The 71,281-nt window shown below is 33.2% G+C and overlaps 7 protein-coding genes, 1 long non-coding RNA gene and 1 pseudogene across 11 annotated transcripts in view; 2 read left to right on the top strand and 7 right to left on the bottom strand.

The window, feature by feature from the left end:
• LOC131596327 (small ribosomal subunit protein mS47) overlaps positions 1-2,592 on the top strand; it is a 9,164-nt gene extending 6,572 nt beyond the window's left edge. The window contains exons 8-14 of the mRNA XM_058868948.1: positions 386-471; positions 568-689; positions 980-1,040; positions 1,706-1,804; positions 1,892-1,993; positions 2,079-2,120; positions 2,219-2,592. Of these exons, the coding sequence (XP_058724931.1) occupies positions 386-471; positions 568-689; positions 980-1,040; positions 1,706-1,804; positions 1,892-1,993; positions 2,079-2,120; positions 2,219-2,338 (632 nt within the window). The 3' untranslated portion in view covers positions 2,339-2,592. The remainder of the gene's footprint in view (positions 1-385; positions 472-567; positions 690-979; positions 1,041-1,705; positions 1,805-1,891; positions 1,994-2,078; positions 2,121-2,218) is intronic.
• A 2,275-nt stretch (positions 2,593-4,867) lies between these two features.
• Positions 4,868-7,159, bottom strand: LOC131600509 (chorismate mutase 2-like). Of its 3 annotated transcripts, none has more exons than XM_058872662.1 (6): positions 7,003-7,159; positions 6,462-6,679; positions 6,164-6,250; positions 5,925-6,068; positions 5,525-5,617; positions 4,868-5,330 (listed from the first exon to the last, which is right to left on the bottom strand). In XM_058872662.1, exons 2-6 carry the CDS (start codon positions 6,666-6,668, stop codon positions 5,109-5,111), a joined length of 753 nt encoding a protein of 250 aa, XP_058728645.1. In that variant the 5' UTR covers positions 6,669-6,679; positions 7,003-7,159; the 3' UTR covers positions 4,868-5,108. The 3 variants fall into 3 exon arrangements, with proteins under 3 accessions (XP_058728645.1, XP_058728646.1, XP_058728644.1); XM_058872663.1 differs by having other exon boundaries at positions 6,873-7,005; XM_058872661.1 differs by lacking the exon at positions 7,003-7,159 and having other exon boundaries at positions 6,462-6,804.
• A 20,017-nt stretch (positions 7,160-27,176) lies between these two features.
• Positions 27,177-35,091, top strand: LOC131596325 (formin-like protein 18). Its single transcript, XM_058868947.1, has 17 exons — positions 27,177-27,681; positions 27,931-28,631; positions 28,830-29,051; positions 29,156-32,241; positions 32,329-32,452; positions 32,555-32,626; positions 32,772-32,870; positions 32,961-33,002; positions 33,093-33,173; positions 33,272-33,322; positions 33,439-33,520; positions 33,630-33,724; positions 33,834-33,905; positions 34,013-34,129; positions 34,233-34,301; positions 34,403-34,469; positions 34,608-35,091. The coding sequence occupies exons 1-17, from the start codon at positions 27,609-27,611 to the stop codon at positions 34,793-34,795; spliced, it is 5,241 nt and encodes a 1,746-aa protein (XP_058724930.1). The 5' UTR covers positions 27,177-27,608; the 3' UTR covers positions 34,796-35,091.
• Positions 35,092-35,157: 66 nt separating this feature from the next.
• Positions 35,158-36,599, bottom strand: LOC131596326 (probable WRKY transcription factor 40; annotated as a pseudogene).
• Positions 36,600-41,622: 5,023 nt separating this feature from the next.
• LOC131600508 (uncharacterized) lies at positions 41,623-43,848 on the bottom strand. 2 transcript variants are annotated; one of them, XR_009283162.1, is made up of 4 exons: positions 43,225-43,848; positions 42,933-43,084; positions 42,199-42,754; positions 41,693-42,083 (listed from the first exon to the last, which is right to left on the bottom strand). It is a non-coding gene; the product is annotated as an uncharacterized LOC131600508 (long non-coding RNA). The 2 variants fall into 2 exon arrangements; XR_009283161.1 differs by having other exon boundaries at positions 41,623-42,083; positions 42,933-43,848.
• A 432-nt stretch (positions 43,849-44,280) lies between these two features.
• On the bottom strand, positions 44,281-45,764 carry LOC131600507 (probable WRKY transcription factor 40). The gene is made up of 4 exons (XM_058872660.1): positions 45,417-45,764; positions 45,040-45,309; positions 44,837-44,953; positions 44,281-44,761 (listed from the first exon to the last, which is right to left on the bottom strand). The coding sequence occupies exons 1-4, from the start codon at positions 45,426-45,428 to the stop codon at positions 44,444-44,446; spliced, it is 717 nt and encodes a 238-aa protein (XP_058728643.1). The 5' UTR covers positions 45,429-45,764; the 3' UTR covers positions 44,281-44,443.
• A 6,508-nt stretch (positions 45,765-52,272) lies between these two features.
• On the bottom strand, positions 52,273-53,791 carry LOC131598498 (uncharacterized). The gene is made up of 2 exons (XM_058871093.1): positions 53,627-53,791; positions 52,273-53,121 (listed from the first exon to the last, which is right to left on the bottom strand). The coding sequence occupies exons 1-2, from the start codon at positions 53,789-53,791 to the stop codon at positions 52,273-52,275; spliced, it is 1,014 nt and encodes a 337-aa protein (XP_058727076.1).
• Positions 53,792-55,082: 1,291 nt separating this feature from the next.
• LOC131598497 (uncharacterized) lies at positions 55,083-56,038 on the bottom strand. Its single transcript, XM_058871092.1, has 3 exons — positions 55,847-56,038; positions 55,648-55,752; positions 55,083-55,547 (listed from the first exon to the last, which is right to left on the bottom strand). The coding sequence occupies exons 1-3, from the start codon at positions 56,036-56,038 to the stop codon at positions 55,083-55,085; spliced, it is 762 nt and encodes a 253-aa protein (XP_058727075.1).
• Positions 56,039-56,523: 485 nt separating this feature from the next.
• LOC131600506 (probable WRKY transcription factor 40) lies at positions 56,524-58,749 on the bottom strand. The gene is made up of 4 exons (XM_058872659.1): positions 58,595-58,749; positions 58,139-58,462; positions 57,911-58,027; positions 56,524-57,114 (listed from the first exon to the last, which is right to left on the bottom strand). Exons 1-4 carry the CDS (start codon positions 58,658-58,660, stop codon positions 56,776-56,778), a joined length of 846 nt encoding a protein of 281 aa, XP_058728642.1. The 5' UTR covers positions 58,661-58,749; the 3' UTR covers positions 56,524-56,775.
• Positions 58,750-71,281: the final 12,532 nt, after the last annotated feature.

Here is a 71,281-nt window from a genome sequence, read left to right as displayed (position 1 = left end):
TCTTGATGTGAAATGCCAAACTAAATATTAACAGTCCTAAAGTTAAATGATCCAATCTCCATACTAGATTTCCAGTATTCTTTGATGCACCTCTAAGTTTGCCTTACAGGTGAAATGCCGAACTAAATATTAACAGTCCTAAGGTTAAATGATCCAATCTCCATACTAGATTTCCAGTATTCTTTGATGCACCTCTAAGTTTGCCTTACCTTCAGCAACCCATTCCTTTGCATAGAATAATAGCCTATGTTCCTCAACAAAGAAAGTTTCAACTGAGTACTTATAGAGTTATATAACCCACTCGTGTACTCAATAGTGTCCATTGTAAACAGTAAACCAGAAAATGATGCATATAAGGATAATTATTTTATATTTTGCTATGCAGGGGAATACTTGGCCCTTACAGGAGATAAGCTTAATGGTGTAGAAATGATTGCCTGCCGCCTAGCTACGCATTATTCACTGAATGCAGTATGTTCTTCGCTTCTTCTCTTTGTTCTTGTAACTTTTTGTACCGTCTTTGTTGGTCAGTTATCTGTTTCTTACATAATTTGGCTTCTCCTGAAGAGGCTTGCTTGGCTTGAAGAACGCCTTGGTAAACTGGTCACAGACGATCCATCTATTGTAGAGGCATCCCTTTCACAATATGCTGATCTCGTTTATCCTGAGAGAGACGGCATCCTTCACAAGTAATGTTGCATCAACACACCCTTATTTTCTTTCTATGACTTTTATCTGACAGTTTCATCATATCCCTGTTATATCCTATGGATCACAAGCTTATGTTTTAACCCATTGAGAAATTCTACTATCTTAGATGTTATTTCTGATTTGCTGTTCTAGTAGAACTGAAACAACAATTTTTTTTTTAAAATGTCATTAGTCATTGCACATTTTACTATCTGAAGATAGATCCACAATATGTTGGCACGATTGCCATCTTTTTCTGCTTCTGAGTGTTATTCTTATTTTTCCTCAGGATTGATATTATAGATAGATGTTTCAGTCACGATACAGTCGAGGAAATCGTTGAAGCTTTGGTAAGCATATGAAAAAAATTCATATCTAGATCTGCAATGAAATGCAATATGGAGGGAGACCATCTTTAATTTATTGTATAGCTACTGCTGGTCTGATATATCTTTGCCATCTTGATCTTCTAAAATTGTTTTTTTAAAACATAATTTCTGGAAGCAGTTATTTTGTGTAAATTTATTCAAAATTATTCGTAAGTTGTCAAAATTGAAGTTGTAAATCTGTAGAAGCTGTGACTGTTTTCTTAGTTTCTATCGAGTGTCATGACTTGTCTGTAGCAGCTTACCTGAAACCACATTAATATTATCAAAAATGGAAGAGCTGATCTTTAGCTATGTATCCGTCTCCAGTTGAGAGAGGGAATATTTCTAACACCACTCCAACATAAAAAATAATGACAAGAATAGGCAGTGGACGAATCCTTTTGGGGTTTTAGCAGAAGAAAAGCACTTAGTATTGATAATATCTTTATTGACAGCTAATACAACACTGAGAGTATTTGATGAAAAGCTACCCTAAAACTGTGTCTTCATATCCTTCCCCAATCAGGTCATATTTTGTTAGAATAAACAGGTTTGGGGCATTATTGGTATTTTCTATCATTTGAGGCTTACGTTATCCACTCTTTGATAGTATTGCTTTCCTTCAAAATGAAATATTATTGTATCAGGAGAAAGAGGCAGCTGATTCTTTAGATCAATGGTGTTTGACAACGCTCAGGAAACTAAGAGAAGCCTCCCCATTGAGCTTGAAAGTTATTTTACAATCTGTGAGTTGAATCTCCCTTGCATGTTTGTTTATTTCCCATTTTCAAGATGTCTTTTTCTGTTTCCTTGACCTCTTCTACTGAATTTAGATTCGGGAAGGTAGATTTGAAACTCTTGATCAATGTCTTGTTCGTGAGTATCGCGTATCTGTTCGGGCAATTTCCAAGCAGGTTTCCTCTGATTTCACTGAGGTAATGATTTTTCCTTCCATCTTTTCCATAAAGAACAACTGAAATGTGTTTTTTTATGATTTCTCTTGACTTGTCCTTCATGCAGGGTGTTCGAGCACGAATGGTTGATAAGGATTTTGCACCCAAGGTATCTATCGTCCAAGAATCTATAAACATCCATAAACTCAGTAATACACACTTTTTCTCTTAGAAATTATCTGAAGCGTTTTATTCATAAATTTGCAGTGGGATCCACCTAGTTTAAAAGATGTATCAGAGGACATGGTTGACCATTATTTCTCTCCGTTTGACGAATTTGAGCCTGAACTGGTGCTGCCTACAGCATTGAGAGAACCTTACATGTGAAACAGGCACACCTCCCATCAATGTTTGTCACTAGCAAGAGTTAGCAAGGGCGCCAAATAAGTCTAATTTGTTTTCCAATTTAATTGAACATAATTTTTCGCATATCCTTGTTGTAATAGCTGAAAAAATGCAGAAGTTGCACTTTTAATTTAGGCGGGGAGGGGTTTTTACATTATTCCCTGGCTTTTATGTAGATTTATCCAATTTGCCAAGTTTTTGGTTCTATGTTTTTCTAACAAATTTCTTCTGCTTAAGATTGATCAAGAATTCTTAAACTTCTCATGATTTACGCATTCAATTTTTTCTCCTTCAGTTTGAACTCAACTCTGGAGTATATGGCTCAAATGAGATTATCTTAAGTTAAAAGATACCCAAAAACCTAACAAAACAGTGTCACAGCTATCACAATCGCTGAGTTTGACATGGCAGTGTTCCAACACCCACGGTTCCTGGCTATCACAGCTTGTCACGTATCGTGCAGTCCTCTAGTGCTGATCCCTCAAATAAGTGATGATGGTTAAAAGCGTACTCTTTTAATTAAAATAATACACAATTTTTAAGAATAAGTTTCTACATTTAACTCAACACGTACCTTTAGGACACATTTTAGCATTATCCAATTAAAAAAATTACTTATTTGAGAGAGAAAAGACAAAAAAGGTTATGCTAGTGAAGAACATGAAATGTAACAGACAAACAATCTATGAAGCACGGACACCTCAAACATGACCCCGACACTGACACGGCGACCACCGGTAATAATTTGAAAAAAGAATAAATTGAGCATAAACACAAATGTCGGTAGTGACTGATATCGACACAGACACGTCTTTCTTTAGAGGTGTCGGTGCTACATAGCAAACAATGCTGTCTAGATTTTGTCTAACCTAATGCACATATATAAGAAAAATAATTTGCAACTACTTAAAAGTGGCAAACCACGCCAAAACTGTTGAGAGATCAAATGAGGAATAATGTCCTCAAAATATCGGTTAATAGAATAATAATTAACAGTAAATGTCTAATTTAGCTCTTTTGGCTAAATAAGGATGAAATTGATTACACGTGTCTCTAGTATTTGATATGAGATTTTTGTATGTAAATATCATTTTGAAGAGGTTTTTTTTTTACATGGTAGATAAATGTACCTTTTTTGAAGTTCAAAGATGATGATTTTTTAATTGATTTGTCGAGGGTATTATGAAAACAGTGGGATTAGGTCTCCAAACTTCTTTTTAGAAGGATCCTTGAATATGATTTATCCCCCTTAAAAATATGTTTGTTAGTTTGTTTACAATTTCTAATCAACTAGATAGAATTTTATCTGAGATCTTAGGTGGAGGAGACTCTTCTTTCTCTAGTAAAGACCATTTGTTGATAATTTTTTTTATGTTCTTCAAGGCATTATTCTTTCTTAGAATAGAAATAAGTGAAATTGAAACCATACAAGAGATGATATATTCTCCCTTGCTTATGCTTATTCGGTTCGGTTGAGCCTTAATGTCTCCTCTCTTTATCCTATCACCTAATTGATAATTTGACCATCCTCTTTATCTGGATTAGCTAAGCTCCTTTTAAGGTGGTGGTCTTTTCTGGACAACTTTTATAAGATATGATCCCTTCTAAAGATAATCTAATTAAACAGAATGATGATTAATTTTGATGGGATCTCTTGTCCTTTGTGTGGAGGTTCGGTTGAGTCGTTTTTCCATCTTCTTATCACTTGTGAGCTTGCTTTGACAATGTAGTATATGATTTTTTTTAGTGGTTCGGCTGACAAGTGGTTTTTCCTAATGATCATAGGTCTCTCTTTGAGTTTTTCCTCTCTTTAGATGGTAGGACTAAATCTAGTGGTTGTTTTACTATGATTTGACTTGCTGTTGTATGGTCTATTTAGAGTTTTTCTTCGCTTTACTTTTTTCTCTCGAATTTTTTTTGCCTATAAATAGTTTCTAGTAAATCACAAGTGAAAATTCATGTACTTTCTCTTAGTGGCTTTAGAACCTTGTCCTCTAGCTTAAATATTAGTAGATCAAATGTTTTACCTTTATTCTGAGGTTAATTTTGATTTGTGATTTTCGGTTCTTCTCTTAGTGAATTCTAATATGTTTTGTTGATGGTACTTCTAGCGGATTGAGATCTAGTATGAATTCTTCAAGAATAAGGTTTATAGTCGCTTGGATTCTTTCCCTGTGATTTTTTCCTCTACTTTCTACTTTTTGGCGCTTCGTTAGATTTAATTTTTAATTTTAGTATAGTTTTTTTCTATCTCTTCTTTAGTGGTTAGTTTGACACATCTTAGTGCGATCTATTGGCATATCTTGTATATACTCCAGTGGTTTTCCACCTATTGAACTATTAAATGTCCAATCCTAGTTGTACATGACTCATTACACAGCAAGTTATAATTCAAGTACCTTCTAATATTTGCTAAAGCATCTCCATATTGATTTAACTCACAATAAAAATGTGTAACTTTCACTTTCCACTCTAAATTTATCAACAGGAGGATTTCCTTTGATGACACACTTTATTCACATCCACAGGGTTCTAGGGTGTATGATTAACACAAATGTAGAATGCCTTTAACATGCGTTTTATGATGCTGATTACAGAACCAAATACAACAAAAGTTTGCTGCATAAAACTCATTTTCTGAATCATATGTCACATTAAATTGCCAATGAAGGATCACATAAACAAAACATATGCTTTTGAAGAATGATATCATATATTCTTTTCTTCAACTAACATCGAAATAACAACAGATTCAATCCAACCGGCGCAATAGATAATCCACCTGAACCTCCTTAGTAAGAGGTATTACCCATTTCTCATACAATCTAGAAGCCACTGATGGATCAAACTTTTGTTTCTCTTTGCTGTCAAGGCTCATTTCTTGACCAAACAATGTTGCCTTTTTTTCAACCCTCTTCTTCACCATCTCTTCAACGCTCTTAAAAGTCAACAATTTCATCAACCCTTCTCTATCCTGCAAAAACAGTTACATTAATATTTTGTCCAAGTAACGTTGGCTAGTAAGAGTTTGACTTTGTAACTTCAGAAGAATGATCAAATTCTCTCAAATAAGTGGAATCTAATCAAACTTGTTGATATTATTTTCGAAGATATAAGAACAACAGAACTAGATCTGCCAACACTTTGTAATCTGCAACCAATTTATACCTTAGCACGAATTAAAGGCTCGTAGTCTTGAGGAGTTTCCCGAAATTTCACTTCAGCTACAAACTTTCCATAATGAACCCTTTTAGAAATGGCCTGCAAATATCTTACACAATGAAAAGTCAGAATCAATGCAGACTTGTTTGGATAAACAAGTTAATCAAACACGTAGCATTAACACTTATCGTACAAGTACTTGTCGTACGAACTAAAGTCAAACCGATTTCATATAAATTATAAGCTGTTTTTATAATCTATCCTAAAGATCTTTTAAAAATAAGATGAAAACAGCTTACAGGCACTTAGCTTAATAAATAAGCTCAAATAAGGCAATCCAAAAAAGTCCTAGTTTATTTTGAAATTCTCTTATAAGGTGGACCAAAATACATGGCCAAAATTTCACCTGCAACAATGAGAGATCACTAGCTGCAGTTTGTGCGTAGTTGCCATCATCGCCCGAAGCAACAAACATCGGAAGCAAGTCATCAAAGTACATTTTCCATAACGACTTGTTTATGTTAATCGAAGCGGCTCCAGAATGCAAAAACTGCATATGGAATATATCACAAAACAAATCATTTTGATTCTAAAATTTATATGAGCTGTGAAAATCAGAAAATCATATCTGTTATAATGAATTACCTTTGTGAAAGGGTAAGATGGCACAAGTGATGGCCATAAATTTTCCGGAAAGAAGGGATTCTCTTCCGGGTTTTCGTATCTTCCAGCCTGTCATATAATCATACTATTTTACATAATCGTTTATCATATAAGTTATAAGCCTTTTCCATAAATTATGCTGCATAGCAGAGCTTATGAAAAGTTACAAACACCTAACGGACATGTTTTCATAAGCTCTCTCAAACAACCGTCGCATAAGTACTTATTATCACAAAAAAATAAAATAGATTAAACAAAAGAGACTATAATAATTATTAACCTTAGCTTGAGCAGTTTCGGTATGCTGGACAACAAACTCAATCAATGAGCCACAAAAACCAGGGCTTTGAAGGTAATTGTTATCATAGGTAAGAAAATTGAGAGGGAACTTGGATCTTTCAATGAGACCAAAAACAATTGTATCTTCTTGTCTAATCAAAGCCTGCCTCACTGAATCAAGAGTGTATCCATTCTCTGCTCTGGCCATTTTGTTTCTCACTGTTGTAGAAATTGTTAACACAAGAATCAGCAACTTAAAGGGTATCATCATCATCATAAATACACAATATTAAGATTATAATTATGATAATAATGAAACAATCATAAGCATTATATAGAAGATGAAGATATGAATGAATGAATATTAAATGATAATAATAAATGGATATTATGAAGTCAAATAAGAACCAACCATAAAATCATGAAATAATGTTATCTAATATGTTTGACATTAGAAACAGGAATAAATGGAATGACAAAGTCAAATGTTGGAAGAGAGAAAAAAAAACATTAGTATTAGTAGTTAATTAAGGTACACGAACCTTAATGTTTTTGTTCTTTGAATGAGGTTTGATATGAGAGGTTTTTTGAGGAATTGGCAAATGGTGAAGGGAAAGGGTTATGTAATGTAAAGTATAATTGGAAATAGGAGAAGTGGGACAAACGTGAAAAGGTGATTAGTGGGAAAAAAAGCAGAAAACGTTGTTGCTTGGGTCGGCTAAGAATTGTTTGATTTGTTTTTTAGTTGTTGGCGAGTTGGTTCCTTCCAAATGGGAACTTGTGATTGCCCAAAGATAAAGCGTGTGGGTCTCACGTTAACACCCTTCTTAATGCTTAAGATTTTCCAACCGTTATTATGTGGGACCTGTTCCTCCCTAGAAGCATTATCAATCCTAATATATTTTTTTAATTATTACAAAGAGACCCGACAGCGGAAATATAGAAAGAAGAGATACGTAATGAAAATGACAAACAAATAAATAGATAAGAGATAGAGAGAATGCACTAGAGATTTGTACAGGTTCATTCTAACCACTTGACTTATTATTGTTTTCAAGAGTTTTCTCTTGAGAGTTCCATTAAATACACGTCTAAGCTCTTTACATGATTTGTCCACAAACCTTCAACAACAAATAAATATAGTTTTTTTCACTAACTAAGCTTAAGAACCAACAAACAAAGCTCTTACACAGGCTAAACTCAAGAACTTTCAAACAAAGTTTTTACACAAGTCAAACTCAAGAACCTAAAATCAAACTTTTATTATTAGTTTTAGTTTTCTAGCTTTCAAGTCCTTTACAAATATAATTCGCAAGAGAATCATACTCTTGAGTACAACAACTTAATCACAACATCTTATACAACACAAATCTTACAAGAGCTTTTCGGTATTTTTGCACTACGACATTTTTCGTGAAAAGAAAATACAAAAAAAAAAAGAGTAGAAGAAAGATAAAGATTTTTATTCAGAATTTGGGTTAAAAAATCAAATGAGAAGAAACCTACTTTATATAGGAGAAATTTTGGCTAAAAAAAGAAACGGTTTATGGGTCAATCAATTGACTTAATAGATTAACCCTATCTAATAATATATAAAGTGCTTTCAAAATACGAGACCCCTAATTCAAAAAAGAAATCCTAAAACGACTACATGGTTTAATCGATACAAAGCTTTTCTAATCGATTATGAAGTCATTTTCCTTACCATAATCAATTGGACCAGATTCTTAATCGATTAGGTAGTGTAAAATTTTTCCTTATTGATTAGAAACACTTAATCAATTCCACACAAGCCTTGATAGATTTTTAAGAAGTTTTGTGAAATCAGATAAGGTTTTGAAATATTTTGTGTGTGTGTGTACGCATGTGATTGTCTCGTTACTTCAAGATTTACTCTTAATCTTTTACATTTTAATTGATCACTCTAAGACGCTAAGTGTGATACCAGACACGATTTCAAACTTTCTCTCTTTTAGACTTCAAGATCTTCTGCTTAATTAGCACTTCAAGATAAATGACTGATGAGCCTAGAGATATCTTCTTGATCACCTACTTCATAAGTTATCACCATCAAAACCAATTGATTATTATACCTGCAAGCACATGGATACATATTCTCCCCCTTCTTGATGATGATGACACGTCTCCCAAGTAAGTGGTGAACAAAGAAATCGAGAGGTAAAGATTTGGAGTTATTAAAATTCCTATAAGAGATAAATAAAATATATTCTACTCTTCTAATAGTATACTTCTCCCCTTTTGACATGACCAAAAAGCAGGAAAAAAAATGGCGTAAGCATGTAAATAACAATAAAAAAGTAGGTATCATTTAAAAGTAATCAAATCATATTTGAAATCTATAAATAAAAAATATGAAGCATTTAATTTAAATATTAATCATTCATAAGAAAATTTACAAAAGGAAAATCAACAAAAAGCAGGAAAGCATTGAAAACAATAGACAAACAAGAAAATAAGTAATGGTGAGTTGTTGTCATCATCCTCATCCTCATCATCATCATTATCACCATCATCATCATCATAGATATCGAGAGGCAGAGGCATTCATGTTTCAATAAGCTTGCGAGTTAAATAATGGTGTTGAGGAGAGCTTAAGTCAATGGATCCTGAGGAATCTCATAGTTGAAATCCTCTAGGATTTACGAACCTTCTTATTGTGAGCTCACTAATATTTGGTAATGGTGTTGATGCGAGCTTCAGCCACTCGATCATGAGGAATCTCATAGTCAAAATCCTCCAAGTTTGATGGATATTCTTTCTTAGGCTTGTTGGCGTTGAGAACCTCCCCTTGCTTTTCTTCCTTTTTGTACTAAGACCTCGTTGTGGTATTCATATTGTATTTGGCCTAGGAAATAACTTCATATTTTGATTGAGTTTTCCATCAAATATTTATCTTCTAAATCAAAACCAAAATGTTCCATAATTTTCGTAATCAAGTGACCATATGTCACCCACACATTCCCATTTCTTTGACACTCTATCATGTGGTAGATTACCCCCACTAGCCCAATTAGTTTAAACCTTATTGGCTAGTAACCAAGTAAAAAAAATCATTTTTAGATACTAGCCCAAGATTGAATTTTCTTGGGATGAGCATGCGCGTCGCCATGTATTGTATAGGACCAATTTTTAGACACATTTATCCAACGGTGAGGGAAAATCTATGGTCCTCATTTGGATTAGATATAAGAGATTGAGAAGCAGAAAGATAATTGAATTCTTAAATTGATTATAGATTTTGTAGATAGACCAAGAGCAAGGAAGATCATAAATGGCATCAAACTCTTCTAGAGAGAGATTTCCTACTTACATGCCTCAATTTTTATGATTCCATCTATGAAGCTGAGATGGCATAAAACATTTTCACCAATTTTGGTAGCATTTCTTCAGAATTCTTGCAAATGAAGTTCTTCAGATTGGTTTAGACAAATGCTTTGAAGAATTTGAACTTTTCGTAAAAACTTACATTCACAAAGTGAGGTGGCATGAGATTCTTGTCATCGGAGTTTTTGAGAAACCTATATTTTTGCTCATGAGAGGAAAATTTGTCTTTAAAGTTGCTTCAGCAGTTGTCATCATCAAAAACAAATGATTGTTATATTTATAAGCACATAAAAACGCAATTGAAGGCTACAACACGTAACATTGTCATGTTTGAAAGTGGACAAATGATCATTTCATTGAAGGATATGTAACATTGTATGTTGAGTAAAGTGGGATTCAGTTACATGGAGACAAACTAAGTGACAAGTTGAAGCACTGCTTGAACTTGTTACATGTCTCTTAGTGTTAAGTAGAAGTTTCCCTTAACGTTATATTGAAATCTTCACATGGGTTGAAATTTACTATAAGGTGTAGATTATTGAGTATGACTCATAAATAATGTCAATAGTGAAAGGACAAATGATTTTACCTAATTTTGCCACAATTAGGCGCTAATGGATGAACCATAGTGAATGCAAAATTTCAAACACCTCCTCTTACACTTGGCCCCAAATGAACATGAATTATGCAACTTAGGCCTCAATGAACATGAATGATGCAGAAATTCTAATAATGAATATATGATAAACTATGATACCATATGGAAAATAATTCTCATATATTTTAATATTGTAATTATAATATAATAACTAATTTATTTAAATAGAATAAATTTTTGACATAGCACAATTGTTTAGGGACCACATACTAAAATATGCTAAAATGTAGAAGTAACTAACTATACAATTAAATATTAGATAGGCTAACATGTGCCCTGAAAACACTAGTTAACAAATCAAATATTAAAAATGTGGGTCAAATTTTTTTAAATTTTTTTAAATTTGTCATTTCCAATGTAAAAATTATGTTTTACATGTCCATTATATACAACATCCATTCATTGAAAAAATTAAAACACATTAACTTCACAAGAATTTATAATCACTTGAATGAAATGACAATCTTCTCTTTTCATCTAATCATAGATTTTGAATTCGAATCTAACTCTGAAAATACAAAATACAGAGATAATAAATCTTTTAAAAAATTAATCTCTATATTTACATAAAAAAATCCATTCTTAAAAAAACTAAATTCACAAGTTGCAATCCTAGAGATATTGGATTTTTCTTTTAGCACATTATTCATACCCATGCAAACTATTGGAGATTATTGATTATATTTTCATATATTGAATGAGAATACATTCTTAATCATTTACAACATCAAGCCAAAATTGTTGTAACAAGATTAACAAAAAAAATTATTAGAACGAGGAATGTTTGCATAACTTGAACGATAAAAATATGAAGATGACATGATGATAATTGCACAAATATTTTAAAGTAACACTAAATTTTAGTTTTGATCTGTCTTCATTAATTTAGACAAATATAAAGCAAATAAATAAATACTTAAATCTCTTTAAAATTCTTTGAAAATCCTAATATGAGGTGCATATTCATATCATTATCATACATACCAACTAAAAAAAGATAATTTATAAATAATTTAGACATAATTATATTACCTTTGTCCCTATCTATATTAACATAGTAGTGTTAACTTCTTTCAATTGAGATACGTAGTTTTAATAAATACATTAACTAACTTAAACGCATGGCTACGTGATTTTAGTTAACGTGGATTTGATAGCATTGATTTACTTAACTTGTGAAGAAGATTTAGAATGAAAAATAAAATAAAAAATTTTAAAAAATATATGAACAAGAATGATTTTTATATTATTATTAAATTATTTCATTATTAATTCTTTTATCTTGAGTGGCTTTAAACATTGATCTAGAAAGACATTGATGCCGCTATACTAGTCCAATTTAATTAATGATATTTAAATTCCTTGACAAAAGTCCTTGGATTAGTTGTTCCTCTGAATAAAAAGTCAAAGCATAGCCCATGATAGAAGCGTCGTTAAATATTCCGTTCCGACCTTTGTCTCTTGTAGTTTCGCCATTTACTTTACATAATCATCATCTTTATCCATTTCATATTTTGCCTCCATAAAATTTTATATGATTAATTAATTTAATTTTATTGATTGACCGTGTAATATTATTATTTTAGAATGTCAGTGCATAATTATTAAATTTTTGTTTTGTTTTAAAGGATACTTGAGCCCATACCAAGTTGACATTTAAAACTTATAAAAAAAGTCTAGTATTACTATTGAGTATCTTCACATTCAATTCAACATTTATAAATTAAAAGAAAACTATCTTCACATTCAAGCCAATATGCCAATTCGTTTGAAAATATAAACCTGATTTGTTCTGACTTCTTCATTTAAAAATGATTATTTTTAATTGTTTACTCTCTTTCCAGTCTTTATTGATGTGTTTAGATAAACAAATTTACTATTCATATTAGTTTTAGAAACAATTTTGTTGATGCCTCTTATTAAATTGGTCAGTTTATGCATTGCCATATTAGTAAAATGAACTCAAAATAGAGTGTGGACCAAAATACAAGAAAATTTAAATGAAAATGATAAAAAAACAACTTTTTTAAATAAAGGGAATGACTTGTATTGTATTGTATTGATTAATTGATCATTTTTTGAAGAATTACACAGATCTTTGAGGAACTTGAAGGTGGAGACGTGGATGGCTTCCATTCCAATTCGATTTGGTGGTTATTGTGAACATTCTTATAGGGGGTGGTAAAATAGGATATCCATCGCTTTAAGTCCGTCAAAAAAGATGAAGCGGACAAGTCTGTCAAGTGATATTATGCTTAAAAATTTAGTCCACCCTGCCAAAGAGATGGGTTGACGGATGTCCGCCTATTTTTTTAAAAAATTAATAATTTTTTATTTCAATTAGATTTTTTTTAATATTGTACGGTAACTGTACTTGTTGTGAAAATAATCAGCTCCCATTCTTTGTAAAGTAATATTGGATGTTGTTTTTTCAATAACTTTAACTCCTATCTGTAAAATTATTTCTTGATCATTATAAGAACAAATATCTAATTGTCCTAAGCCAATAAGGTTTCAGACACACTAATCTATCATACAAACAACAAGGAAAATTATTAACTAAATTGTCACATACAAATAAGATAGTAGAAGCAACTTTATTAAGATCCATTTCTCAAACATTCAACTAATGAGATATAGTCAATGCTAATATAAACGGTGAGACATTCGACTATGAAAAGTTTGGGTTTGATTTTTCGTAATACCGATTTTAGTCAGTTTAGAATAAACACTAGATCGGGTTTTGCACATGTCAAAGAGAGGCTAGAGTCGAAGTGGGAGTTTGGTCCAGTTTACCAAATTATTTACAAAAGTCCATTCGTATTTGACAATAACCAAGTAAGATATTTTCAACTAAAGGTTTGCGATGATGTTCAAACAATGTTTCGAACTCACAAACATTTCAGATTCAACGAAATTGAGTTTTATGTTTTACCATAACTACCTCAATAATATGAGTTCGTTGATCCATCACAAGTTTTTGACAAAACTAACAACGACGACCATACCAAAGTCGATGTTATCGATGAAGAAGAAGAAGAGGATGGAACATTAGTTTATTTTATGGTGAATGATAACTCTGGACACCACGGGCATGAGCCATTACGTACAAGCCATGTGTATTGTCCTCCACATCACATGACAAACTTGAACTTGGAGGAAGACGAATCAGTCTCAAATATCCTTCACAACCCTTATATGTAGACTTTGGGAGCGTTAAAAGTTAGATATAGATTTAGTACAAGTGAAGAATGTGTGAGAGCTATAAAAAGGTTTCACATGGAAATCTCAACGGATTTTACTGTAGATCACACTAATTCAGGGAGGTACATTATTTTATGTCGTCAAAACCCGATGTGCATATTTCAGTTATGAGCATCTTACGAGAAGAGAAACAATTCTCGGGAAATAAATTTTATTGATCCACCTCACACTTGCGTTACCACCAATCTGACGCAGGATCATCGGAAGCTTAGCTTGCAATTAGGGGTGGAAGTAGGCTGGGCCGAGCTAGGCTTTGCCAAGCCTAAGCCTGGCCTATCAAAAAAATTGAAGCCTAAGCCTGGCCTGTGGCCTGTCGTAGGCTTATTTTTTAGGCCCGAGTCTGGCCTTTTCGAAGGCCTGGTTAGCCTGTTAGCCTATATAAAAGCCTATTTGTTTTAGACATATGTATATAAGCAATTAAAATAATGTTTAAATAGACTAACTAACTAAAAGATCAAGAGACTAAAAATTTGTTTGCATTGACTTATTTTAACTTACCTCTTAGCATAATTTTTACAAGACTATTTGTTTAAGAAAACTTACGAAAACAATGTTCATCAAATATTTTCATCTTATTTTTACAAGTTCTTCAAGATAACCAAATTTTATTTATGTATTTTAATTCAAAGTATAAAACATAACATAATGATAATAAAAAAAGTATTCATATTTATTTAAATAGGTCGGCCTGATAGGCTTAAAAGACTTCTTTTAGGGCCTGAGGCCTAGCCTTTTTAACTAAATAGGCTTATAAAAAAGCCTAGGCCTTTTCTATTTAAAAATAATGTGTGGCCTAGCCTGAGCCTATATAGGCTAGCCTGTAGGCCCCTGTTATCGGCCTGGCCTATTTCCACCCCTACTTGCAATTAATATGCCAAGAAATCTTATCTCTCATTAGCAAGGATCCATCATTGAAGGTGAGTACAATTATCTCTCATATTCTTACATGATTGAACTATACTCCCTCTTACACGAAGACATGGATAGCAAGAACTAAAGTCATTGAACTAATATACGGAAATTGGGAGGATTCATTCAAAGAACATCCAAAACTTTTGGTGGCACTTAAGTATTATGCTCTGGGAACTGTTGCAATTTTGGAGACCATTCTCACATTTACCCCATACAGAACTTGTGTTAGTGGAAATAGAATATTTCATCGACTGGTCTGGACATATGAGCCATGCATTAAAGGTTTTGTATTATGCAAATTTATTATACAAATTGATGGAACATAGTTGTACGAGAAATATAAAGGAACGTTACTCATGGCAGTGACACAAGATGTCAACGATAATATTTTTCAAATTGACTTTGTTTGGTTGAAGGTGGGACTACTGGTGGGTGGAGTTTATTTATTAAGCATCTTAGATTACACGTTGCTCCTCAACCCAACCTATGTTTGATTTTAGATAGACATCCATCTATTGAGAGTGCTTACAATAATCCTGATAACGGTTGGCAAGATACCCCTTCTACATATGTCTATTACATTAGACATATTGCACGAAACTTCATGCAGGAGATCAAAGACAAGACGCTTCGAAAAAAGTTGTGAACACAACATATGCCTTAACACAACCACCGTTCCAGCACTACTGCAAAAAGATCAGATTGACAAATGAGGATGTGTTAAGGTGGATCGATAAAATTCCAGTGGAGAAGTGAACTAGGGAATTTGAAAATTCTCAATGATAGGGCCACATGACAAAAAATCTTGTGAAATTAATGAACTATGTATTCAAAGGTAACAAAAACCTACCGACAATCGTATTGGTGAGAGAAACTTATTTTAGGTTGAGGTTACTGTTCGATACTAGGGGTTAAAAATGGAGGTCAATGTTACAATCAGGTCAGTTGTTTAGTAAAAGTTCTACGAAATTTATTCAGGAGGAAACTACCAAAGCTAACACACATGGTGTTATAATACTTGACTGTATTAAAGGTTGGTTAAGTGTACATGAGACAATGGACCATAATGAGGGGAGTTAAAGCGGATACTATCGGGTCGAACTAGATAGAGGTTGGTGCAGTTGTGAAAAGTTTCAAGCATTTTGTATGCCTTACTCCCATGTCATAGCGACATGTTTTCCTACTCGCTTGGACTCTTTCAAACATGTATCCCGCAACATAATTATTGTATGCCCCTCTTGATATGTAATTTATTTGTTGTAACCATGCAATTTCATATTAAATTCAACTTTCATTTCATATTCAAGACAACATTTAGATACAATAAAATAAAGACAACCACACATAAAACAACAATATGATAAACAAATAAAATAACTAAACACATCTACATTTCTAGGAGATTACAACCATCAAGACAATATCAGCCGGTCCATTCATCATCATAGGAACATCCTTGTCGGTTTTAATAGGATCCTAAAAACGCACTTCTCCAATTTGGTTGAACACCGTAACAAGCTAATCAATTTTTCTAATCTTTTCATCACCGGGAAATTCTCCATCTAACCAACGGATCAAGCTCCTCTGAAAATGCTCGAAGGTCTTCGTGTTCTAAAGTCGGATCTTCATCGGAGGCTTTCTTGGCAAAAAAAGTTGAGCATTTTTTTTTATAATGTAAGACATTTTTTGAAGATATGTTTAAGAGTGAAATGAGGAGATATATGGTGAATGGTGGAAATAAATGACATATTTATATATAAAAAAATCAAAACAACATAGTAGCCAACATGTGTTGCGCATGCTCCTTAATTTATAGTGCATGCGCCATCCTCTATGGCATGACATAGGTGCATGCACCACCATGTGTGGTGCTTCAGTGTTTTTTAGAGTGCATGCGCCACTATATGTGGCGCCCTCTATGTTACGATTTTTTTTGAAAAGTGGTTACTTTGGAAATTAATTTGAAAATGTTGTTATTTGATTTTTTTTTTTTGAAAAAAATGGTTATTTAAATACAAATTCAAGGAATTGAGTACAGTGGTACTATTAATTCACCATAAAATTATATGATCAATTCTATTCAAGTAACACACAATCATCAAAAAGGGAAATTAAGGGATTCAAGTAAGATCGAATAGCCTTATCATTATCGTAAACTTTTATCTAATTTTATTCACTTAATTATTTTTGGAAAAATCAAATATGAAAACCCATCGTATTTACTTTTAATTGAAGGATTAAAATCTTGTTCAAAATTACAATCACATGGAGACAAATTTATTTTTATTACTTAAATTGTATTAGTACACTTGCTAAGAAAGTTATCAGTACTCTATCCATAAATTCTCAAATTATTTGTATTATTATTATTGTGAATATTATGAACTCATATTTTTCCACTCCTTTTATCCTCCTTCCCTCATCCTCGGCATCACTTGAATCCTTAATCAACCACCATATAAAAATACCTTTTCTCCAGTCCTAAACCATCTAAGTCTCAATCTTCTAGTCCTACTCATCACTTTAAACTTGTATACTTTATTGCTCCTTCATCTGATATACCTCAACTTATGAGAGTTGAAATTTCACCTCTTATAGCTCGATATAGTGACATAGGGAATGTATCAAGTAGGAGGGTTTTTAAATAAGAGATAAGAGGATTTAATGCTAACCATTGGATTAATCAAGAGAGAGAAATAAATTATTTATTAAAATATTAATATAATTATTATTTCTCTCTCTTGATTAATCCAATGATTAGCATTGAATACTCCTATCTCTTATTTAAAAATTCCTCCTACTTGATACATCCTATATATATATATATATATATATATATATATATATTCCAACAAACATCAATAAATTTTTAAAGTAGTTAATAATAAATATGTTCGGGGTTAAGGTTGTCACACTCAATGAAATTGGTTACACGAAATATGAAAGATCATCATCACCATGCCATGTAGGATTCCATCTTTCAACTTGTTTTTTTTTTGTTCTTTTTAATAATTAACTAGATTCTATTGCATATGTTTTTAGTATACCTTTGCAGCAATTCCTTCTGTCTAATTTTGCTCTTTATCAGGTAATATTTAATCCCTTACAATAATATAATTATTGACTTGTCTCTATATTTCAATGTTCCCTATTAAAGGTCTTACACATGTTATTTACCAGAATATTATATTTTTTATATGTCTTGAAGTGTGACTTGCTCCAATATTGTCTAGTGACTTCAAATATGTCCTTCCATAAACCTTTTTTCAAGGCCTTCATACTCAACATTGCCCTATCCCATGCTGGTATTGCAGCTGCCTTTGCAGCTGATATGTCTTTTAATTCCAATTCAAAATACTTCTTCTTCCAATTACCATAGATATTTTTTACGCACAACCTTTGCTTCACATAACACTTATCCCTTGAATTGCATAAACTAGTCCATGTCATATGTGTAGTATAGTTTACATTCTTTATAAATCTTCATGGTGAAGGTATATGAACCACTCTTAGGTGTCTTTGGTCTCTACTTGTAAATATCAAATAAAAATTACAACCAACCTTACATTTAATTACCCTCCTTTTGATACCATTTTTTATGAAAATATTTTTTTGATTTTCCATTGCATTAATCCTTTATTTCATCCCTCATCATCTCCTTATTGATAAACATCATACATAATTGAAACTCCCCCCATCATCACTCTTATATGTTGGAAATTTTGTATATTCTTCTTCATCGTCACTCCCACGAGGGATATACAAATGGTAGGAATTATCACATACTTTATGCACAAAATTAGCTGCAAGCTCTTTATCAACAGTACTGTTGGCTTTATTATCACTCAAAATTATGACCTCCATCAGTTCCTTCTTAGACAAGTTCTTCAACATCAACATTATTATACCTTAATTTATGACCTTCATCAGTTCCTTCTTAAACATCATCGACATCAATATTACAACTCCTAAAACCAGTGTATTGTACATCATCATCATCACCATTAGGACCTCCATCATCATGTGCTAACTCATTTCCATCCACAACCTCAAAACCATCTATAGTTAGCTCCACACATAAATCTACCAACTCATGCCCAATCACATATATAGTAAATTGAAGAACATTAACATCATTATTAAGGGTCTAAGACCTCAGGTAAAACTAAATCTAGGATTCCAATAACACATACACTTTACGTTCTTATAACCCTCACTTTTAATCAAAGTCTTTAACTACATATATAACATACAATCAACATCCCACTTCCAATTTGTTTAAGATACCCCCCTTTAACATGCCATTTAACAAGCGTCTAAACGAATTTCCCCATGTGGTGTATCCTTAATCTAATCTTTTGACTTTGATTTTTCTTGAGAAACAATAAAAGAACAATTTACTTAACACCATTTGGACCACAATGCAACTACTAGACAAAAAACAAACAAACAAGTGTGGCCACAAAAAATAATAAACAACTACAACTATGATAAGTTATATTTTTATCGTCTTTAAGCATTTAAATTTATCATTATTTGTAGTACTTTCATTCTCATTTTGTCAAGTTTTACTTTTGTTTTCTTGTCTTCTCCGTATTTCAGGTGTCTCGAGACAGATGAGACCGGATAATAATCAAACAAGAAGAGAAGAAAGAATACATACATGACACAATATTTCACTTCTTCACTGATATCCCAGAGTGAAAGTGCTTTAGTCATTTTAGAATAGCTGACAAAATAAGCTTTGTGCCTAGCTGAAATAATAAATTTTTATACCTTAAATAAACTCATATAAATGGCAAGCTGTCTAGTCTTAAAGACAATCATCCCTCAGTAACCTTTAAGTCATGTATAGTAGTAATACATGCAAGCTCCGGGTTAATTAGAGGAGCGGTGAAGAAACTACCTGGTAAAGGGAGATGGAACCGAGAGGGGACATCATCCAAGGTAATCGTCATCTCACCTAACAGAAGATGAAAAGAAGATGTCTCCTTGTGCCACCATTCAACAAAGACTGAAAATAGTGTGACTTCGATCATGGTCAACGAACAGTTTACCAATGAAAGGAGTCTGCAATCATCTATAATCACCCCGACCTCATGTGGCATTAGGGCACCTAAGAACTTCTTCAACTTTTCCCCATGGTTTAGCGACAGTCGGTCCTATAAAAAAAAGTAAAAATCATCAGTTATTTTTAATGTATCAATACTAAATAAAAACAAATTCAACATAACGTATATATAAAGGATGTTCGCAATGCAGTTTGAGTGGTTTTACGCTAAAAGTCATATGAACCGCAAGAGAAAAAATGTGTGGTTTGGTTTGGTTTGGTTGACTTTTAGAAATAAAACCGAACCAAACCAATTTAGTTTGGATTGGTTCGGTTTTTTACAAAAAAAAACTATTGAGTCATGCATACACAAATAATTGATAACATAATTTTGTTTTTAGTCATTCATACGTTACCATAAAATAAGTTTATAATTGTCAAAATAAGTTTGAAATTTAATGCATAAATATGAATTGCATCTTATAATTTTATCTTATGTATAAAGGACAATATACATGAAATTGCATTCTTAAATAAATTTGAAATGCTATATTGTGTAGCTATAAGAAAGTATATGCATGTGTCTATGCTAGCCTAATAATACTATAATTTTTTTTATGATCAATATTTTATATATAAAGGGATACAAAAGTAATGTAAATTCAACTTTTTTCTTTTAATCTTATCATTATCAACGTCAACAAATAAAAAAATAAAACAAAAATAAATATATAGCAACTTCATTTCAAATCAAAATAATAGTATTTATAAATAAATAATATTTTATTTTTTGTTGATAAAACATTTAATTTAAATTAAGGCTAAATTACTCACAAGGTCTTTTAAGTTATTTAATAGTAACAGTTTGGTCCTTCATGTTATTTTCACTACAACTAGGTCTTTTATGTTATCAAATGTGTGCACTATTATCTTTTTTTAATAAAGAAAATATACTAATTGTGGATGTAATTATTTTGAGTGGTATAAAAATGACAAAGTGCAACCAAAATATAACAATCAGCATTTCTAAATGTTTAAAATGAGAGAAAAAGGAGGCAGAAATCATCCAAAAGGACCGAGTTGTTACAAAAAAAAACTTAATGGACCAACATGTTACAATTAAATAACTTAAAGGACCTTGAGAGTAATTTAGCCTTAAATTAAATACCATACAAAAATACGATTAATATATACATAGTATTTGTTGATTTCACATAAGAATAAAAAAAATAGTAAGATTTTGTAACATAATACAGTTTTGTTTGGTTTGAAAAATACAAACTATAAACCGAACCGCGCAATTCTACTATAAAATGACCTAAATACATCTGAACCAAATGTGGTATTTTGTAATTTTCAATTTGGTTTGGTTCACTTTGCAGTTTTGTATTAGACTGGTTCGGTCTTGAATGCCATATGATTGGCATATGATTGGCATATGATTGGCATATCCAGAGAAGTAATCTCTATATCAACCGGAGAAGTAACCTCCATATCACCCGTAGCAGGCATTAGGGGTCTGGACCTTAAAATTAGAGCCCATATTTTTCAGGGTCTTTTTAGCCCAACCCTGAAAATTCCACTATCCATTAGGGCTAGCCCATATGGGCCGTGGGTAGCCCATCAGACCCACATAATTAGAAAATTTTAAAAATATATATTAATATTTATAGTCTTACTCCGAATAGCACATTCATTTTTCTCACCTCACTAAATTTTATCCCTATTCTATTCAATCTTTTTCTTTTAAATATTATACATTAATATAATCAACATTATTTCATCGTATGATATTAGTTTTTCTCTTATGTTAACTATTCAAGTATTATTTTATACAATTTAGACATATATTGTATTTAGAAACACATTATAGTATTTATAAGAGATAATATAGTACTTAAAAATGTATTATGTTTAAAATAATATAATTTTAATTTAATTTATAATAAGGCCCATTTAGGACTGGGTAGCCCGAAACCCATCTAGGACAGGGCTCGGGTAGTAATTCTCGAGCCCATATTACACAGGGCCTTTTTGGCCCAGCCCTAAAAAGACCAGGGCCCGTCAGGGATGGCCCGTTTAGGACGGGAATCCCATTTTGACAGCTCTAGCAGGCGCCTCCGTATCCACTAGAGGAGTAATCTCTATATCAGCCCGAGGAGTCATCTCCATATCAGCCAAGACCTTCGTCTCAAAATGATGGAGCACTTCTGTGTTGGCCACCATCTGCATGTCATCGTGACCCTCTACTTCCGCAATTGTTTTCGAGATATAGTAAACAACCGCATCATCTAACTCATCAGTAACATCTCTGGCCCATCCAACAACTTTAGCTCCAGCTCCTCTACGTCGAATACTGCGGGGTGTGCGAAACTGCTCAGCCATCCGCCTCCTATGAAAACTGATTGAGGCTACTCTCTCTGCTCGAATATTTGAATCCTCGATATCATCTGCCCTTGCACGAACTCTCCTTGCAGCAACTGCAACTGCCTGAAAAAAAAAGAACTATCCACATTTTTAAAATTCGGAAATTAACGTGGTTTTCCTAGATTTTTTGAAATATCTAGTTAATTATCTAAAAAATTTCTTCTATCAATATTTTATTTTAAAAAATTCGATACATCTGTATGTCATTTTATCAAACTTTTTAAAAACTTCGATAAAAACATATGCATTTTTATCGGATTTAACAAAATATTCGATAAAACACATACATTCTTATTGGAGTTTTCAAAATTTTCGGTAAAATTGCATGAAAAACATGAATTTTCATCGAATATTTTGATAATGCCGATAAAAATGCATGTTTTTTTTTTCTTTCTAAAAATCCATATAAAATTGAAATTGCTTGTTAAAAAGCATACTTACTTGAAAAGATTTGTAATCTAGCTCGAAAAATCCAATAATATGCCGTGCTTTTAGAAAAATTCGAAATGTAACAAATAAATGATAAAATAAATTGTTGTTTAAAAAAAAATCACAACACTTAAATGAATGCTAGGTTTAGGTACATGGGTGATAGGTTAAAATCTCTAGCAACATTTTAAATCAGGAGGAACTTATGTGGCATCAGAGATCTAGAACGCGATGGCTTAGTGAAGGAGATAGCAATACTAGGTTCTATCACATGCATACTGTTGCTAGAAGAAAGAGAAATAAGATAACTATGTTGAAGAATGAAGATGGAGTTTGGCTGTCGGATCCGAAGTCCTTAAAAAAACATGTTACTGATTTCTATAAGGATTTATTTCGTAGCCCTTCCCAGTGGTGTAGTTGGGAGCAATCCCATGTCAGTTTTCCAGCTTTAAGTGGTGATAATATTAATCAGCTGGGGAAGGATATAGATAAGGAGGAAGTGCGGACAACTCTTTTTTTGATGAAACCTTGGAAAGCTCCTGGACCGGATGGTTTTCCAGCCGGTTTTTACCAGAAGGCTTGGGATGTTGTTGGTGATGGGATTAGCAATTTTGTTGTTAATACTTGGCATAATCCAAGTACTATTGCTGAAATTAATCAAACGGATATTTGCCTCATTCCAAAAGTGGATCAGCCTCAACGTGTTACTCAATTCAGGCCCATTTCCTTATGTAACTCTCTGTATAAAATTATTACTAAAGTTTTTGTGGGAAGATTGAAACCGTACATGCCTCAGTTGGTGTCTCCTTTCCAGACAGGTTTTGTTCCGGGTAGGGCTATCCATGATAATATTATAATTGCGAACGAGATCATTCATAGCATGAAGAACAAGAAAGGGAAGAAGGGTTTTTTTGCAATGAAGATTGATCTGTCTAAAGCTTATGATAAACTCAATTGGGAGTTTATTTGGAGAACTTTAGTAGAGCTTAATCTGCCTAAGAAAATGGTGGATATCATCATGCATGGCGTGACTAGTTTAGAAACTAATGTGAACTAGAATGGTAATAGGAATGATTTCTTTCGCCCGCAACGAGGGATTCGACAAGGAGACCCTATCTCTCCTTATCTCTTTGTCTTATGTATGGATAAGCTTTCTCATCTTATTGAGCATGAGGTGATTAATAAAAAGTGGAAGCCTTTTAGGGTTGGTGTGCATGGAGTTGATATTACTCACTTAATGTTTGCAGACGATTTCCTTATCTTCGGTGAAGCTACTGAGGCTCAGATGGAGTGTGTTAAAAGGACCTTGGATATGTTTTGCTCCATGTCGGGTCAAGAGATCAGTTATGAAAAATCAAGTATTTTATTTTCCAAGAATGTGGCTAGAAGACTTAAGTTGAAGTTGTGTACTAAGGCAGGTATTAGAGAATCTCAATGCCTTGGCAAGTATCTTGGTATTCCGTTGAAAGGGGAGGCGTTACGGAGAAATGATTTTAGTTTCATTACTGATCAAATTTCGAAGAGACTTACGAGTTGGAAAGCTAGACATTTATCCTTTGCTGGTAGAGTTACACTTACCAAAAGTGTTATGGAAGCTATCCCGACCTATTCAATGATGACCAATATGCTACCGAAAGCTAGTATAAAGGATATTCATAAGCTGCAACGCTCTTTCATCTGGGGGGATACTGATGTGCATAGGAATTATCATGCTGTGAATTGGAGAAAAGTTTCCACAAGTAAGGATCATGGAGGACTTGGATTGAGGAAGCTCGATACGATGAAAAAAGCGTGCATCATGAAACTAGGTGGAAAAATAATGAATGGTAGTGATGATCTCTGGTGTAAAGTGCTGAAAGGTAAATATAAGGTGTCTGCTTGCCCTAACGGTATCCAGGCAAAAGTTTTTGACTCTAATCTTTGGAAGGCTATTGCGAGCACTTCTTCCTATTTATTGGAGCTAGGGTGTTGGATTATTGGGGATGGGAATAACATTCATGCTTGGAGAGATCCCTGGATTAGTAGAGGAGAGCCTATTGTGAATAGTGTTGTGAATATTCCTCTTGCTCTTGAGGATGCTCGGGTTTGCGATCTTGCTGGGGAAAATGGTGATTGGAATTGGGAGTTATTGGAGTGGCTGCCTGACGAGATTAAAAGCCGTATTGCTGTTGTTCATCCGCCAGTGTTGAATTCTGGAGATGACATTTTTGATGTTGCTATGCTTGATGATGGTGCTCTTTTTGTGAGTTATATCTATTAGCTTTTAGAGGAGGGGTATGATTCCGTAGGAAGAGAGAGGTGGCGTAGTATATGGAGGTTGCGGGTTCCGGAGAGAGTTAAGTGCTTTATATGGTTGGTTCAACATGATAGAATTTTGAATGGAGATAGGTTGAATAAGTTTGGCCTTGGAAATGCTAGTTGTCGGTTATGTGGTCATTATAAAGAAGACTCGGTGCATGTTTTGCGAGATTGTAAGCTGGTCTAGGAAGTTTGGAAGAATAGGATTCCGATTATTTTGTGCAGGGACTTTTTCAATGTTGATTTGCTGTAGTGGATTGAGATGAACATGGGGGAGAGCAATATCCATGTTTTGCCCGTGGATTATGGTTGGAAGCAATACTGGGCTACAGCATGCCACTCTATTTGGGAGTGGAGGAACAAGCAGCTTCATGATGATAACTATGTGAGACCCTTTAATTTGCGGGGTATTATTGACAACAAAATTAGAGATTATAATATTGCTGTGTGTAACCATGGAGTTATGCAGCATAGTAAGGTTGAGAAGAGGTTTAAATGGGATCTTCCTATTCATGAGTTTGTGAAAGTCAATGTTGATGGGGCGCAGTCCTTGCATGGGGGTGCTGGTTGTGGCGGGATTATTAGGGATGATATAGGCTCTTGGTGTGGTGGTTTTGCTAAGGGTGTTGGTTCTTGCAGTCCCCTTAGAGCAGAATTGTGGGGTATTTTAGAAGGTATCAAATAGGTGAGAAGGCTTGGCTTTTCAAAGGTGGTGGTGGAGTCGGATTCGAAGGAAGCGGTTGATATTTGTAACAAGGCCCGACATGATCATGCTATTAGTTGTAGTTTGACGCGGCTCATAAATAAGGAGATGCTTTTGTTGGAAAAGGTAGAAGTTCGTCATGTTTATCGAGAGGTGAATGGTTGTGCCCATCTTTTAGCTCTGCATGGGAAGGACCTTGGTTACGGTTTCAAGATGTTCGATGAGATGCCTCCTTGGCTTGTTGAGAATTTTGAGAAAGATTTAAGGGGTTTCTTGTACCCTAGGCTTGTGTGTGTAGTGTTTTTTTTTTTTGTTTGGGCTTAGGCCCTCCATGTAATAAAAAAAAAAAACTCTCTACTTACCTCTCCACTCTCCATCCTTAGTTATACTATTCTTATTTATATTTATTGTCATTTAATTTATAACTCTCAATATTCAAATGTTGGTTAAACTGACAAAAAAATGGATTTTATTAGTCTTGACATATTCACCTAATTTTAAATGCGAGTTTCTGTTACCGACAAATAAATAAAAAATAAAATTCTCAAACTTTTTTATAGATTAATGATTTATTTACAAAAATATCCGTATTAAATGTATACTTGAAAACCACTATTATTTTAAGTTTAGATTTTTTTTCCTTAAAAATCACAAATATTTTTTTATAAATTTATTTCTGCAATAATTTCTTAATACAAATGTAAAATTTGTAGGAGGCCGTATTCTTACTTTGTCCATATATGTAAGACCTTTCCATACTTTTTACCTTATACCAAGACAATTTGATAATGTAATTAATTTGTATACCTTTTTCATCCTAAATTATATGATATTTTAACTATTTCACAAAGTTTATGAATAATATATTGACCAAAATTTAACAAATAAAATTTTGTAGAATATATTTATATATTTAGAAAGAACTCAAAAAGTCTCAAGAATAATAACGCTATGTTAAGTTAGTCATTTTTAAATTTATAGCTTATAGTTTATAATCTCATATAAAAATAAAAAATCTATTTAGCAGCTGTTTTTTTATTACGAATTTATAGTTTATTTTATTGACTTATAACTTATTTTATTTATATTATTTCAAATAGCGTTTTAGTTTATAACTTATAACTTCTATTTTTTCTTTGCTCTTATTATTTTAACTAAAACTCACTACTATTCTTTATAATTTATTATAACTTGAAATAAAATATTTAAATATTAAATATCTTTTATATCATTTTAATTTATTAGTTAATTAAACTATTAATTTTACCAAACACTTTAATTAACTTATCAACTCTAAATCATCAACCATCAACTAAATTATCAGTCATCAATTATCATCTATTATCTATCAGTCAATTGCTATTTTTATCAAATATAGATTAAGAGTGAATAAATTATTTTTTTATAATTCAAATACTATTTTTGTTACTATTAGAATTGAAACTTTTTGTTCAAACAAATTGTAACAAAAAAATAAAGTAAAGAAAACAACAACACCTAATCCAAACATGGTTTAGTTTAACTCGTGTCAACATATGTAAAGTTGAAAATAACACCCACGTGACCACAATCTAGTACACATTTGTTTGTGTCTCTGTCCTAATTGTAAGACAAAAACAATCATCATCATCATCACCAAATAAAAAACCAAACCCATGTCTTTTATTTTCATTATTTTTCTCAAAAAAACACAATAAAACAAAAAGACACAGATTTCGTTAGAGAGAGAAAAACCTCGATCCAAATTGTTCTTCTAAACAAGCTTCCAAATTCCAACCATATTCAACAATCTCCACATTGCAACCACTCTCATGTTACTTTTTTGATTGAAAGCTAAGTTTTTTTCCCCCTTTTTTTCTGATGTAACAAAGTGTGCATGTGAAGACAAGGACATTACCTATAGAGTGTTCCTTAAACACACAGCAAAATTCCATGTTATTGATTGTTGAAAGCATACACTCCTTTCAATCATCATTGTTTTCCCATTTGGTGGGGCTTCTGAGATCTCATTATCTCAAATGTAGGTTCAATTAGGGCTCTTAAGATCTTCTATTCTGTATAAATGGCTTTGTTTCGGAAGTTCTTTTATAAGAAACCCCCTGATGGCCTTCTTGAAATCACTGAAAGGGTTTATGGTACGTTTCTTCTCTGCTCTTTTTGTTTCAATGTCAACAATGTTAGCTTCTGTTAAGTGTAAAAATTGCATCTTTAGGCTTTTTGTGTTGTTGGGTTGTGTTGTTTTTAGCTTATTTTGTAGAATTTGAGTGAATAATGTGAATTGTATAGTTTTGATTTATACACTTTGAAGCTTTAACTAGGATTTTTGTTTTACTTCATGTGTATTTTTTGGTAGTGATTATTTTGTTGTTTGTTTCATTTTGTAGTGTTTGATTACTGTTTTACGACGGAGGTTATGGACGAAAGCGAATACAAAGGGTATATAGGAGGAATAATTAGGCAAATTGGCGAGCATTTCCCCGATGCTTCGTTTATGGTGTTCAACATGAGGGAAGGAGAGCACCAAAGCCATATATCGAACATTTTGTGCGACTATGACATGACTGTGATGGACTATCCTAGACAGTATGAAGGTTGTCCGTTACTTACGATGGAAATGATTCATCATTTCTTGAGATCGGGTGAAAATTGGCTTCAACTCGGACAACAGAATATCGTCTTGATGCATTGCGAGCGAGGTGGGTGGCCGGTTTTAGCGTTTATGCTGGCTTCACTATTGATTTATAGGAAAATGTTTACGGGGGAACAGAAAACATTGGATATGATATATAAGCAAGCGCCTCGGGAACTTTTGCAGTTGATGTCACCGTTGAATCCTTTACCTTCGCAGTTAAGGTATCTTCAATATATATCAAGAAGAAATGTTGGTTCCGAATGGCCTCCTTTGGATAGGGCGCTTACGTTGGATTGCGTAATTATAAGACAGATTCCTAATATGGATGGAGACGGTGGTTGCCGTCCTATATTTAGGATATACGGACAGGACCCTTTTATTCCCGCTGATCGGACTCCAAAAGTTCTCTTCTCTACTCCAAAAAAGAGCAAACTTGTTCGGTACTTTAAACAGGTGATACTTACTTAGCTCCTTTTACTATAGTTTTATATGCTTTTTTTACAATTCAAGTTGGATCATGAATCACGAATCCCGTGGCTTCATCGTCAGGAAACGCGATGGTGAAGCCAGAGGGTTCTTGAATAGTAAACTTGTTGTTTTCCGCAATGTTCTTAAATCAATTTTATTTTTTTCGGTTTGTATTTGTTACAGGCTGATTGTGAACTTGTGAAGATTGACATCCATTGTCATGTTCAAGGCGATGTTGTACTTGAGTGTATTAGTTTAGAAAGTGATTTGGAACGTGAACAAATGATGTTCCGTGTGATGTTTAATACAGCATTCATAAGATCAAATATTTTGATGCTCAACCGCGATGAAATCGACATGTTATGGAATGCTAAAGATCACTTTCCTAAAAATTTTAGAGTAGAGGTATCTATCTATCTATCTATCTCTATCTTTGTCTCTATTTTTGAACGTTATGGTTAGCGATAATGCCAAGTTAATAAAAATATATGTTGCGTTTCTGGTTGAAGGTTCTTTTCTCAGATATGGATACTTCTTCGTCTTCTGATATTTCACTCGATCTTCCTCCTCCTCGTACGGAGGAGAAAGAAGGTCTACCTGTTGAAGCATTCGATAAAGTTAAGGAAATTTTCAGCAACGTTGATTGGCTCGATCCGAAGACAGATGTAGCAAATATGCTCCAACAGATCACGTCATCGAATATCCTTCTAGAAAGATTGGACAGCGGAGCTTCTTCTGGTTCACCAAACACCGTGCTAAACGAGTCATTCTCCGGAAGATTAAAATTTGATTCCAAGACACAAAAGGAAACGAGCAATCTGAAATCTTCCGATCACGAGGAACTTCCGGACTCTCCATTGCAGTCATCTGAAGATGCTACCAAGGAAAAAATGCTTGAACCGAAATTGGCATCAAAAGAGAAAATCAAGACTCCTGCGAGTTTAGGTCAAGCGGTCAAGCCTATTCCTTCATTTGATCCGTCAAAAGATTCAGATTCTACTAAAATAGAAACTAAATCATCAGAATCAAAACAATCATCGGAAAAGAAAGGATCGTTGGAATCTGAGAAAAAAAATATTGTCTCGTTAGCATCAAAGGAGGCGGTATTGAAAAAAGACACCGTGTTTCCTGCATCGGAATCTTCTACTGTTGCAACCCCGGTGAAAAATATTAGACTGTCGGGATCGAAAGAAAAGGAGGTTGAATCATTAGACTCAGAGGTTCGGTTGAAAAATGATAGCAGACCTAAGTTTGATCCAAAGACTCAGCCAGAAGTTGAGATAACAAGTCTGAAATCTGCAGGTCAAGAGAAATTTTCAGTACCGTCGTTAGAATCATTCGGTGATGCTACCTTGGGAAAGAAGAAAGAACCCTTAGATTTAATTGATCAGGGGAAACAACATATTCACTCAGTTGGACTCCCATCAGATTCAAATCTTACTGAAAAGAAGATTGAATCGTTAAAATCAAAGGCCCCGGTGGATAATCTTACTAAGCTTCCTATGTCTACGGCTCAAGGGAAACAATATATTCCGTCAGCTGCTCCATCCTCGGAAGCGAATTCATTGGAACAGACGGTGGAGAAATCGAAGTCAAAGAAAAAGGATACCGAATCATTAGAATCGAATGATACTAAGTTTCCTATGTCTACGGCTCAAGGGAAACAATCTACTTCCTTGATTGCACCATCCACGGAAAAAGATTCAACGGAACAGACGGTGGAGAAATTGAAGTCGAAGAAAAAGGACACTGAATCATTAGAATCAAAGTCATTGTTGGAAAATGATACCAAGTTTCCTATCTCTATGGCTCAAGGGAAACAACAATCTATTCCCTCGATTAAACCATCCGTTGAAGCAGATTCAACGAAACAGACGACGGAGAAGTTAAAGTCAAAGAAAAAGGATACTGAATCATTAGAATCAAAGTCATTGTTGGAAAATGATACCAAGTTTCCTACATCTATGGCTCAAGGGAAACAACAGTCTATTCCCTCGATTAAGCCATCCGTGGAAGCAGATTCAACGGAACAGACGATGGAGAAGTTAAAGGCAAAGAAAAAGGATACCACATCATTAGAATCAAAATCATTGTTGGAAAATGATACCAAGTTACCGACGTCTATGGCTCAAGGGAAACAACAATCTATTCCCTCGATTGAACCATCCGCGGAAGCAGATTCAACGAAACAGACGATGGAGAAGTTAAAGTCAAACAAAAAGGATACTGAATCATTAGAATCAAAGTCATTTTTGCAAAATGATACCAAGAGGGAACAATCAGTTCCTCCTGTAATTCAAACGTCGATGGATTCAAGTTCAAAGAAAACAATGATTGAAAAATCAGAATCCCCAGCATTGTCGAAAAATGATATTAAGAGTCATGTATCGATGGTTGATAAGAAACAAACTAGTCCCTTCGTTGAACCCGGCGTTGATGCAAAATCAATTAAAAAGAAGATTGATCCTCAAGAATTGCAGGTTTCTCTTCAGCTACCTACGCAATCTAAAATAATTTCTCCAAGGATGCATCAAGCTATTCGACCGGCTTCAGCTTCAGCTTCTTATGCTTCTAACCCCTTACTAGGTTCACCTGTAGCCATCTCAAGATATCACAGTGCACCATCGGCTCTCGGAATAACAAGCGTGTTACAAGATCATACACTGATGGATAGCAAAGAAGAACCCACTCATGCAGTGTCGATATCCGCTCCTTCAGATTCAAAGGTTCCAAAATCTGCAGAGCCTTGTTCTACAAGTATTCCTACAACATCATCATCGTCGGCATTGCTTCCATCTTTGCCTTTAAAGTCTTCAGTGGATCCTCCTGCTTCTGTCGAAAAGACTATTAAGCCACTCGTCCCTATTCCTCCTCCTCCACCTCCGCCGCCACCTCCTCATCAAGAACTTACTTCAAATTTGACGCAATCTACTATTCCTGTCACACAATACAGTGAAAATTCAATGCACGATAAAAACCGGATATCATTGGCTCCTCCTCCTTCTCCCCCTTCTTCGTCCCTCATTGAAACATCTCTTTCCACTGTCAAAGATTCATCTAAAGGTCCTCCCCCCCCACCTCCACCACCACTTCCATCTTCAACTGTACAAACTTCATCGTCGTCAATACCTCCACCTCCCGTTCCTCCTCCACAAAATACAAACAATTCCATTTCTATGCCCGGCCCTCCTCCTCCACCTCCACCTCCAAGTCAATCTGGCTCGGCACCATTAGCGCCACCACCACCTCCTCCTCCTATTTCTGCATCCCAAAATTCTAAAAGCGCTCCAAATGTTCCACCTCCACCTCCTTCTGCCAATGGATTATCAAAACCTGGCACTGCCTCATCGCAGTCTCCAGCAGTTCCTAGACCACCGGGAAATGCACCTCCGGCTCCTGGACCTCCTGGAAACGTGCCTCCAATTCCTGGACCACCTTCCGGTGCATTTGGTGCAAAGGGACGTGGAATGTTGCGAGCTAATGCAAAAACTCAGACTAAAAGAAGCAACCTGAAACCTTACCATTGGTTAAAGTTAACAAGAGCCATGCATGGTAGCTTGTGGGCCGAGACACAGAAACTCGATGAAGCTTGTAGGTATGAATTATGTGTTAAGACTTTCTCACTAAGTAATAACATATGAGCTTATTTACTTACTCTCTTGTTTTAACTTTTTGGTGTTAGGGCTCCAGAGTTTGACATGACAGAGCTTGAGAGTCTTTTTTCAGCAGCCACTCCGAATACTAATAATGAAAAAGGAGGAAAATCAAATCGCCGTTCAGCGCAAAAACCCGACAAAGTTCAAATAGTATGTTTTTCTTTTCAATATTATTCACATTTGTCTAGCGCAAGTTGTTGGCGCGTAGTGTTTTTGAGTTCTTCTTGATAGAATATTCATGTCATCTTGCAGATTGAACTCAGACGGGCGTATAACTGTGAGATTATGCTTACAAAAGTCAAAATCCCATTGCCTGATTTAATGGTGAGACATACCTTCCAAACCATAAATCTCAAATTCGTAAACATTCAATTCGTTAGACAGACATTTCTTATTTTTTCTCCCATAACAGAAACTTTCTGACTAACAAATATTTTCTCACGTGCTTTGTTTATACCGTTGTTTTCAGAGTAATGTTCTCGCATTGGACGATTCCGTATTATATGTTGATCAGGTTGAGAACCTTATAAAGTTCTGTCCGACTAAAGAAGAGATGGACCAGCTCAAGGTATCAAATCAAACCCTTTTTTCTCTTTAACCAGAACTTCATGTCGTGAGGGTAGCACCGATAGCTTAGCAACATTATCTTTATATGCAGGCCTACACTGGAGATACGGAAAACTTGGGGAAGTGTGAAAAGGTGAATGAATTTTCATGGCATGCCTAAGCTGTAATCACTATCTAAGCTGTAATTAGTCTTATTTGTTTTTCTTTTTTCATTTTGTGATAGTTCTTTTTAGAACTAATGAAAGTTCCAAGAGTGGAGAGCAAGCTAAGAGTTTTCTGTTTTAAGATGCAATTCTGCTCGCAGGTCAGAAAACTACCGAGTTATACTTTTGGTTATTCAACAGTTATGTTTTCTTGCCTTTAGTAATTTAGCTACCTTGGTACACTTTGTTATATTCGTAGGTTTCAGACCTCAAAAGGGACTTGAATATTGTAAATTCCGCATCGGAACAGGTAAATCATTTATATTTTTCTTTTAACTATTCTCCGAGCTTAATTTTGATCCATTGTCAGCGTAAAAAGTTTTACACTGTCAGCAAATCACTACCAATCATTGCTTTGTGTATCAGATAAGAAATTCCGTCAAATTGAAAAGAATCATGCAGACCATTCTTTCCCTCGGTAATGCTTTGAACCATGGAACCGCAAGAGGTGAGTTGAAGCTTTTTAGCATTTGCTGTTTCACTATCACAAAGCATATCTTTATAGAACCACATTAGTCTTAATTGATTTCTTAATGTGATTTATTGGATTGCCGTAGGTGCTGCGGTTGGGTTTCGATTAGATAGTCTTCTTAAACTCACTGATACACGAGCCCGAAACAACAAAATGACCCTCATGCATTATCTTTGTAAGGTAAAACACTCATTTTCCTTAAACTCCAATATGAAATGTTTCTGCACACGAAGTTTAGTTTTGTCCTGTGAATAAAGTCGTATAATAACTGTTTCTATATGATTAATAGGTGCTAGCTGAAAAGCTTCCGGAACTTTTGGATTTCCATAAAGACCTAGTCAGTTTGGAGGCTTCAACCAAGGTATCCTTGTTTGTTTATTCTACTGTTATCTCAAATGGTTTGAGTTTGAGCTTATTCTCATTCTGATTTTGGTGTATGCCGAGTTATGAGCAAATTTTTGCATACAGCTACAATTGAAATATCTGGCAGAAGAAATGCAAGCTATTAGTAAAGGACTGGAGAAAGTAATTCAAGAACTGTCTGCATCGGAAAACGACGGGCCAGTGTCAGAATGCTTCTGCCAGGTACAATCTATAGCATGTTGATTTAATGCTTCTATCTGATTGCAACTTATGATCAAGCTAAAGCCTTGACTTTTTTTTTTTCTTTTCGCTTTGTAATATTCAGATTCTGAAAGAATTTCTTAGTCATGCCGAAGCTGAAGTGAGGTCTTTGGCTCAGCTTTATGCCAATGTGGTATGGATTTGGTTCTTTGCTCTTTAGCTTAGTTTTTCCGTAAACGGTAAATTCAAGACATGACAAGAAACGTGTCTGAAATTCTGATTGGAATGCATCAGGGTAGAAATGCAGATGCATTGGCGCTATATTTCGGAGAAGACCCGGCACGTTGCCCGTTCGAACAAGGTAAATAGCTATTTCGATCAATGTGAAAAAATACACAACAAAATGGCAATTATGATGTAAAGAAAAACACTATTTCACAATAAACTCGTCATAGAGATTCTTTCTTCTATGGTTTTCTTATTTTGTCTCCCTCTATAGTTGTATCTACACTGCTGAACTTTGTGAGGATGTTCATCCGAGCACACGACGAAAATTGCAAGCAAATTGAATACGAAAAGAAGAAAGCTGATAAGGAAGCTGCAGAAAACGAGAAATTGAAGGTAGCTGCGAGAAACGAGTCCAAACCTATGATGAGGACCACCATCAAGAGTGGTGATGTTAAATAATCAGACATTTTTACAAGGCCTCAAGCTTCTGAAGATTTTCTGTACAATATAGTTTTGAAGACGGTAAAGAAATTCGTGTACTCGGCAATAGCAATGTAAATGCTGATCTAATGGTGTGTTTTCTTTAACATAAGATAGAGTAGTGTTTAACTTTTATTTTCAATGTGAGCATTTAGAGGCACCAATACTGAAATTTTCTTGGTTTATGCTCCATTGCTACATGAACTGATGAAGACAAATGCTTTGTAAATATCAAGGTATTGCTTAGAATACAAGTTACAAATTTTGGCGAGTCATTTTCTTTGTCTAGACTTTATTTACATTCTAACCGAACTCTAAAATATCATGGTACTTTGTTCGTTTCACTCTTTTGAAAGACTCTGATTGAGATTTAGATGTTGTTATTTAAGATGTTGACAAGTGATAGTTTTTGCAACTACTTTAGCTAATACCGCAGGGAAGTCGGGATAGTTGACTAGCGAACTTGCGTAATCTTCAATCTTGATATGCTTTTCATAGCCTAACTTTTGTTGCGTAACATTATCACACATTCTAGTGTATATGGTTTCTTCACCATTTAGTGTTGTTGATAGTTTATTATTAGTAGATATTGATGAATCATTAAGTGTGGATGATGAAGATGGTTTGAATGACTCATCACAGACACCATGGTTGTGTTCTCCATGATATGTTGCAACAATGATAGACTTATCATGTAAGCATTTTTGCACCTAATAACATGACTCATTGAAGTAAAGTTAGAGTATCTTTAAAATATAAAATTTTGAAAAATGAATTTCCCATATGCTTATATGTATATATATATACCTTCTTTTTTGCTTGACAACTAGGAGCCATGGAGCACCTAAAGTAGGTTCTAGGAGAGGCATTATCTTTGGTAACTTTCTGCCGTATTTTCTCCATTGATAGCCATCTTTTATTATCTATATTCACAAAGAAAATTTTGTATAAACATACTAATTTTGATTAGGAATATTTAGAAAAAACGCTGAACCAAACTGAATTTAAAATAATTGAATTATTTTGTCTGGCTAGTGAATGAAATTTATGTTGCACAAACAATTTTAAAACTGAAACAAATGGTAAATAAATCTAATCGAAACGGAAAATTAAAAATGTTAAGAAAAGTTAAAATTTTTTAATTAAAAAAATATATAACGGTTCAATTCTTCAACAAATGATTGGGTTTAGAAAAATTGTATTATGATTTGGTACGGTTTAAAATTCTCAATCAATATACCAAATCAATAATAAATTTGGTTAGATTTGACTCTGGATAAATTAAAACGACCCAGTTCAAATGATCTTTTACTATAGTTCGATTCTGTTTTTTTGGTTGAAGTATACCCTAGACAACCCTAATTTTGATACACAAAATATTAGTGCTAATGAGGTATACTTACCAAACTTTCATCATTAGGATGAGTTTTGACAAAATACTTATAATGGTTTTTTGGCTGTTTGAAAGTACTCTACTTTTGCTTGTATCAAAGTTAGGTAATAATCCAATTTGGTTTGAACATGTGATCTCTTTGTGTTCTTCTTTGTTGATCTCTTGAAGATATGATTCTAAATTTGTGCAATTAGTACTCATAACTAATCATGAATCTTAGAGTATTGTTCTCCTCTCTCACTTGTTGTAACTCTAATTCAAGAGTTTCCACCTTAACAAATCAAAATTGTTAACTATGAGCTTTTAGAACATGCATGCATTTTTTCCTAATAAAAGTTAAAAGATGTTCACAATAAATTAATTACTACGAAGCATTACCTTTTCATCCATTATAATAGCTATTTGAATTGTAGAACAACCTTCAACCACTGATGAAAATAATTCCTGTTATTAAATTGGTTAAGGGTGATGTAAGGTGATAAAATATATAAAATTTTGAATATAATTGAATAGGGTAAGATGAGAGATATAATATTGTAAGTCTTACTTTTCTCACATAAAAAAAGAGGTGTCTTTTTCTTTTCTCTTGGAATTGTGTATTGTCTTTCTTATTACTTCATACTAAATCATTGAATTCAAATCCATGTGTTAGAAAAATCCAATAATGAGATAAATGTATTTAAGTAATAAAACAAAAAAAGAATATTATATAATATTGCTTTGAAAATTGTCACTATGTGCTAATTATTTATAGTTATATAATGATATCATATTGATGACATAAGCTAATTAGGTAACACTTTTTCTCTTTTTTTTTTTTTTTTTTTTTTTTGCTATTTGCACCGGTGTCGACCCACCACAGGTGGGCCACTAATCCGGCTCGTGCGGAGAGGCATGCGCACTGGCCAAACAAGATTGTTCCGCCTGGGAATCGAACTCGGTATTCCCCGAGTACGTCCTTGGACGGGGCTCCTTGCCAATGGAGCTCAACCGCTTGGTTAACACTTTTTCTCTTTAATTAGAAAGAAAGTTTTCCGTAAACTTCTCATCTTAATTAATGCCCTCAACGTGTTTACGTGGTTCAAAGATAATTATAAATCATAAACTATTCCAATCGGTCTTTCTTTTGACATCTTTAAAAATATGGAGATCTCAAACACACATTTTTTATTTTGTAGTGGGCAAATGTACTGTCATGCTAGATGACATTTATATGTTATCGGGTCTCCGAATTGAGAGCAAGACGATTAACGGATCCGATCAACAAGCCAATATCCTATGTGAACAAGTTTTGGACAGAGATATGATAGAGGGAGGGACTGCAAGGGGTCAAAGTATTAATCTAAAGGTCCTTAAAGAATATTATAGCTCTATTAAATTGGACGGACATTCGTCCTAGGAAACTAAATTACTTAAAACTAGATGTTATATTATGCTACTATTTGGTAACCTATTATTGCTCGAAAGTACCGATAATAATGTAAATTTTATGTATTTAAGTTTGTTTCATAACATTATTAAAATAAGAGAGTATAGTTGGGGTTCCTCCATTTTAGCCCATTTGTATAGTTCACTGTGTAAAAATGCCAAAAATGGTACTTGTACATTTTATGAATGCGCTTTCTTGCTCCAAGCATAGAGTTGGTGGAGAATTCCTACCTTATCACCCATCAACAACAACGCCTACATGTTTCCCTAGGCGACAAAGTCGACAAAACTATTTCATTTTAATCACTTTATACTAAAAACAACTGTAAATAATTTGTTTTCTCTCTTTTTGGTTTAGGTTCTGTGTTAGAGGAATCAATTACAACAACAATTCTAGACAAAATATCTCGCCGTATCACAATCTTTTGGATCACATTAGACCAAATGATGTATTACCACTAAGCTATTCATCTTAAAAGTAATTTATTTAATATTAACCATCTTCTAATTATTATTTTTTCTCTGCAGTTTATTTCGATACCATATCCGGGTCTGAACCATCAACCCAACCTCGAAAATGTAGAAACTGCAAATACGGCGATCGTACGATTCAACGTTGTGAAGATGCACCACAGTGACCGTGTCGAACTGGAGTTCGACATGCATCAAGAAATCTCAGGACACCTGACGTGTTTGGAACCATGGCATCTCCTTAAAGTCGACGCCCAATGAAATTTCACCAATTGGAAACAATACACTCCCGAACGGTGTCAGATGTGGAAGAGGCATTGTCAACATGTCCTACAATTCCCTGTCGCTCCCTACGAAATGAAACCAACTCAAAATTATGAGTTGGTACAGATCGGTTACTACGCCTCAGCAGTTTGTGTCCCACGCGATGTATTTGATCGACCCACACACACGATCGACGTCATCGTCAAATGCCCAACACACATACACCATCTAACGACAAATCCCACACACACCCACCACCCATCAATAAACCCAACAAACCTCCACCACCAACCAACACAACGACGTTATTGATCCACAAACACCTAATCCCAAGATCAATACAAGACTAATACATGCCACACACGCAAACACAATACCAAGAACAAAGACGAGACATCCAACAACCCAATGTCGGCCCCTCTAAATCTCAACTTAGTCTCAACTTGGGCCTACACGAGGAATATGATCCAAACTACCCAACATACCTGCAAATATCACAACATCGTAGCACCCAACGAACGTATGACTACCAAACACCAAAAGAAACATTTCCTTTTTACTCTCCCGATACAAATGACTAGTACTAGCGACATCTAAACCAACCCATAACCCCACCAACACGACCAAACTTTGAGGACATGGACAACCGACTTTTTAACAGTGGTTGTTCGGGACTCTTTGGTGGCTTGACGAATTACATGAACCCTGATCGCATTGATCTCCTAGGGTCCTCAACCCAAACACAACGGGAACCTTATAGGGGTAGGGGACAACGAGAGTCCTCGACCCAAACACAACAAGAATCTCATTTGGATAGGGGACAACGAATTAAGATCCCACGGAGGTGCAGAACTGATGACCATTTGCAACTACCGAACAGTTAAATTGTACTTAATTTTTACTCCGCAAATATAATGATTATATTAAATTAATAATAGCATGTTTTTCTATTTCTCTTAATTTAATTTTTTTTCTATTATTTAAATAACAAAATAAAATAAAAAACAAAATAAAACAACACCTAGGCGCCATATGAGATGACTGATGTAAGCCTATGCGCCATCTCATATGGCGCCTCCTTTTTACAAAATAATGCATGCGCCATTTCAAATGACACTCCCACCTATTTCCAAATTCAAACTTGGTTATTTGGATAAATGCTAGAAAAATCTGGTTATTTGAGTTTTTTTTTTTGTAATACTCGATTATTTTAGAATTTTTTTTCTCTTTTTTCTCTAGTTTTCCGTTCTTTTACTTTTCTACTATTTTATCGTGGCCTAACTATTAGAAACATGATCTCAACGTGTAGTTATTATTCTATTGTGTATTTGTGGGATGAATTGAATAAAAAAGATAACCCTTCTTCCATTTGTTAAAAGTTCTCTTATTCCTTCTCTAATTTTTCTGCTGCAACATTATAAAACAACAATATCAATGTAAATGTTGATCTATTGGGGTATTTTCTTTACATAAGATATAGAGTAGTGTTTAACTTTTATTTTCAACTAGCAAAGGACCTGTGCATTCGCACGGGTCACACAATGTCGATATACATTTTAAATAAATTTTATATAGTTATGGTTAAGAAATGCATATATAAATATGTACGAATTAAGAGAAAAAAATATTTTAAATAATGATTATCATATAAATATAAATATTAATTTATCATTTTATAGTAGTTGTCCGGATATACATAAAAACTATAGTTAAAAATATATGAGTAGATGGTGTTGCAAACTTCACCCAGACACATATAAAATTGATTATCTAACCGTGCATTCGCACGAGTCGCGCAATATCGTTATAAATTGTAAATAAATATAGTATAATGATGATTAAGAAAATATAGTTTAGTAGAAAAAAAATTAGTAGAATTTTTTTTTTAAGTAGTCATCAATCTGTGCGTTCGCACGGGTTGTGCAATTTCTTTGTATATACTTAATAAATATAGTATAGTAATGGTTAAGAAATGTATATAAAAGATATACAAATTAAGTAGTCTTGAGTCGTCGAAAATGTATATTTTAGTAGAAAAAATAAATGAAATAATTAAGTAGTCATCTACCAGTGTATTTCATGGGTTGCACAATATTGTTATAAATAGTAAATAAATATAGCATAGTGATAATTAAGAAATACATATAAAAGATATATAAATTAATAATAATGTAAAAAAATCATTTTAAAAATTCCTCAGTTAATAATAATACTAAGTTGTTGTTGTTGTTATTATTATTATTATTATTATTATTATTATTATTATTATATTATTATTATTAAATAATAAAAAACAATAGTAATAAATATTTATTATTAACATTAATTGTTTTTTATTCAAATAAAATATCATAGTTGACCATAAATATATAAATAATTTTTTTTTTTGGATTTTGAATACAGAGGTTAAATGGTAACGATAATAAAAGTTATGGATTAATATGGACTTGAAATATGGAGAGTGGTGGTTGGAATATTGAAATACATTAATTAAAATACATATATTAAAAAGGAATTTAAGTAGTGTGAGTTTGAGTGATTAATTATTTATTTATCAATTGTGTAATTAATTTCTTTTTATTCAATGAGTAACATTTTTGTGCGTAAATATAAATTAATATTAATAGGTCAATTAAAGGAGAGATCTCGTATAAACTACAAAAAGTATCTTTAAAATCTATAAATATATGTCGATTCTTTTCTCATTTAATTCACATGATTAAACTTATATATTTATTTATTTTAATGATTAACTACTCTTGTATTTCATTTTATATGTTATTTGGTTATTATAGTTTAACTTTTAATTATATACAAATTGAAATATTTTAAAAAATTAAAATTTCTAGTTTTCTATATAAATTTTGTATTGTGTATATGCTACTAATTTGATATCAAATTTATACCTATCATATTTTTTCTAACATTGAATACAATAATTTTTATGTGAAATACCTTTTCAATATTAATTGCAAGCAAAGTCGAAACAGACTATATGATACTGTCTATGCACACCTAACTAATAGTGTATATAATTAATATATATATATATATATATATATATATATATATATATATATATATATATATATATATATATATATATATATAAGCATGCCTAATTAATAGTGAATCTATATTTCTATTCCCATAAAATAGAGTAATAGAGACATTCTAACTATGGGACAGACATATAGTCAAAGAAATTGAGACATTCTAACTATGACAGTAATATATTTGCGGACGCCATTGTGATGTTCTTGTAAATTGAACGGTGTTTGAAGAAATGATAGTACAATGAAACATGATATGAAAATAGAAAAATGATACATAAATTTGTTTCAATTTTATTCCGTTTTTACTTGAATTGGATGCATAACTGTTTTACCAAAGTAGATACAATAACTAATTTTTCCTTCTGAAGGAAAAACTTGATAAACTACAAAAATAACCCATAGATTTAATGCTAAAAAAAGGGCAAAACAAATGTTTTAAATTGATATTATAATTATGAAGGGAGAGAGAGTAATTATAATAGTTCAAATCACTACTAAGTCAATGGCTGAATTCATATACATCATTACTTTAATTCACATAACTCCAACCCCTAAAACTTTTGTTACTACTAAGGTTCACATCATTATAGCCTTTATGCACATCAATCCAGTCCCATTGAGATTGGTCATTTCTCTGGTTGAAGATGTCCATTTTCTGCAACAACATATAAAAACCCTAAGAATCATAAATCCCAAAATTGCAGAAAAAGAAAGAAAATTCGCCTAGAATACATAAGAACACTTATTGAGATCCAAATGACCAGTAAAACCTGTTTGTAAGGATGAGTGTTTTTGACAGCTCATTGTAGTAAATGGACACATACAACATTGACATCAGAGGCATGCTGCAACTATTTTATCAAATCCGCAACAGCAACTTCATGGTGCATATTCAAAAAAGTTATAATCTTCTAAGCTGAGATAGATAAAATGTCTAGCAAGGAATTATATATGGAAATCAAACAAACCTAAAACATTGGAAATATCAATAAGATTCTTAATAAATCAATCAAATACATAAGAATTAATAAAATTCGTGGTCTTCTCTGGCAACCGCTCAAGTTCGACATGAATGTCGAAGTATCACAAAACACTATATGTATGAATGCGATTAATAAACTTAGTATCATCATAGCATATAAAAATGATAAACTTTACCAATAAGGCGTATCTTTGTCATCAACCTAGCGGTTTGAGTAACATATGATATCCATTTCTCTAGTGGATGCCCTCCTTTCTTCATTTCTTGGAAATTTGAAACCCCGTCACCAACACAGACATTTCATCAAACACTTAGTAGGCTAATACTGCTTGAGCAACCACAACCTGAGATAAACATCACAACACTGTAATGCTTTCTATGAAAAAAATTTCATGCAAGAAAATCATAGCTTTGATGTTGAGATAAAGTAGTGCGATAGAAACAAACAGAATCAGATTGGTCAAGAATGGTAGAAGTAATTTTTGAAACAAAATAACTCACTAATCAGCAAGCTATATATACCTTTAGTGAACCCGATTTCCAAAAAATGAAAGGATCAAAACTGTTGCAGTTTCAGGAACCTCAATGTAAAGCTCTGGTATTCCAGATCTGTTGAATTTTGTCAGCCTAGCAGATTTGCCTCCCTTCCCCATCTTTCCGGATCACGGAAAAACCTAATCACATAATTAAACATATAAAACTTAAAATTTAGAAACATATGCAAAAATGAAATTTAAAAGCAGAAGAAAGCCTAAATAGAATGAGTAAGAGTAGCCATAAATCGATTAATTGGAAACGGCGAAAAATCAGGTACCAACACAACTTCTTTCATCTTCTCCGACAAAGCTTCAATAGTACTCTTTCTGCAACTAACCGATGAAGAGAAGAAACCAAACCATGTAGCGACCAAAGAAAAAGATAAAATGTCTAGCAAGGAATTATATATGGAAATCAAACAAACCTAAAACATTGGAAATATCAATAAGAATCTTCAAAGCAAAAGAATAATTACAACAACAAAATCATAGAATGTAAAAGAGATTTCAAAATAGAGAAACTTGTTTTTTGAATTTTGTAGGGCCTTTGATAATCACCGATGATACCAGATCCAACATCGTTGGAAAATGACCTTCCTTTCCGAAGTAACCACGACTCCACTGTTACCAGATCGGCGTCCATCATCGTCAAACACCACTCCTCTTTTCACTTTGGGGATGAAGACGGAAGATGCAATGGTCTGGGGATGGGGTTTACGGATGAAGATGAACATGCAATTGTCTGTAGAGGGCAGAATTAATATAGAGGAAGAATAAGAAAACGAAGGGGTGACGACTAGCACGATTCATTGGAAGCTACAAAAAATTGATTTTGGGAGGTGGAAAGAAGGAAAATACGCGCATGGGATATCTGAAAGAAGGTTGGGTATTGGAAAAGGCTATGTGATGATTGGATTAGTATTAATAATAACGTAAAAACATTAATTAAAAGGTAATTTACCCGTAATGACTGTTTTAACCTTAAAATACCATTAATGTATGGATTAAATTAGGATTTAAATGTAAATAAATGAGGCATTAGAATTCTTAATATAGTAGTTGATGTGAGCATTTAGAGGCACCAATACTGAAAATTTTCAGTTTAGGCCCCCATTGCTACATGAACTGATGATGACAAATGCTTTGTAAATATCAAGGTATTGCTTAGAATACAAGTTACAAATTTTAGTGAATTATTTTCTTTGTTAGATATTTCTCATTCAACAATTTCTTTATTTTGTTAATTTTTTCTTCATTCTTTTTTGTCATGTAATCAATATGATCAAACTATATTAAAAAAACAAAAAACTAAGGGAAACAACTTAACATTCTAATTATGCAAACCAAGTAAAACTTTCTCACTTTCAATGTTACAAGCCTATCATATTACTCAATAAAATTTTATCTTCAATAACTATATCCTAACCAAAACAATCTTTGCCTAGATTGTATTTACATTCTGACGGAACTCTAAAATATGAAGAAACATCATTCCTTTCACTCTTGTGAAAGATTCAAATTGAGATTTAGACCTTGTCGCTTATGCTGTTGATCCACAATAGTTTTAGCAACAGCTTTAGCTAATACTGCAGTGAAGTCAGGATCTAGGATTAGCGAACTCGCATATTCTTCAAATTTCACTTTGTTTCCATAGCCAAATTGTTGCATGACATCCTCACAAAGTCTAGTGTTTATGGCTTCTCTGTCATTTAGGGTGGATGAAGATGGTTTGAATGGCTCATTAGAGACACCATGGTTGTGTTCTCCATCATATGTTGCCACAATGATAGACTTATCATGTAAGCATTTTTGCACCTAAATAAAATGAATCATGAACTAAGGTTAGAGTCTCTTTAAACCACAAAATTATCATCTATAGTATGTATATACCTTCTTTTTGGCTGGACAACTAGGGGCCATGGAGCACCTAAAGTAAGCTCTAGGAGAAGCATTATCTTTGGTAACTTTTTGTCCATACTTTCTCCATTGATAGCCATCTTTTATTATCTACATTCACAAACCAAAATTTGTATAAAACATATACTAATTTTGATTGATATACACAAAATTTAGTGCTAATGACACATGCTTACCAAACTTTCATCATTAGGATGAGTTTTAACAAATACTTGTTTTGGTTTTTTGGCTGTTGGAAAGTACTCTACTCTTGCTCTTTTGCTTGTATCAAAGTTAGGTAATAACCCTATTTGATTTGAGTTTATGATCTCTTTGTGTCCTTCTTTGTTAATCTCTTGAAGATGTGATTCTAAATTTGTGCACTTAATACTCATAACTTCAAGCATGAATCTTAGATTATTGTTCTCCTCTCTCACTTGTTGCAACTCCAATTCAAGAGTTTCCACCTTAACAAATCAAGATTGTTAATTATGAACTTTTAGAACATGCATGCATATTTTCCTAATAAAAGTTAAAAGATGTTCACAATAAATTAACTACTATGAATCATTACCTTTTCATCCATTATAATAGCTATTTGAGTTGTTGAATAACCTTCTAAGTAGTGATGAAAATAGTTTCTCTTATTATATTGGTTACATATAGAAGAGTGATGTAAGCAAATAAAATATATAACAAATGATGAAAGAGCCTTATTTATATAAAAGTTTGAATATAATTGAATAGAGTTGTTGATGAGAGTTAGTACTAAAATGAGAGAAAATATTGCAATTCTTAGTTTTCTATCTTGAAAACCATGTCGTGTCTAAACCGTGTAGGGTCTTTGTAGGGTCTTTTTCTTTTCTCTTGTTGAATTGTGAGGGTCTTTCTTATTAGTTAATGTGTTCAATTCAAATCACGTGTAAGAAAAATCCAAAGATTGGATACAAGATAAAAACAAACGAAGAATATCATATAATATTACTTTGATAAATGTCATGATGTGCCTATGTAACGTAACTATAATGATGTCATCTTGATGACATAAGCTAACTATGGTTAAGAATTACAAGTGTGAGTGTGAGAAAAATAGTTCCACATTGGATAGGAATGTAGAGACTTAAGCATATATATAAGTGAGAGAACTCACTCACCTATCACCTTAAGATTTTAGGTGGAGAAGTGGTGTGTCTCCCACAAATATGTGTTGCTCAAAGAATGACACCATAGTATGCTTCTCGTTTGGCACCCCGATTGGTGTTCTAACAACTACATCTCCTAAGAGAAGGAGGATGATGTGAATCTACAAAGTTAACACCTAACACACAAATGAGTGAAGTTAAATATGTGTAATTTATTAAAATGAGATTAATTAAATATTTGTTATGACTCGCGACAAGTTTGTATAAGATGAGCGGTAAAAGCTACTTGCGCTTGACCTGACGTTAAGGGTGGAAATAGGCTGGGCTGAGTTAGACTTTGCCAAGCCTAACGTTAAGGGTGGAAATAGGCTGGGCCGAGTTAGGCTTTGTCAAGCCTAAGCCTGGCCTGTCAGAAAAACTAAAGCCTAAGTCTGGCCTGTAGCCTGTCATATCCTTTTTGAAGGCCTGGTTAGCCTGTTAGCCTACATAAAAGCCTATTTGTTTTAGACATATGTAAATTAAATAGACTAACTAACTAAAAGAACTTATGAAAATGATGTTCATCAGGTGTTTTCATCTTATTTTCACAAGTTCTTCAAGATAACCAAGTCTTATTAATGTATTTTAATTCAAAGTACAAAACACAACATAATGAAAATAAAAAAGTATTCATATTTATTTAAATAAGCCGGCCTGATAGGCTTAAAAGGTTTTTTATAGAGCTGAGGTCTAACCTTTTTAACTAAATAGGCTTATAAAATAACCTAGACTTTTTCTATTTAAAAATAATCTGTGGCCTGACCTGAGTCTATATAGGTTGGCCTGTAGACCCATATTATCGGCCTGACCTATTTCTACCTCTACCTGACGTGGATTGCAAAAGACTGTCTAATCTAATCAGATGGTTTTGGATGAATCAAAACACTGGCTTTTGATATGATTTTATTAGACCTTTGGTCGACACAAAACACTCGCTTTCCGTTTAGAAAGAAAGATTTCTGTAAACTTTTCATCTTAATTAATGCCCTCAACGTGTTTAGAAAGAAAGTTTAGTTTAACAAGTCTTTGTTTGTTTTGGCATTATTAGATAATGATTATTCCATACACATACTAGTAGTACTAAAAAACAAATTAAAAAGAATTCATGAATGATCATGTTTAATGTCGTAATCATATTGGTAGTGGAGATGGGAACATGGTAGTACAATAGGCGGCGGAAAATAGTAAAAATTCTAAAGAAAGTCTTTGTTTACACACGAATTTGATTATTCATTTTAGTCTTTGAATTTTATAAGTCATTTTAAAAGAAGCTCACGTTTGCATCACTTTTTTTATTTGCATCACTCTACTACGTAATAATAGAATAGAATCCTTAGACGTAACTCACATTTAAAAAATTAACAACAGCAATAATTGAGTTTTATTAGAACTTTACTATATTTATTTTTTTCAACTACTATGTTGGATTTGGATTATAACGTGCTCTCTAACAACATCTTTTTAATATAAAAACGGTTAAAAAACAAAAGAATTAAGATGAACACTCGGGTATCTCTGGAGTTTAGTTGGTTACCAATACTCTCATCTAATCAAATAATGAAATTTAATGTCACATCATTTTTTTATTTTATTTAATTTTAAAATAAATTAAAATTAAAATACAATTTACATTATTAAAAATAATGATACCCAACTTAAACTCATGGGTATCAAAAAATTTACCAAGAATCAATATATTTTATTTCTTAAAAATGTGGATGATATATAAATTAAATAAAATATTCAAAATCTTTAAAATAAATTTAGAACACCTTTGTATATCATGGAAAAGTCATATGAGTGATAAGTGATTTATACGGCGATAAGTGCTTCATTCCTTTGGACTTCATCTTAAAGTGATGTGTACATTTTGAGAAGATCATTCCGAGTGTGAGGGATCAATGATTTATGTGGCCTTAAACATTTCAACCCTCAGGGTCTCACATTTGTGGGGCCGTGTACATTTTGGAAAGGTCATCCTGGATATGACGATCAGTGATTTATGTGGCCTTAAGCGCTTCGTCCCTTTGGATCTCATGCTTGAGAGACTTTGTACATCTCGGGAAGTTCATCCCGGGTATGGGCGATTAGTGATCTATATGGCCTTAAGCTCGCCCCTTTTAGTCTCACACTTAGGGGATTGTGTACATCTCGGAAAGGTCATCCCAGGTACTGGGTTTATCCCAGATACCCCATCCCGGTGGTTAGGCGGGTTCTAATATGAACGAGCTACAGGCCCAGACTAATGATCTATTAGGAATAAATTGTAAAATGAATTTCTTTGACTGTTAATAAAATCACGATCGGGAGTAACGCTCTATTTCCTTACAAGGACATGGTTTTTAATGAGGCACCTTTGACGTTTCATAAATTATTTTTTTGGGTATAAGCGAATCACATGCGGGAAGGCTCTTTGAGTTATGTAACCCAAGTCCTCCACAGTGGGCATCCAACCAGAATCCTCTAGGTTCTCCGAGTTATTTAACACAAGCCCTCCACATGGGGCGGCCAACCAAAACTCTATAGGCTCTCCGAGTTATTTAACCCAAGTCTTCCACAAGGGTTAGCCAATGAAAATCCTGTAGGTTCTCCGACTTATTATAGCTGAGTCCTTCGAGCCAAAATGCTAGAAGACTATCCGAATTATAAAAAGAAAACAAAAGAGAGAAACCTCAAAAGGATAGGTAAACCTTCATTAAATCGTAGCCACTATATCGATACAACTGTTATTCAATACAACATCAAAACCCGTGAAGAACCCATAAAATTCACTAACAAAATGAAAACTAAAAACAAAAAGCAAAAAACTTCAAATGACAAGATCAATAGTCACCACCTTCTCGCACCCATCTCCCTCAACGGCTCAAGGTCGACTTCATCGACCATCTTTCACCTCCTTGAAATAGTCCAGTTCGAACAAATCCAAGTCAGGGTGCAAGCACAAAACCTGGGCTTTGGCCTTTTTGAAGCCCAAATCGCCAGACAACACACTATTCATACGCTCGTCTTAGAGAGCAACCATTAGTTTTTAAATCTGAATATGAGCGTCTTTCTTATTCGAGGAAAGCTTGGCTTTGTAACTATTTTCCATCGATTCCTTCGCCTTCAGCGGTGAACCTCGCTTCTTAAGGGCTTGCAACTCCGTCTTAAACCCAGAAATTCTCTCATTGGAGGAAGTTAGGAGGGCACAATAAGTTGTTTCCTATTATTTAACCCTATTAAGAGTAAGTATCAACTCATTCATTTGCTGTCGGATAAGTCGACGATCTCGAATAAGGCCTGCACATGGTACAACGCCTCATGAGGTAGGTGCTGAAATGTTGGAGAAGTTTTGGGGAACCCAGGGCTCAGGCTTTGTCGACATCTTTTGCGGCATGGAGATGATCATACAAATGATTCAGACCATCAAAGTTTTTATCCCAAAACATGAATTCCCTTCCGGATGCAGAGGATTTCCCGCCATCCTTTCCCCGGCCTTTTTCGAGTAAATAATAGGACTCCAAATCAATGTAGGTCGGTTGGTCATCACTAGGAATAAATTTACCAATATCCCCTTTGCTTTTCTTAGCTAAATGTGATGCGGATCTTCTAGTAGCCACTTGGTCAGAAACAGGAATGGAGGTTACCAAGCCCCTTCCGCGTTCCTATTTTTCTTATTAACCCGAATTTGAATCCCGTATGGGTCACTATGGGGAACCGGTTGGAGCACTACAAAACGAGCTTTGGCCTCTACCACAATGATTTATTCCCTGTAACGGGAAACTCAGCCATTTCATCTGTATAAACAAAAGAAGTTAGCAATAAGGCAAAAGCAAAGAAACAAAGTAAAAGATAGGTGAAGGCCAATATACTAAGGAATTTGACCAGCTTGTCTAGATCATCTTGGTACTTGTATAAATCTCATAACCATATGTTTTGAAAGGCCTCCATAACTTCCAACTCCTCTCTCTCAGTTGAGCTTAATTTTTGTGGGCCATATCACGTGATCAGAACAAGATTCTCGATCCAATAGATATGAAAATAGTGCGTACCTTCTTCCTCATACATAACTTTGAGACAATGGGTACAACCCCCTCTTACTCTAAGGAACCAACCCTTCCATCCTTTATAATTAGATGTATAAGGCAACATGATGGTTCGACCATGCATGGCATTGACCGATACCTAACCTCATTAAGAAAATATGCCAACAGCGCACGTGATATTAAGGCCCCATCATACCACTTCGAAGGCATGGGAAAACGTCCAGCTGTTAGGGAGGAGCTAGGAGGGAGCGACATTTAAGTCCTAAAAAATTAGAACTGGAAAATAGTAAAAAGAATACCAACGCCAAAGTCTATAATCATAATGGGATAAAATTATAATACTCGTCAGATACCCCGGGGGAGGGGGGAGGGACACATACAAAATCTCTATCCCAAGATATAAAGTTCTAGGATGATATAGGCTTCATCACCCGTATTTGAAAAATTTAGGTGCTCTCAGAAATAGGTAACCCAGGATTCGTGGAGGCACACTGAATCATATCGTAAGACGTCGTCACTAAAAGAGCTGGCAGGAAGCTTTATAACGACCTCGAAGAAACTTGAAGAAGAAGAAGAAGACACCAGATCAGTGTCACTATTTCTAGAATTCAATATTAAAAACTAGGTCGTATACTTCTTTCTCTATAAAATTCCAATCTACTCTCCCAAGGGCGCGTTTAGACGGTTCCATTAATACATGCCTTTCATCCGTATTTATGGGCGGAATGACCGTTCCACTTTCGTTACTCTCACGAATTAGGATATTGCAAAAATATAAAGATTGACCCATAAAAGAAAAGGAAAAACATTTATTATACCTGATTAACAATTTTCTAAATTTTTGAGATTTGGTAGCGATGGGAATCCAAAACATTCTATCTAAGTTTTGCATTTAGCTCAATTGAATAAAACACTTTATCTAACACCTCTAACATCTAATGGGGAGATATCTTCTTATCAATTGGTTATGGACTTTGGTAAATAGTTGTAAAAACTGCTTCATATTTCTTATAGATCATATTATTTGTTTGTTCCACCTCTAAGTACTAGTGAGGGTGGCTACATAGAGTATTTTGGGTTTTTCCTTATATTGAATCTACTTCCATTCACTTACATTGGTTAAGGGTTGCATCATTGAACTGTCAACTCTCATTTATCTTTGATAATGATCCCAAGAAGCGCTATCCCTTCTTTAATGGTAACTTTGGTTATCCTAGTTTTTTTTTCATTAGGCACATATTTCTCCTCTATTATGGGTAAATTTGACTGCCTATGAGTTTAATTTTTTTTATTAAACTCAATTTCTAAAGAATGATTCAAATTATTGCAAAAAAATTTAATGTTGATTTGAATCACTTTTTGAAAAATAATCTTTTTCATGTTAACTTATATCTTCAAGTATTACTATATGATTTCTAATTTACACTTATTTCAAAGTGAGAAATACACACTATTTTTTCAAAGAAAACTTCTTTGAAAACTCTTAGATCTTTTCATAGAAAACTCGATTTGAATAATACAACAAGGAAAATAGTTGTAACGATTTCGGTCACTTGGTATTGTTTAAAGGTTGTAAATTAGAGGATTAATCGAGAACCTAAATCAAGTTGGTTGGATATGATTTTTTCACCTCCAAAGAGATTTTTAAGAGGTTTGTAGTTTCATGATTGTTGATACTATCTTTGAAAATTCAACTCAAAATTGGAGAAATTTATGGATATGAATTGTCAAGAGAATTAAGTATTATAAGGAAGATATAAGTGAAAGTTCGAAAATAATTTTGAGGGACTTAAAATTAGGATTGTTTGATCAACAAGAACAACCTAAAGGGAATTTGTATAAACACCTGATGTTCAATATAATAAAGAGAAAAAAATATTGTATTTGATAACAGGACTTTTTTTTTTTTTTTTTTATGTTAAGACAGATTCCATTAAAAGGAAATAGCAGGAAAATTACAGATTACAGGGCTTAAATTCGGAATATGCCCCGTCCATGTTCTTGATCCTAAGGATCTACCAACACCAACAAGCTGATGGGCATCTCCATTTTCAGTTCTACTAATAAACATAATACCAACACTTTTGAAACTAGACATTAAAGTTTGACAATCAAACACAATAGGACTCAAATCTGCATAATTATTCCAGCCATTGATGCAATCCACGACCGCCATCGCGTCCGATTGTAAAACAAACTCCTGGATGCCCAAATCCTTTGCCATTTAAAGGGCCCATCGAATAGCCATTATTTCTGCATTTGCGGGATTTGTAACACTAGGACGTCTCTTTGTAGCAGCGAGAAAAATACTGGAAGTGGGATCACGAATGACACAACCGAAATAAATAATTCCTTCTTTGAAACATCCAGCATCAGTTTGCACCACCCATCCCTTCGGGTTTCTATCCATGGCCGCGACCTGTCTTTGATGAGGCCCTGCAGGAGAACAAAACAGAAAATCCTCATTTACAGTATGCCAAATATCCATCGCTACCACACACGGATCTGGCTTTGCCTCCTTGAAAATCACACAATTTCTTACTTTCCAAATTTTCCACAGAAAGGTAGCAATCAGTTGCCCAAGTTTAAAATCATTCTTCTTAAAAATATCATCCAACCAATCTGCAATATCACCTGCCTCTGGAAGTCGAATTCCCAATGGACTGGAAAAAAGGACTTTTTTAACAAAGGCGCAACGAAGGAAGAGATGGCAGGTACTTTCAGCTTCAGAATTATAGAGAGGGCACATACCATCAGTCACAACTCCTTTATTTCGCAAATTCTCCTTTGTCGGCAGAATGTTCTTAATGACTCTCCACATGAAATTCTTAATCTTTGGGTTCACTTTGAGTTTCCACAACTGCTTCCAAAAGCCGTGATAATCCAGAGAGGAGGATCCGGGTCTGTCTGTGTTACGCATCCCTCCTTGAATGTGATAAGCGGACCTGACAGAATACTCTCCATTTGATTCATGGTGCCAAATAAGTTTATCCTCCGGGAGATGAAAGGAGAGGGGAATACTACTTATATGACTGACATCGTTTTCATCGTTTTGATAACAGGACTTTAATAGCTTATTAGAGAGAATGATACAAGTGAACAATTATAAATCTCAATGTCTCTTCTCTTTTTCTTTAGTTTGTTTATTTACTTAGTTTTGATTTGTGATGTTGTGAATAAAAAAAATTATTTTTTTGAAATTTCAAATAAAAAAGAAAATATGTAATTTTTTATTTTAATAATCTTACACAAATTATTAATTATTATGAATCAAGTATTTGTAATTGTTTATATTGTTTTTATTTTCTTGTCCTTATTTGTGATCGTAGTTAATAGTATTAATTTAATTTGAGTTCATTGATTATTGTTTGTTGAAATTAATCAAAACTCTAACACTACAATGGAAAACACTTTTAACGTCAGTTTTGTCATTTAACCGAAGGAAAATATACAGTTGAGTTTATTACATCTAATGTGGATTGTTTCTTTCACCAAACTCTAACTGAACATATAACCTTTTAGATTGGCTTACAAAATAATCATATGAAAAATTATATTATATTTGAAATACAACTTACGTTAATCATTGATTTTCGAGCATCTTGTAACTCATTATTTAACTCTCGTTCTTTAACGGTTAGAATTTCGTTCAATGTTTCAAATTCTTCATTCAACACTTCCTTCTCTACTAATTCATTTTTTAAAGCATAAAATTTGTTGCTTTGTAAAATAAACAGAGCCATCATAAATTTTTTGGAGACCTTATGTAGCTTAGTCACAATTTAACCATGACAAAATAAATAGAGGTCCTATTAAACCATAATTTAACTGTGACAATAATTTTTAGGCCCTATTTAGCCTTAGTTTAATAGTTAAAAAAATTTTAGGCTATGTGCGCTAGCACGCCTTGCATGCCTTAAAAAACGGTTCTAAAAATGAACAAGTATAGAAGAAAGTTGAACAAAAACTAAAAGCGTAGAGAGAAATTTTAATCATTAAAGAAAGAGAGATGAATAATGAGTAATAGATCTTAGAATGGTCGGAAAAAATTGATTAGTATAAGATATTTTTCAAATACGACATAATTTCTTATATTATTATTTTCAAAATCAATTTAATAGGTTATATGTTCAAAGAGTGGTTAGTGAAACAAACAATCGACATTAGATATAATAAACTCAACAATGTTTTCTGTCACTCTAATGTCCTCTTAACATGTTCGGTGGAACAAGATGAGAGCTAAACAAATAATCACAAAAACAATATCTCAATTTCAAACTAAACAACAACATATAGTTTTCAAAACTTTGGTAAGTAGAACAACTACAAGAAAATATGTCAATTCCCAGGGCCAAAAACCCTCGGTAACAAGAAAAAGCCGTGGTAAAGGTAAATTAGCGAGGGCTTAACGACGGCTACGAGACCCTCGATGATTCGCTCCTTGGTAACGTCTACAGAAGGCTACGTAAACCCACAATATTACTATGGCTAAACCGTGAATAATTTGCGGGTAATAGGTGATTAAACATCCAAATATTTGTCTTATGTTATCCACGGCTAAGCCGCCGGTAAATTACTGAGGGCCAAGCCTTTGATAAGATTCAATTTTTGGTATACTTTACTCACGGTTAAGCCATCTGTAGTTTTTTATTTATTTTTAAATAAAAAATTATTCCAATATTTAATCGTTAGATCTGTGTTGTTAATATTTTTTCTTTTTGAATATAGTAAAGGTAATGAACTAGTAACACTACTAATTTATGAATATTTTTCATAATAATCTATAAATCAACAACAAAATTTATTTTTATCATGTTCATAATTATATATAACCATTAATCTTGTATGTAATAAATAACATCTAAAATCAAACCAAAACTCAAACCTTAATGTCAATCAAATCTCAAAAAAACTTCCAATTCAACAAGTTTGATGTAAACAAACTCAAACAAAACATAAAACAAGTTCAAGCAAAATATAATATGATTCTCAAAGTAATCTCATCAATAAAAGTAAAGCTAGCATAATACAATCTTATGTGCTACCAATAGAATCATCATTGTCAGAGTCATCATCATTGTCAGAGTCATACTCTTCATAGTTCGAATGACGACGATGTTTGTCACCCTTCATGGAAGCAACACTTTCAGCTAATTCTCTCAATTGTCTCTCCAAATCTTGTGTGTGTTTATTTGCCTTACGACATTCCTCTCGTGCAGCTCGAGCATCTTCCTCTGCAGTATTTGCTCTCTCTTCAATTGTTGCCATTTCTGCAGCAATCTCAACAGAAACTTGACCACTATATGGAGATACATGTGACTGTTGGGTTAAAGAGGAAACACATGGCTTGTAATGCTTGGACTTGTCCCCAGCACCATAGAGACGTCCTCTAGTCTTGCCACTAGCAGCTTCAGCCCAAAATTTTAGTTGAGTTGCATAATCAACTTCCTTGGGGCCACTGTCTGATGCCTCTCCAACTTGAGAGGCGTGTTTAAGATTCTATTGAAATGTTTCCTGCTCAAAAAAATATATACAAAACTTATATACATTACAATATTTTTACATCAAAGTAAAAACAAAATTTATCAATTACACTTACATATGTCTTCTTTGATCTGTCGTCCACCCATGAGGAGTCCTTCTTTTTTGTATGAGTTCTTAAGAAGACCTCATCTAATGTGGGCTCTCTACCCAACTCTCGATGCTTAGACATAATAAAAAATTGATGTCAAATTTTAGGAAAAAATAACTTATGAGTTAAAGTATAAGGAATCAAGTGTTTAACATGAATGACATACCATTCGTATGATGTGCTCATTTGTGGATATGGAGCCACCCGTATGGTCAGATCCACCCTTTGCAGATGCCCGGTTTTGCCTATTCCTGGCAACTTTGATCTTATACTCGGGTGCTTCCCATTTAATTTTGAGCCCTTTCCAAGCATCCTCTCCCATCCAAGATGAACGTTCTTGCTTCTTCCTACCCTCCATCAGAATCTCGGAGAGGCGCTTTGAGCCCTTGCTCTTAAGATAGCCTTGAGCTCAAACACGTGGTGAAAAGTGATTTATTTTTTAATTAAAACTAAAATATGAATGAATGCACCACTTTAAATATATATATATATATATATATATATATATATATATATATATATATATATATATATATATGGGACGTATCAAATGAGAACTTTGGTTATTATGAGATCTAATAAATTTTAATAACAACTATACGATTTAAAATCAATGCCTCAGATTTTACTTGGTGAAAAGTGACTTATTTTTTAACTAAAAATAAAATAGGAAGGAAGACACCACTTTAAAATAAAATAAATCATCAAAAAGAAATAAAAACATAAACTGTAATTGCTAGAATTCGAAGCATATCATTGAGTTTATTTTCCTCTCGATTTTATTATACAACTGAGAGAATAGATAATATCTATTTTTTTAAAAAATTAAACAAGACGCACACGGAATTAGATCTCGGGTAATTATTGCCTGAGGTGAAAACTTTGTTATAGTAGTGTAAATTGAATATTTAATTCAATTTAAAATCTTGAATTAATTTCAATGAGTTACACCAATTAGAGAAATAAAATTTCATTTTTTTTTTATTTACATCCTAAATTGTGTGAGTTTTTGACACATTACATCCTCTCACAAAATTCAAACAAAATAACACAATTTATACTCAATGCAATTGCAATACATTATACATATAAAATTCAAAATTTAGCTTCATTACAAGCATTGTCCAAAATTCTTCCTGAAATAGCATTAGCAAGTGCTGTAGTAAAATTGGGATCATTTGTCAAAGAAGTGGCCATTTGTTGAACCAAATGTTGTTGGATAGATGAGTTTGGAACACTGTCAACCAAGTTAAGCCTCATGGTTGGAGAAGTCATTTCCATAATTTGTTTAGGTGAAGAAACATGAACTGGACCTAAACGGGCTTCTTCACATTGGCTTGATATCATTGACATTTCAGCTTTTTCATTACCATGGTTGTGCTCTCCTTCATATGTTGCAACTAGTATAGTAGGGTCTTCTAAACTTTTTTGCACCTATACCACAATGACATAAAAACAATGTTAAAAAAACTACAATACAATATGTAGTAAAATTATTCTACACATTTTTTATTGCTATTGTATGATTAGGGTTAAATTCAAATACAAGATATTAGAATTTGAATCTGACGAAAAAAACAAAAGATAATAAAATTATTCTGCAAATTTCTTATCGCTTTATAGTTTTAGTGTTAAGTTCAAATGCAAAAGACTAGAATTTGAGTCTGGCAAAAATTCAATAGGCGGTAAAATTATTCTATAAAATTTTTATCGGTTGTTGTTTTTTAGAGTTGAATTCAAATGCAAGAGGTCATGATATGATAACTGATTAAGCTAAACAATATATAAATCATTTTAGGGTTAATGAACTTTTTGGTCCCTTTAAATATTGCAGATTTCGTTTTTAGTCCCTCCAAAATTTTCCTTTAAGAAATCGTCCCTTCAAAATTTTATATCTAAACTATTGGTCCCTAACGTCAAATTTGCTAGAGATTAGCTACGACTTTAGCCACCGATTAGCTACGAAATTTGACGTTAGGGACCAATAGTTCAGAAGAAAAATTTTGAAGGGACGATTTCTTGAAGGAAAATTTTGGAGGGACTAAAAACGAAATTTGAAATATTTAAAGGGACGAAAAAGTTTATTAACCCATCATTTTATTAGATGATTATTGAGTTAATACGAGATTACTTTAAAATTAAGCGTAAAATATAAATAGGTTTTCTCAAATCAAAGGGGTTTAGTGTAGAAAAAGCATTACTACTAAATAATCAAATTTTGAATTATTACCTTCTTTTTAACCGGGCAATTTGGAGCTTTGGAGCATCTAAAATAAGCTCTAGGAGAAGGATTATCTCTAGTAACCTTTTGACCATATTTCCTCCATTGATATCCATCCATCACATACTTTACACCACAAAAATACAAAATCAAAGATTAAACACAAAATTTGAAGTCATTAGAAAAGTCCATTAAACTAATAATCAAACTCATAATAATATACTACTTAGTACTTACCAAGCTATTACTAGATGCTTCTGTCTTCACAAGAACCTTATAAGCCTTAGATGATGAAACATCCCTACAAGGCCTTTTCATCATTGATTCTTCATCACTAACATTGCTACACTCTCTAACACCTCCAAACATATTCATGCAACTTTCATTCTCAAATTTTCTCTTCCTAGAGTCTTGTGTTTGGTTTTCAATATTTTGTTTCATCATCAATTGTCTCAATTGATTTTGCATAGCTTCATAACCCTCACACATGTTTGTCAATATTTCGTTTAGTCTTTTGTTCTCGCAACTCAAACGACGTAACTCTTCAACCAAAACTTCGTCCTGAGTTCGAAATTTACAACGTTAAACATCGAAATTTAAGGACATATATATATATATATATATATATATATATATATATATATATATATGTATGAAATAACTAAAAATATTGATTAAAGGACATGTACTAACCTTGTATGTGGAAGGAAGATTGATGTTGTTAAGATTGAGTGAAGTATCGATGCATGTTGAGTCCATTGCTATTTTGGTGAAAGGAATTAAAATGTTTAGGAGAAAGTTTGAGGAGATATATATAGTTGTGACAGATGGAATAGTTTGAAAAGAAGGAAAGTAGGAGGAAATGAGAGTGAAATATAACAACCTCAAAATGATGTCATATAGTTTCGTCATATGCCATATGACGAATATATAACCGCGTAGGGAAAATTAAGCATAGAAATTAAATATTCCTTCCTTGTGGTAAGTCGGTCGTATATTTCAGGAGTATTTAAAAAATATATTTATCTTATTCAATTATTTTTATAATTAATGATATAGCTAAAGAGTGAGAATGGATTTATGTTTGAAAATTTCTTCACCCACCTCCTAACCTTCCTGCCCACCCCTGGTGAATTTACTATACTATCCCTTATTTCGGAAATTCATTTTCGAAAAGATACTTTTTTTTTGTAAAAAAAGGTGTTTTCAGAAATGTATCTCCGAAAACGTGTTTTTTTAAATATAAAATATTGATTTCGGAGATGCATCTCCGAAATAAAGTTACTTTTCAGAAAATGTGGTGTTTTCGGAAGTTCATATCCGAACGCACCCCCTTGAGGGAATTCGGAAATGAACCTCCGAATTTATGTCTGGACAGAAGAAAAATGAAAAACAACAACGATTCGCTTTATTTAATCGGGTGAAGATTACAACGATAATATTACTGAAAATTAAAGTTACATATTGTTGAACACGGGTAGGTGGGGATGAGTCAACATTTTGATAACGTCGTCCGCCGATCTTTGAAGTTTCGCGTCCAACTCGATCGGGCCTTTCGAAGAAAATCGGTCGAACGTTGTCCACAAAACCGCTAAATCTTCGTTGTTCTTGATCTCAAAAGGTGTGAACTTAATGCCTCCCTCGTCGTTAAGCGATGGCGAGCGGTACTCGAGCTTGACAACCTTTCGATTCTCGGGATAACGCAAAAGCGTGTTAAGCGACGATATCAACTCCGCAAACGGCGTGTCGCGCGAGAAGCGAATTTGAAACGGCATCGGGTAGCCGGTTTCAAAGTACACGAATGCTAGGTGGGGGTAGGTTTGTGTCATTTGTGTTTTGTGGTGTGAAGAGGATGAAGAAGAGTGTGTAGTATTTATAGACTTATTGGAGCATTGATGGCCCAACAAACCGTATCCTACCTCAGAGGACATTTCGGAAATGAACTTCCGAAAATAGGAGGCAGACATGTATATTTCGGAAATGAACTTTCGAAAATATTCACGTTTTTAAATTTTTTTAACTTCGGAGATGCATCTCCGAAAACACCACTTTTTTGGTGTTTTCGGAGATGCATTTCCGAAATGTATGAAAATTCAAAAAAAAAAATAACTTCGGAGATGCATCTCCGAAGCAGGGACAGTTTTGGTTTTTCGCTGGGGGTGACCCCCATAGGGAGGTGGGTAAAGAAATTTTCTTTATGTTTTTTAAATACATGGTGTGTTTGTTTCAGTGCTAGAAAAAAGATTCCTGGGAACTTGAGGCTGGAAATAGTTATTCCTTTCTTTGGGAGATATGAAAGAAAAAAAATGCCTCGGAATATAAGTTATTCACAAAATTTTAACTATTTATTCCCATGTTAAAGGGTGGGAATTATATATTCTCATGGGAATAAAAAACAACCAACTCAAACTACCCACTTTCATATCATTTTAACACAATATTTTATATTTTTAAAAATTTAAAATTATAAATAAAATAAAATTCAAAATTATTCCTTGGAACCTTAATTATTTACCAAACAAATTGATGGGAGTAAAACTCCTGAGATTACCATTCCAAGAAATAACATTCTTGAGATTGTAATTTAAATCCGTCAAACAAACTCACCCTATAAATTTAATGAAAAATAGGAGATGCACTAACCTGTGTAAAATAGAAGATTGTTTTTAATAATCAGGTTTTTTAAAAAAAAAAGTATTAAATAAACTAACATTTTAAAGAAATTACTCAACTAACCATATTTGAGGTTTTTTTCCACGTAGGCGCTATGTGGGATGGTGCATCCTATTTTTTTAAAAATTATTTTAGTTACCTGCGGATTTACCTGCGAATTTACCTGTGGAAATGTTTAATATTTCGTCTGCAGGTAAATCCGTTGGTAAGTCCGCAGATAACTGGAAATTAAAAAAAAAAAAAGACGCCATCTACATGGCGTCTACGTGGAAAAAAACGCAAACATGGTTAGTTGGATAATTTTTATGAAATGTTGATTTATTTGATTTTTTTTTTTAAACTCGAATTCGATATTGTTTTTAATTAAGTGTATTGTATATATTTTTTTAATTCTCTCTTTTAATTTAGGTATTCTTGAACTTTGTTTTAATTATTATATTATATTATATTATTTTTGTTTTGAATTAGTTGAACTTATTTGATTGTAATTCTTTAATTTGTTCAAATTATTCTTAAATGAAGGTTGAAATGATGTGTTATTATTGTTGTGAATATATGCTTATGTGTGACATATCTATCAAATATTAGTATCATATTATTAGTTTATTTAATAAATGGTTCGACCATAGGTTTAACCGGTTGAACCAATGAAACCTTAAACTAGAAGTTTCACCGATTCGATCTTCGGTTGAACCAATGTTAACTTTTAGTCTCTCATGCTAAAATCGCCGTTAAAATCGTTGTTAATTCAGTTGTTTAGTAAACCGTCGCTAAAAATCGTCTTTAATTAAATCGTTAAGTTATAATAATCGTGGTTAAGTTGTAGGAGAGACGAAAAATTTAAAATTCCAATTTTAAAAGAACAATTATTTAATTTTTAAACATATTTAATTCAATTTTAAATTTAATTTAGATATCGTTAGAAAGAAATTATAAATGTAAATGTATATGAAAATTTGGAAAGAGACTACATATATAACAATAGGGTGTTATGATGAGGAATAGAAAAGATTTTATTTAGTGTATGTTTGGTTTCTCAATTAGAATATTCAAAATTGATTTTAAATGTGCACAATTAACTTTAACATATTTAACTGTTCTAGAATAAAATTGATTATTCTACTTTTTAAAAAAATAATAAAAACTATGATGATTTTAAAAAACACTAATTTAAACCTTGCCTTTAAAAAAAAAAAAAAAACTACTTAAAACCAAAACCAATTTCCAATAATAGAATAGTGAGATGGACACCATTTTGTCATTAGTTTTCAAAGGTCTTATATTTCATTTTTAGGTGGTTGGAGTGAGAGATAATCTCATACATGATTTTTTTTCCCTTCCTATTAGTGTGTATGTAGAGGTTAGAGATAAGCTTAGACATATTTTTGCACGTATTTAACAATTGATCATGTAGTCTATTTAAAAAATTTGTAAAAAATTGATATTCTTATGAAAAACATTGACAATAGAGCAACCCGTGGATATGGTTAAGCTGAAAGTGATTTTATGGAAAACTTTAGTTTGTTTTTTTGGTGGCTTCTAAAATGAGGGCTCTAACAAATACCTCACAAATGGACCACTTCACAAACAAATAAGAGTGGTTAGATAAATCTAGTTTATCAATATTATTATAAACCGTACACACCAAATCACACCTATTTTTCTTCTAACCTCTTCTCCCTTTTTCTTTTCTGTGTTCCCTACCATGCATGTAATTGTATACCCACCATTACAAAGTCCTTTTGTCTTTCTTATCTTATCCTCTCCGACAATCTTCACTGCAACATTGAATTAAATAAATTTAGTTGAACTTTTTGAAACCTATTTTCTCCAAACAAGACTTCAAATCAAAATTCTATTTCGTTTTTTTTTTTACAATGGAAGTGAATGATAACAAACGAAAGTGATGAAAATTAAATATATTTGGAGTACAATTTTGTTTGTCATGGCTAGAGACTGAAATATTGATCATTTGTATTTGAGAATTACGAACATCTAAAAAATTAGTCTCATTGAACATAAAGTGGTTTGGGTATATCATTCTTGGGACAGTGGGCATATCGGTTTCCTCGAGAAGTTAAAGTACAGGCCGAGGGATATGAGTGGGAGAGAAAGAGAGTAGAGTAAGGATTGTGTGAAAAAATATCCACATGTTCTCCTTTTTATTTTAAACTCATCTAAACCTTTAATTATATTATAAGCAAATCTTATGGTGTACAAAAGTGGTTCATCAGTGAGGCATTTACTTGATGGTTCAGGCTAGATTTCACCTTGTTTTTTAACCTTACAGTGGGATAAGGAATTTGTTTCGTGCTTCAATTCATAGTTTTGTGGGTGGTTAGGGTGTCTTGTTTGGTATCCGCCCAGACCTTTGTATTCTTCTTGGTATTGAGAAAATATTTAGATGGACACAGCTATAACACTTAAATTTACACACAATCAATCACATTTTATTAATTAAATAATAAAACTAAAATTATCTCTCTCCTCCATTATCACAACCATCCTCCATGTTGGCAATTAAAAACGAAATTAAATTTTAAATAAATTTAAATTCTCTCTCTTCTTATTAGTTGTTCCTAAATATATGGATTTAGGTTCGTGTCCATGCAAGAATTGCTCCTTGGTATTGTGGGTTATCCCTTTCATCAAGTTGTTTCATGCTGTAATTCTAGTCTCACTAGTAGAAATTGATGGGGAGTTCGGAGAAGTTGGAGGACCACAAGAGAGGGAGACGCTACATATCAATCCAAAACCTTAAGGTGATAGGTGAATGAGTCATCTCTCTTATAAATCCAACATTTCACTCATTCATAGGCAATGTGAAACTTTAATCATTCACACTTGCACCCAATATTCTCCACCACAAGTGTGAGTCTCCCACATCCTATAACAGGATCCTACACCGGATCCAGTTCCCGCTCCCCCACCAAGCCGAACCGCGACTCTAATACCACTGTTGGGGAGTCCAAGAAGTCAGATGGTTTTGAGTTGAGATGTGGTGTCTCCCTCTCTTGTGGTCCTGGAGCATTGGTCCCATTGGTGCTCCCGACTTCCCCGGACTCCCCATCAGTGGTATCAGAGCCGTGGTTTGACTTTGTGGATGAGCGGGAGCTGGATCCGGTGTAGGATCCTGTTAAAGGGTATGGGGGACTCACACTTGTGGGGGAGAATGTTTAGTGCAAGTGTGAGTGGTTAAAGTACCACATTGCCTAGGAATGGGTTGAATGTTGGATTTATAAGAGAGAAGACCCATTTACCTAACACCTTAAGATTTTGGGTTGAGATGTGGTGTCTCCCTCTCTTGTTGTCCTAGAGCATTGGTCTCATTAGTGCTCCCGACTTCCCCGAACTCTCCATCAGGAATCTCCACTTCAAACTTAATCATTTTTACCATAATTGTCTATTCTTTAACTTTCAGGTCTTTAGACTTCATCCTCATGAGAGACAAAATTTTCCCATCTCATTCCTCTTATTCAAACTCATACCAAGGCACAATGCTCAAAGACACCTCCTCCTAAACAATGGTTTAAGGAACTAGAGTTTTTGTTTTTCTAAAGAAAATGAATGGATCAAAGACTCCAATGCCTCTCATATGGCTTATGATGTTTCAAACTACCTCTATAACAAAATTCAGGTCTTAATTCCAAGGATTGACCACTGAATTGCTCAGAAAGTCAACAGTCGACTAGATTGACCTAAAAGTCAACTGTGGTCAAAGTACAGTCAAAACTCCTGATTTTTTGTCAACATCCTCATTTTGAAGTATCATTCACCATTTGATCAAGGATTGATCATGGTTCATCAAGGAAAGATCAGAAATCAACAAATTCAAAAGTTTCTAAATTAGGGTTTTCATTGGAGAAAGTCAACTAAACTTTGACCAGCCATAACTCCCACATGGAACATCAGAAATTTTCCATTCTAAGCTCATTTTGAAGGAAATTGAATTCTCTACAATTTTGTCTCTCACATGCCAAGTCTAAAAATGCTTCATTTGAGAGATATGGATCAAAACATTATAGGTCCTTTTCAAAGGTCAACCAAAAGTAATCTTTTTCAAAAGAGCACACAAGGAGCATGGAAAATTATTTTGACATGGGACCAAAATCATTGGTTAGAGGACTCTTCAAGGTTTCTAAAAAGTCCAAGAACTTGAAAAAATGTTGAAATTTGAAGAAATGTCAAGGTGCACAAGTTCACCTATTTTCAAGGGTATGCATGAAGAGAAAAGGTCCAAAACTCCAAATATTTCGAAATGGGCCCATATTCTTTTCATCCAATCTTCATCTTAAGCCCATGCACGCCCCAAAACAAGAGTCTTGTTATTTTTATTATTTTATTAATTATTTTATGGTTTTTATTACTTTAAATCATAAATAAATTATATAAAATAAATGAGAAATATTATTTGCTTTGATTTTAAGTCAAGAAATCAATCAAATATATTCCCTTAAATTAGCCCAGTGATGATTGGAATAAGAAGATACAATATTGGTCAAAAATAGCAAGATTTACATCAAAAAGATTCATCCAAAAAATCAAATCAAATCTCATAAGTTTGTGAAGATTCAACATAAGTTGATTGCCCTAATTCGTTCTCCTATAAGTACACAAGCTTGTTATATGATTAGGGGACGAAATTTGGCCTCCAAGAACAATATTGAAGCTCTTGAAATCTCAAGAAAAAGGACAATTCGGATTCAAGCTTATAAGCGAATGAAAAGAGTTTTGTTGATCCAGATACATTCCTTGAGGCTCTCTGATCCATTCCAAGACCTTAGCACTCATTAACAGATTTTGTGCTTTGCAGGTACTATAGCGACGTACAAATGTCCGTAGGTAGAAACAAGGTTCTAATACGACGGTCTCACGAAGGAGACGACATCGTGGCGCCATATGATTGGCCCAATTCAAATTCTGGTGGCGCGCTTGCTTACTGAAGCAATGCTGGATCTGCTGTACCTCTCTCACATGCGTACGGTGTGCCTTCACGCCATCAGCCATTGGATCTGTTTCCAGATTGATCCAATGCTCCTGGATCTGCAGGCGCACCATGGAGCTTCTAAGCCACGCAGCACAGGATCACCAGATAAGATTTTTATTTTTTATTTTTTTTCTTTTTAATTACATAAACTAGTTTTTATTTTATATATATTACTTGTTTAAACCCTTTTTATATAAATCTCTTTTTAAAAAATCTTTTAAAAACAAATTTTTCTAACTTCTCTTTTTTTTCACAAAGACATAATAAATAAAAAAATATTTATTTATTTTAATTATTATTAAATAATTTTCTTTTAATTGTTTTAAATTAATTTAATTTGTTTAAATTATTTGTTTAATTAGTTAATTAATTTTTATTAATTGATAAAAAATACATGTTAGAGTTAGAAAATTTAATCGAAACCCTATTTTCACCGATTTAATTAATTAGGTAGAATACCAATAATTAATTAAATTGATCTTATTTATTCTATTAACCATAGTTAATTCGTGCCCTGATCAGGGTTTACAAAGATCATGCCTACACTGAATTGTTTTCCTTCCTTGTGCAATTTTTTCAGGGTTAGCACCAGGGTTTCCTCCGACTACGAGCCATATCAGATCAAAAGCTAAGTCCTATTATGTACTTATTTAAATATTTATTATTTTGCTTCTTTTATTTAAAATTAGGGTTTACCTTCAAATGACAATGAACTCCGCCTACACTCACCCTTCTGTTTCTTTTTCCTTTTCCAATTTTCAGGGTTAGCCAGCCGGTCAAAGCTCGATTAGTCAGTAACCCTAAAACCTGATCTATTTTAATTCTTCCTTTCATTATTACTTATGTCAACCCTTATTGCTTTACTGGGGTTTTATCATTGCCTTTTTCCCTATCCTCATGGCTGATTATGTAACTGTTCCCTGGTTGTATCGTGTGGCCTTGAATGCACTTAACATTATATATTATTTAATTGCGTGGTTAGTAACTTAGGGAGTGGTAACCTCGAATTGAAATAGAATCATTAATTTTACAAGATAGATTATTTTGAATCTGATCACGTGATTGTTGCACCCACACACCTTTTATGGTACCCATCTTGTTGCCTGTTGCCTGTTGCCTTGTGTTTTTAATGCATAATAGCCAAGTCCCTCGAATACGAGGATACCTCAACAATGTTGCCCTTAGTTCATTCTTAAGATCATAGGTCCCAATGATGCTGCCTTCGATTCGCTAATATGATCTCGTCCCTCGGAGTTGCCTACGAAGTGCTGAGGTATCCTCCGGTTGCCTAAAAGTAAATGGCTATTCTGAGCCTTCCCTTAGACTACCCGCCCTCTCTATGGCAGGGACAGTCTGGTGGCGAACGATAATTCAACGACCCTTCAACCTCCAAATGAAAGGACTTCCCTACCCTCCTATGGTATGGATAGCCCTGAAAGGCTAAAAGAACATTTTTCATCTAACCAGGTAATTTGCACCTAATTGCTTTGCTCTGGTTTAAAATTCTTTTTCTACCCTTCTTCTAAAAACTCATAAGGCTACGCTCATTTACGAGCTAAAGTCCTTATTTCTTCTTCTTCTACATTTCTAAACTTTTGGCTTCAAAACTAAAGAGCAAAGCAATTAAGAACCCATGGAAAACCATGGATACAAAGGGTGCCTTACACCTTCCCTTTGTATAAATTAACCCCCGAACTCAGTTTTCTTTTTAAAAGGTTTTTCCTGTTCTTTTAGCCTTTCTGTTAATTTGGATAAAATAAAAGTCGGTGGCGACTCTTGCTTACCGCATATTTCGATAAAGTCAGTTCACCGTATTACACCTAAGATACTAGAATTTTTTGCCTTATCCACCATCTCGAACTTCTCAGCTTGTGTTGGGCTGACAAACATTAATTCCTCTCCTTTTATACACACTTTTATTGAATTAGTATTGCTTTCATTTTCACCTTCCACAATTCAAAGTTGTTTAATCTGAAAAACTCCTCTATGTCCCTTTTGGAACTCATGATGTTCACTTGTAAACATTTCCCCCCATAGTGGGTACCACTTGTTGTGAAAATTTGATAGAATGATTAAAAGTTCAAACACATAAAAAATTTGATGTGTGAGACAAAGAACAATGAAAACCACTCAAATGATTTCAAACTGATTTACATTTGGAGGGACGAAGTAGCTATGTGATTCATTATACTTTTAAAAGTTACAAGAGATTATAATATGAGTTACAAAAAAACCTTTGGAGTTCCCAAACTAAACTATATTTTCTACCCAAGTCTTTCTCAATCTCTGTAAACCTCAATATACGAATCACGTAAATCAAACGTGTTCAAAGCATTTCCCAAATCCTTTTGATAACCCCAAAAGATTGACAAATTCTAAGAATATAATCATATAAATTTCTACCGTTTGATTCTCACTAGGATTGCTACCTCATGCATCAACAATTAACAATAAATGAGAGAATCATATTTATAACTAACGAAACCTTAACAGACCCAAGATATGACCCATTAACGAGCAGATCTTTGAACCGCATAACTCGACTCTAGACTTGTCTGGACAATCGCTGTCACCTAGCGCCACTGATCACTCGTCATGTTGTTATCTGCCATTGCTGTCATATTAGTATCGTCTATCTATCGCCTCCGCGCTGACCCATTACCGTCCCACCGTGCTTTCATATCGCCACCGTCATTTCTCCTTTATTTAAGGTATTGAGGCATATTAGAATAATCTCTATTACAATTATCTTCATTTAGAAGAGTGTATATTTAAAATTAATTTGAAAAAAATACATAGGTTGTTGTTACTATTTTTCCTTTTGTTTATTGTTATATGTCTTTCTCTTACATTTTTATTCATCAAATTTAAATATTATAAGAAAATAAAATGATTTGAAGAATTAGCTTTAGAATTTTTTTTAGTTGAATAAGATAGTGGTTGGAATTTAATATTTGATCTACATGATTACCAATTGAGTTGTCTTAACATGACAAAGATGTTCGCTCCTTAACTAAAATATTTATAGTTTCTTAAAAATAAAATTGTTTTCAATTTTTCATATATATATATATATATATATATATATATATATATATATATATATATATATATATATATATATATATATATATATATATATATATATATATATATATATATATATATATATATATATATATATATTATTTTTACAACTATATTTTTAAATTATAGTTAATTTTTTTCTATATTAAATCATTAAATGTAAAATAATTATAGAAAAGTAATTGACACTTTTTTATATAAATTTACAGTCCCATCTAATTTTATTAATATCAATATAATTTGTAGAAATTGTATAGTAGATATTAAAGAAGACTTTCAAGTCAAGTTTATTTAAGTTGCTACTTAGGAGCATATACAAATTTTTATTACTTATCCAATCGTCACTTTCTTTACGTCACCTTTATTACGTTCTTTAATTTCTTCATTTTATTTTCAACATGATACAATTTTCCAATTTTGAAAAGTTGAATACTTTCTCCCACCAATCTTTTTGTCTTGTTTAGTCTTTTTCCATCTTTTAGGACAATTTTTCCTTTTAGCTTTAATGAAGTTTATTTTTTATTTTTATTCAGATAAAATAGATGCTTGCATAACAATCCTGTTCTCCTGTCTGCTTGAAGTTTCCATTGAATACGAAATATCTAAGGAGAATTCATTAATATTCTTTGAAGAATACGATCCATTTTTATTTCTCTAAAAAAATTCAGTTAATTAGAATAGAAAAAAAGTCCAATATTTTTTTAAGGAAATTTTTTTATATGGGCATATTATATTTTTAAAAATTTGAAATCGCGTTTCAAATGTTCGGAGATACATTTTCGAACACACGAAAAATCATGTTAATATTTTCTTGTCTGAGTTTCATCCTAGTTTTTAAAAAAGTTAATTTAGAGATGTCTCTCCGAACGCGGCTAAAATCACGTCAATCTTCTTTTCTTTACACAAATCAGAATGACTACATATCCTCATCTCGCTTTTCTATATTTTAATGGCACAAAATCCCCACTTCAATTTCGGATTTGAGAAGACATACTTTTCGTCGATCTGAAAACCAAACTGAATATTCTCCTACAATATTTGGAAAATTAGAGAGTTATCAAGCTCGGGTACTGTTCACTCTCGATAGACAAAGAGAGAAGATACAGTTCACAATGCTTGAACTGAAGACGGATGTTGATTTTAAGGTGATGTGGAGTACTTTTTACCATTACTCAACAAAATGTCGGATTGAAATGGAGGCGATGATTCAAAGATCAACCGAATATATTATTAGAATGTTGTAATGTTCCGAATCACCTGTTTTTAATAACATGTAATGTAATGTTAAATTTATGTAATGTTTATCTATGTAATATTTATTTTGAAATTAATTTAAGTTGGTTCAATTCTATTGTTGTTTTATTTTGTTTCTGTTTTGATTTAATAGATCATGCATCTTCGAATAGTTTACTAACTAATGAATTAAGAGACATTTTAGGGATGTAATTAATTTTTTACAAAATATATTTTTTTCCATCATTTTTACTTCAATTGTATATAAAAAAAATGAGTCAAAAAATATATCTTCGAAGACAGAATATATTTTAATCTTTTTAGGGGAGTGGGAGAATTATGAAAAGAGTGATGTTTTTTTTAATGGGTGTGTTAATTTATGCACTAAAAAGTTCATGGTTGAATATAAGTAATAATATATCTAAAACTCTAATAAAACTGAAAAATTAAAACTATAATGAAATGAATTCTTCAATTAAACTTATAGTAATTGGACAATTAGGTAGCAATATATAATTCTTGTTGGTGTTATGTCAAGACAAAACGTAAGAGATTTTAAATTTGTATCAAACAAATTTAGAGTGACCTAAATGAAATTCTTTAAAAATCAAGGAAAAGTCAAGTCATGGCAAATATAATTCTATTATCTTTTTTCACTCTTTGAATATTGATCACGAGGCATGATGATATCACCAAGCTGACATATTCTTATTTGTGATTACATTTTCGTCTCTATCAATAAATTTGGTTTTTTCTTCACCCACCTCCTAACCTTCTTGCCCACCCCTGGTGAATTTACAATATTACCCCTTGTTTCGGAAGTTCATTTTCGAAACGGTACTTTTTTTTGAAAAAAAGGTGTTTTCGGAAATGAACTTCCGAAAACGTGTTTTTTTTAATATAAAATATTTGTTTCGGAGATGCATCTCCGAAATAAAGTTACATTTTCAGAAAATGTGGTGTTTCGGAAGTTCATCTCCGAACGCACCCCCTTGGAGAATTCGGAAATGAACCTCCGAAAATATGTCTGGACAGAATAAAATGAAAAACAACAACAATTCGCTTTATTTAATCGGGTGAAGATTACAACGATAATAATACATAAAATTAAAGTTACATATTGTTGAACACGGGTAGGTGGGGATGAGAGAGTGGTGGGGAGAAAAAAAGGCTTCCAAATTTCAAAAGGTGTACTACTGTAAGTAACAAATGACGGAGGAGGTGTAACCGGGGCCGGAACATATGACGGAGGAGGTGGATGTCCGGAGGAAGAAGAACCGGAGGTACGTCCACCGCGAGACAAAGGAGCCAATCAATGTAAGCTATAATTTATCATTATCATCAGGGGACGTCATTACAAAAAATTGGGAAAAAAATCTTATTATTTTTAATCTTGATTT

The sequence above is a fragment of the Vicia villosa genome, linkage group LG4, assembly GCF_029867415.1.
Source record: "Vicia villosa cultivar HV-30 ecotype Madison, WI linkage group LG4, Vvil1.0, whole genome shotgun sequence".
In the NCBI taxonomy this organism is placed as follows: domain Eukaryota; kingdom Viridiplantae; phylum Streptophyta; class Magnoliopsida; order Fabales; family Fabaceae; genus Vicia; species Vicia villosa.
This window is presented reverse-complemented; position numbering and strand designations above follow the sequence as displayed.

Excerpts from the sequence above, each read along its gene's own strand:
- LOC131600507 (XM_058872660.1), bottom strand. Across the intron at positions 44,954-45,039 it reads ATCCTAATGATGAAAGTTTG|ATAATAAAAGATGGCTATCA; the intron begins GTAAGCATGTGT and ends TTGTGAATGTAG. Across the intron at positions 44,762-44,836 it reads GTTGTCCAGCCAAAAAGAAG|GTGCAAAAATGCTTACATGA; the intron begins GTATATACATAC and ends CATTTTATTTAG.
- LOC131596325 (XM_058868947.1), top strand. The coding sequence starts at position 27,609 with ATGGCTTTGTTTCGGAAGTTCTTTTATAAGAAACCCCCTGATGGCCTT. Across the intron at positions 27,682-27,930 it reads AATCACTGAAAGGGTTTATG|TGTTTGATTACTGTTTTACG; the intron begins GTACGTTTCTTC and ends TTCATTTTGTAG. Across the intron at positions 33,174-33,271 it reads AGATGCAATTCTGCTCGCAG|GTTTCAGACCTCAAAAGGGA; the intron begins GTCAGAAAACTA and ends TTATATTCGTAG.
- LOC131598498 (XM_058871093.1), bottom strand. The coding sequence starts at position 53,791 with ATGGCTCTGTTTATTTTACAAAGCAACAAATTTTATGCTTTAAAAAAT. Across the intron at positions 53,122-53,626 it reads CTCGAAAATCAATGATTAAC|CTATTAAAGTCCTGTTATCA; the intron begins GTAAGTTGTATT and ends CTCTCTAATAAG.
- LOC131598497 (XM_058871092.1), bottom strand. The coding sequence starts at position 56,038 with ATGGAGGGTAGGAAGAAGCAAGAACGTTCATCTTGGATGGGAGAGGAT. Across the intron at positions 55,753-55,846 it reads ATGAGCACATCATACGAATG|CATCGAGAGTTGGGTAGAGA; the intron begins GTATGTCATTCA and ends ATTATGTCTAAG. Across the intron at positions 55,548-55,647 it reads ACAGATCAAAGAAGACATAT|AATCTTAAACACGCCTCTCA; the intron begins GTAAGTGTAATT and ends ACATTTCAATAG.
- LOC131600506 (XM_058872659.1), bottom strand. The coding sequence starts at position 58,660 with ATGGACTCAACATGCATCGATACTTCACTCAATCTTAACAACATCAAT. Across the intron at positions 58,463-58,594 it reads ATCTTCCTTCCACATACAAG|GACGAAGTTTTGGTTGAAGA; the intron begins GTTAGTACATGT and ends TTTCGAACTCAG. Across the intron at positions 57,115-57,910 it reads ATTGCCCGGTTAAAAAGAAG|GTGCAAAAAAGTTTAGAAGA; the intron begins GTAATAATTCAA and ends ATTGTGGTATAG.
- LOC131600509 (XM_058872661.1), bottom strand. The coding sequence starts at position 6,737 with ATGATGATGATGATACCCTTTAAGTTGCTGATTCTTGTGTTAACAATT. Across the intron at positions 6,069-6,163 it reads CATCTTACCCTTTCACAAAG|TTTTTGCATTCTGGAGCCGC; the intron begins GTAATTCATTAT and ends TTCCATATGCAG. Across the intron at positions 5,618-5,924 it reads GTGATCTCTCATTGTTGCAG|GCCATTTCTAAAAGGGTTCA; the intron begins GTGAAATTTTGG and ends AGATATTTGCAG.